The sequence below is a fragment of the Triticum urartu genome, chromosome 7A (genome assembly GCF_056163025.1).
Source record: "Triticum urartu cultivar PI428250 chromosome 7A, HENAU_Tu73, whole genome shotgun sequence".
NCBI lineage: Eukaryota > Viridiplantae > Streptophyta > Magnoliopsida > Poales > Poaceae > Triticum > Triticum urartu.
The window spans coordinates 192876511-192948599 of NC_141879.1; the positions used below are offsets into that span (position 1 = coordinate 192876511).

The 72089-nt window shown below is 48.2% G+C and overlaps 3 protein-coding genes across 3 annotated transcripts; 2 read left to right on the forward strand and 1 right to left on the reverse strand.

Annotated features, from left to right (window-relative positions):
* Window positions 1–13952: 13952 nt before the first annotated feature.
* LOC125527825 (UDP-glycosyltransferase 90A1) lies at window positions 13953–15720 on the forward strand. The gene has a single exon (XM_048692334.2). It carries the CDS (start codon window positions 14163–14165, stop codon window positions 15576–15578), a length of 1416 nt encoding a protein of 471 aa, XP_048548291.2. The 5' UTR covers window positions 13953–14162; the 3' UTR covers window positions 15579–15720.
* A 4165-nt stretch (window positions 15721–19885) lies between these two features.
* On the reverse strand, window positions 19886–20681 carry LOC125527826 (uncharacterized). Its single transcript, XM_048692335.2, has one exon. The coding sequence runs from the start codon at window positions 20651–20653 to the stop codon at window positions 20006–20008; it is 648 nt and encodes a 215-aa protein (XP_048548292.2). The 5' UTR covers window positions 20654–20681; the 3' UTR covers window positions 19886–20005.
* Window positions 20682–39220: 18539 nt separating this feature from the next.
* Window positions 39221–40021, forward strand: LOC147958953 (uncharacterized). Its single transcript, XM_087532380.1, has one exon. The coding sequence runs from the start codon at window positions 39221–39223 to the stop codon at window positions 40019–40021; it is 801 nt and encodes a 266-aa protein (XP_087388506.1).
* The last annotated feature ends 32068 nt before the right edge of the window (window positions 40022–72089 follow it).

Here is a 72089-nt window from a genome sequence, read left to right on the forward strand (position 1 = left end):
CAGCTGGATATAGGATTTGTAAGTTTGGGTGAGATATTATGCTTCCCCTGTATCCCCAACACCTGATTGCATAACCAGAAAGTTTCGGGAGTTTATAAGTGGGAATTCAAGTATCACGTAGGAATTCTTTCCAACAGACACATGGTACGATATGGGATCTATCATATGTTTGTTTTCGGCTTATTTTGCAAGCCAATCATCCATTTTGTTTTGAGTTGTGGTATTCGAGTTGCTTCAATGTCAAGTGTTGATTCCATACCTTTTTCCTAAGCGGTGTTCTCATGTTCCTATGTGAATACTAATCCTTCTCGATCATCGAGTTTGCCATTTCAATTTCTTTTCAACTGGTGTGCTTCTCTTCAAGTGGATCCGATCATTTTCAACTTCCGCAACATCAACTCTAAGCTTTTTCTCAACGGTGTTTGTTTCACCTATCCCAAATTGTCTTTGTTTTCCCACCCTCCCACCCTTTTCCTTCAAGGATTCGGATTTCTTAATCAACTATCATGTTATTGATGAGAAGTCTATCCATTCTTTTCCGTCAATGTTCTTCCCCGGTGGTTCTCATGAAGATGCTCTACAAGTTCATCATTCTTCGTTCTCTTTTCTTCTCCGATGGATTCAATTCAAGCTTTGCCGATCATATCTTTTCCTCGTTTCAAATGCTTTCTCATGCTGGTGCGCCTCTTAATCATTCCCCGCTTGCTATTCAATTGTTCCGGAGTGCTCTAGATATCTCGAAGATTCGTGTTTCCACTATGCATCCGTTCAACCTATTTCGAGGATGTTATCTCATTCAAGCCATTTAATTCAACCGGCGCAATCTCTCTTTTAAATCGTTCAACGGTGTTTCTTTTGAGTGGGCCCTAACCCACAGGTCTTTTCCCGGGATCTTACCTGACTCTTCTTATTTTTTCTGGAGTTACTCTCAAATTCTTCTCCAAGTTTGACGTAAGAATGAATTGTCATCAGTCATTTGTATTTCTCCAAGATCTTTCAAATTCTTTTCATCGTTGGCTCAACCTTTCTATTCATCATCCCGGAGTATCTCAACAATTCATGGTGGTGTTTCTTCTCGTCATTCTCCGCATTTGTAGACTGAAGAAGAGTTTTCCTCCAAATCTTATCCGTGTTCGCAAAGATTCGTGATTCTAGCTTGCTGCCATCCTCTCATAATTGTTTTTGATTGTGAGAATTCTTTTCACCTATCCAGAGCAATTCAAGATTCTTTTCAATTTGATTCTCAGAAGGCCACCATTTCGGTTTTATCCATACTCAGCTTTCAGCTTTTGTTCTCCAAATCTTACCGGTGCATCATTCAAGTATTTATCTTATCATCTCATGATCTTTTCGTTCTCATGTATCTAAATTCTCTCAAGCATCTTCGTTCATTTGCTAATTATTCCCAGGGTTTCTTTATCTTTTCTTCGTTCATTTTCAATTCTTACGGTGGTTCTTCCAAGATTCTTCTTCCTTCATTTATCATATCAATGCATTCGTGCTTTCCAAATTCTACCGGTGGATCGTTGAAGACCTTCCCAAGTTCGTGCTATATCTCTCTTCAATTCTTTTCAACGAGAATAAGTAGTATGCCTAATCCGTGGAATGTCATCAATTTAAATGGATGAAGGATACGCATAACGTAATTCTTATTATTGTTTCATCCAAATTATTAATTATTTATTCCGGAGGCTCATCAAATTCTCGGTTTCACTTGATTCATCTTTTCTTTTCCCGGAGTTCCAAGCTCTCTCAATTATATCGTGGCGAAGATCCATCTAAATCACTATAAGGCTTCACCTTGTGTTTTGAACTTCTCTTTCTTTTTATCATCATTTTGTTACCGGAGTTCTTCATGGAGGTTCTACATGCTGGTTCGTCAAGGATTCATTCCATTCTTCAATTGTTCTTCAAGGTTTCTCTCGGAGTTAAGATCCACCAAGCTATACTCTAGGATAAACATGGTGCCCAACACATGTTTTGTTTGAGGAGTTCAAGCATTCTTCATCTTACCTTCCGAAGTGCAATTCTTTTACATTATCTTTTGAGGTGGTGTTATGTCATTCTTGATAATTTTCCTTCGTGTTTCATGATTCACAAGTTATCAAGAATGAGGTATTTTAAATCCATCAATCTCATCATTGGAGTTATCTTGGGTTATATTTCACCTAAAGCTTTCCCTAAGGATTGTTGCTATCATGGTGCTTATAAATGACCCAAGTTCTTCATTTATCCTCCCGGTGAAATAGTTTCTCGTCTCCTTGTTCATATCTATCCAAATCCATTGTTTTTAGTTGTGGCAGAAGTTGCCTTTTTCTTCTCCATTCTTTTATTCCAACGATATATCTTTTATTCTTCCTTCCGGAGGCATTGTGATGTTGCTCTTTTCAATCATCATCTCGAATTGCGAGGATAGTGTTCTTCTCGTGCTTATCCATTTAACCAGAGTGTCGTGCCCTCTATTCAAGTCCTCTCATCTTATCAAGTTTTTCCATCCCTTCTCAACCGGAGTGCTTGCTTGCACTTCTTGTCCATTGCAACCCTTTTTCTTATGTCTTTCAACCTACAAGATTCTCGTAATGTTTCTTGTTCCTCCTTTCTAACAGAGTGTTTTCAACTTCGTTCATCTCCGTGGTATTCTTTTCTCGAAATGGCTTAACCTCTCAAGGTTCATGGTTTCACTCGTTTGTCAAAGAAGCAACTTAGTTTTACCTTTTCTCTTCCTCTTCCGTTTCTCTCCGGTGTCACTCTAGATCTCGGGACGAGATCCTCTTGTAGTGGTGGAGTGTTGTGACACCCCGAGACCGTTGCACCAGGTGTCTTCCAGTTATTCGCTGTTGTTGCCTTGTCATTTGTTTGCGTGTCAGGCATTTCATATCATGTCATCATGTGCATCGCATTTGCATACGTGTTCGTCCCATGCATCCGAGCATTTTCCCCGTTGTCCGTTTCTCGACCCGACACTCCTACGTCCTCCGGCGCCCCCTTTTGCCTCTTTCATGTGTGGGTGTTAAACGTTCTCGGATTGGACCAAGATTTGCCAAGAGGCCTTGGTTTACCACCGGTAGACCGCCTGTCAAGTTTCGTGCCATTTGGAGTCCGTTTGATACTCCAACGGTTAACCGGGGAACCGTAAAGGCCTCGTGTGTGTTGCAGCCCAACACCCCTCCAAAGTGGCCCAATGACCCATCCAAACCCCCTCCATCCTCCTGGTCGTTCGATCACGATCGCGTGGCTGAAAACCGCACTCCATTTGGACATTCCTACCTCCCTCTACATATTTAAACACCTCTCCCGTCCAAAACAGCAGTCTAAACCCTAGATCCACTCCTCCCCGCGCCGCCGCACATGTCCGCGCCGCACCGGACACGTCCACCGCCGCCCAGCCAATTAGAGGACGCCATGTCAGCTCATGCCGTAGCCCTCAACCAACCAGACGTCGCCACGTCAGCCGCGCCCGCGCTCACTTCGTCGCGGCCCGCGGAGCCCATCATGGGCCCGCGCAGGCCCGCCCCGCCGCCGGCTGGCCCGTTTCCAGCCCGAGCACTCCACCGCCACCGCTCGAGCTCGCCGGCCACACGCGCCTCGCCGGAGTCGCCTCCCTCGCCACCGTTTGCCTCGCGCACCGCGCGCCGCCTGTTGCTCCGCCGCGCTAGCCCCACTCCAGTGCCGAGCCCGCCGCTCCGCCTCGCGCCTCGCTGCATCGCCGCCGCCTCTTCATCAGAGAGCCCCGCGCCGCCCGCGCCTTCCCTACGAGAGCGCCGCCCGAGCCCTGTTCCGGCCGCCCGAGCCCCGATCTGCTCACCGGAGACCCATCCCCGACCTCACCGTGGCCGGATCCGGCGAGATCCGGCCAATCCGCATGCCCGCCGCCCGCTGTCATTTCTCGCTGGAGCCTCCGCGTCCGTCCTGCCGCCGGACCGGCCTCCTGTGTCCTGGACCGGGGAAAACCGCCAGACCGGCCGGTTCGACCGGACCGGACCGGCCTGACCGAAGCCTTTCCTGGACCGCCCGGTTTTTTTTCTTCAAAGCCTCTCCGAACCGGCTTGTTGGGCCAACGTGAGTAGTCCACCTCTATTTCTCGCCCTAAGCATTTCTTAACTAACCTACACTCATGTGAGATCGGCTAAGTCTTTTTCTGTTTCAGCATCACATGAGTTTCTTTGACCGGTCATAACTCCTCATCCGTAGATCCGTTTTGCATGCATGATATACCAAAATGTTCATCTAGATGTGCTCTTCATTTTGTTACATTGCACCATGCTTGTTTGAGTCCATCTTGATGCCCTAATTGTTGATGCAAGAGTGCTTCATAATGTTAGTTCCTGTTACTTAGCAGATCTTGAGCATTTGTCATTTTTGCCATGATTATTGTGTGCTGCATATGAACTTGAGCCCTACATGTGTTTTGGGCTATGTCATGCCATCTTTACAGGGGTGTATGCCATGTATTTTTGTGATCAATGTGGTGACTAGCACAAGCATGCAAAGTAGCTCTCATGATATTGCTGATTTCGGGGACTTAGAATTTCACTAAGTCTTTGCCCTGTTGTTATTGTTATGCCATGTGTTCATGTTGCTACAGAGAGATCCGTGCCTCTTTTGAGTATGTTTAGTAAGGATGATTTTGACATATGGTCATGCTCTATCCATCCATGTCTCTATTTGCATTTATGGAGTGCCCTAGCATGACTCAATGTTGCTCTACTTTTGCTATAAAATGTTCCTGGCAGATTGTTTACGTGTTAATCAATTTTGCCAAGGTTGTTGTAGTTGATCCATGCATGCTATGAACTTGTTCTTGCTTTGTTTAGCTTCTTGAACATGTCTTCTTGCTGGTAGTATCCTTATCTTGTCATGCAATGCCTTGTGTTGAGTGCATCGAGCTCGTAAACATGCCGACGTAACTCTGTTTTTGCCATGTCCAGTTTTCTGCTAAGTCCGAATCTGTTAACGAAACTTGCTATGTTTACATGGGTGCCATCATATCTTCTGATCCTTTTTGGCTTATGGTCAGTAAGGGACTTTTGTTATATGCTTTGAGTAGATTCATTCCATGCCTTGCTTTGCTATGTCCTGATCCTGTAGCATGTTGTTATCTTTCTCTAAACATTGCTTCCTGATGTTTATTCCTGGCATGTTGTTATTTTCACAAAGTCTGTAAAGCTGATATCTTTTGCACTTTTGTCATGCTTGTTTGAACCTACTATTGTGTGATTTAGCCATAGCTCAGTGTTCATATTTTGTCAAGCATCTTGAGTAGATCACTTCCATGTGCTTTGTTGCTATGTTAGAGTGCAATAGCTTATTTTCTTGTTGCATTTTAGATGGCATCGTGCTGTTAATCGCAGAATCGTGCCATTATTGTTTTGCTTGCCATTTGCAAACCGTGCATCCGATTCCGGTGATCTTTATATCGATTTCGATCGAAATCAACTCATCTTTCCAGCAGCGCACTTGGTTTGCCAAGTTGAGGCCTGGTTCAATCTTTTCCTTCCGGAGCACGCATATGCATTGCATATTACACCCTGCATATCATGCCATGTTTTGCATCATGTTGCTTGCGCATTGCACCGTGGTTGATTGTGGTTTCTTTTGCTTGTGTTCTTGCCTTGGGTAGAGCCCGAGACGAGTTTGTGATCGAGGAACCCGTTGAGTACGTTTACGAGGATCAAGCTTACGTCAACTCGGAGAACTTTGCAGGCAAGATGACCACACCCTCGAAATCATTTCTATCTTTGCTTGCTAGTTGCTCGCTCTATTGCCATGCCGCGATACCTACCACTTGCTATATCATGCCTCCCATATTTCCATGTCAAACCTCTAACCCACCTTGTCCTAGCAAACCATTGTTTGGCTATGTTACCGCTTTGCTCCGCCCCTCTTATAGCGTTGCTAGTTGCAGGTGAAGATGGAGTTTGTTCCTTGTTGAAATATGATTATTGTTGGGATATCATTATTATATCTTGTTTATGTTAATGCACCTATATACTAGGTAAAGGGTGGAAGGCTCGGCCTTATGCCTGGTGTTTTGTTCCACTCTTGCCGCCCTAGTTTCCGTTAAACCGGTGTTATGTTCCTTGATTTTGCGTTCCTTACGCAGTTGGGTGTTATGGGAACCCCTTGATAGTTCGCCTTGAATAAAACTCCTCCAGCAAGGCCCAACCTTGGTTTTACCATTTGCCACCTAAGCCTTTTTCCCTCGGGTTTCCGGAGCCCGAGGGTCATCTTTATTTTAAACCCCCGGGCCAGTGCTCCTCTGAGTGTTGGTCCAAAACAGAGCCACTTGCAGCGCCACTTCGGGAAAACTTGAGAGTTGGTTTTAGTTGTACGTAGTGTTCATCCAGTGTGCCCTGAGTACGAGATATGTGCAGCTCCTATCGGGATTTGTCGGCACATCCGGGCGGCTTTGCTGGTCTTGTTTTACCATTGTCGAAATGTCTTGTAACCGGGATTCCAAGTCTGACCGGGTCTTCCTAGGAGAAGGAATATCCTTCGTTGACCGTGAGAGCTTGTGATGGGCTAAGTCGGGACACCCCTGCAGGGTTTGAACTTTTGAAAGCCGTGCCCGCGGTTATGGGCAGATGGGAATTTGTTAATGTCCGGTTGTAGAAAACCTGACACTTAACTTAATTAAAATGCATCAACCGCGTGTGTAGCCGTGATGGTCTCTTTCCGGCGGAGTCCGGGAAGTGAACACGGCGTTGGAGTCATGTTTGAACGTAAGTAGTTTCAGGATCACTTCTTGATCTTTGTAGCTTCTCGGCCGTGCTTTGCTTTCTCTTCTCGCTCTCATTTGCGTAAGTTAGCCACCATATATGCTAGTGCTTGCTGCAGCTCCACCTCACTACCTTTTCCTACCCATAAGCTTAAATAAATAGTCTTGATCACGAGGGTGTGATATTGTTGAGTCCTCGTGGCTCACAGATACTTCCAAATAGTTGCAGGTGCCGATGATACCAGTGCAGGTGGCGCAACCGAGCTAAAGTGGGAGCTCGATGAAGATCGTGATCGTTGTGTTGTTTCGTTTCCAGTTGATCAGTAGTGGAGCCCAGTCAGGACGATCGGGGATCTAGCATTAGGGGTGGTCTTCTTTTATTTTGGTTCCGTAGTCGGACCTTGATTGTATTCTGGATGATGTAATGCTATATTTATGTATTGTGTGAAGTGGCGATTGTGAGCCAACTCTTTATCCCTCTCTTATTCAGTACATGGGATGTGTAAAGATTACCCCTCTTGCGACATGCCTACTATGCGGTTATGCCTCTAAGTCGTGCTCCGACACGTGGGAGATATAGCCGCATCGTGGGTGTTACACAAACTCGACAAGATTGATAGCAACTACTCCTACAAGTGCATAGAGGCCATATCATGCATTAAAACTACTTTTGCCATATAAATTTGACATGCAAACTCAAGAACGGGGTCACCTAAGCAGCAAAAATTTGCAATAAATAAAGCACTAGAACAAAAACTAATTGGACCGTTGGAGGAGTCACATACCGAAGAACAATCCACCAAAGCAGTTTTGTGAATGGAGCTTTGAGCAAGGAGATCGAAAATGGCGGCAAGATGAGCTAGAACTCGGGTTTGAGCTGGTGGATGATTTTTTCTGGAGGAAGATGAAATGTGTGGGTGCAAGAATAAGTGGAGGGGGCCCATGTGGGGTCCACGAGGCAGGGGGCGCTCCCTCCACCCTCATGGGCACATGGTGAGGCCCCCTGGTGTGTTCTCAGTGCCAATAATTCTTAAATATTTCAGAAAAAATCATATTAAATTTTCAGGACATTTGGAGAAATTTTATTTTCGGGGTATTTTTTATTGCAACGATAATTCAGAAAATAGACAGAAAATGCTAATTTTGTTTTATTTAAACTAAATAACAGAAAGTAAAAAGAGGGTACAGAGTGTTGTGATTTCTAACTTCATCCATCTCATGCTCATCAAAAGGAATCCACTAACAAGGTTGATCAAGTCTTGTTAACAAACTTATTCCGAATCGCATGAAACTGAAGAAATTTTGAATAACACTAGGTTACCTCAATGGGTATATCCACATCCCCAACAATAAGAATATCATATTTCTTCTTGACAGTAGGAAGAGGAAATTCAAAACCTCCAATAGTAATCGTTGAAATTTTTCCAATAGAGTTGATACTATGGACTTGAGGTTGTTTCCTCAGAAAGTGTATTGTATGCTCATTACCATTAACATGAAAAGTGACATTGCCTGTGTTGCAATCAATAATAGCGCCTGCAGTATTCAAAAAGGGTCTTCCAAGAATAATAGACATACTATCATCCTCGGGAATATCAAGAATAACAAAGTCCGTTAAAATAGTAATGTTTGCAACGACAACAGGCACATCCTCACAAATACCGACAGGTATAGCAGTTGATTTATCAGCCATTTGCAAAGATATTTCAGTAGGTGTCAACTTATTCAATTCAAGTCTATGATATAAAGAGAGAGGCATAACACTAACACCAGCTCCAAGATCACATAAGGCAGTTTTAAAATAATTTCTTTTAATGGAGCATGGTATAGTTGGTACTCCTGGATCTCCAAGTTTCTTTGGTATTCCACCCTTAAAAGTGTAATTAGCAAGCATGGTGGAAATTTCAACTTCCAGTATCTTTCTTTTATTAGTGATAATATCTTTCATATACTTAGCATAAGGATTCATTTTAAGCATATCAGTCAAACGCATACGCAAAAAGATAGGTCTAATCATTCCAGCAAAGCGCTCAAAATCCTCATCATCCTTTTTCTTGGATGGTTTAGGAGGAAAGGGCATGGGTTTCTGAACCCATGGTTCTCTTTCTTTACCGTGCTTCCTAGCAACGAAGTCTTTCTTATCATAATGTTGATTCTTTGATTGTGGGTTATCAAGATCAACAGCAGGTTCAATCTCTACATCATTGTTATTACTAGGTTGAGCATCAACATGAACATCATCATTAACATTATCACTAGGTTCATGTTCATTACCAGATTGTGTTTCAGCATCATAAATAGAAATATCATTGGGATTCTCAGGTGTGTCAATAGCAGGTTCTCTGAGAATCTTGCTCAATTCTCTTGGGGTGGCCCTCAGGATACAAAGGTTCCTGAGTCATTTTACCCCCTCTAGTCATAACTCTAATAGCATTATCATTTTTCTTATTATTCAATTCATTGAGCAAATCATTCTGAGCTTTAAGTACTTGTTCTACTTGAGTGGTAACCATAGAAGCATGTTTACTAATGAGTTTAAGTTCACCTTTAACTCTAGACATATAATCACTCAAGTGTTCAATCATATAAGCATTTCGTTTCAATTGTCTACCAACATAAGCATTGAAGTCTTCCTGTTTAACCATAAAGTCATCAAACTCATCCAAGCATTGGCTAGCAAACTTAGTAGATGGGATTTCACATTTATCAAATCTATAGAGAGAATTTACCTTTACTACCTGTGTCGGGTTATCAAGACCATGTATTTCTTCAATAGGTGGTAAATTCTTAACATCTTTAGCTTTAATACCTTTTTCTTTCATAGATTTTTTTGCCTCTTGCATATCTTCAAGACTGAGAAATAGAATACCCCTTTTCTTCGGAGTTGGCTTAGGAGTTGGTTCAGGAAGTGTCCAATCATTTTCATTACTCAACATATTATTCAATAGCAATTCAGCTTGATCAACAGTCCTTTCCCTGAAAACACAACCAGCACAATTATCTAGGTGGTCTCTGGAAGCATCGGTTAGTCCATTTTAAAAGATATCAAGTATTTCATTTTTCTTGAGAGGATGATCAGCCAAAGCATTAAGTACTTGGAGAAGCCTCCCCCAAGCTTGTGGGAGACTCTCTTCTTCAATTTGCACAAAATAATATATTTACCTTAAGGCAGCTTGTTTATTATGAGCGGGGAAATATTTAGCAGAGAAGTAATAAATCATATCCTGGGGACTACGCACACAACCAGGATCAAGAGAATTAAACCATGTTTTAGCATCACCCTTTAATGAGAACAGAAACAACTTAAGGATAAAGTAATAGCGAGTTTTCTCGTCATTAGTGAATAGGGTGGCTATATCATTTAATTTAGTAAGATGTGTCACAACAGTTTCGGATTCATAGCCATAAAAAGGATCAGATTCAACCAAAGTAATTAACTCAGGGTCGACAGAGAAATCATAATCCTTATCAAAAATAAAGATAGGTGAAGTAGGAAAAGCAGGGTCATATTTCATTCTAGCATTCAAAGGTTTTTCTTTAAGCTTAGCTAATAATTTCTTAAGATCATATCTATCATTGCAAGCTAAGAAGTCTCTAGCAGTTTCTTCATCCATAACATAACCCTCAGGAACAACAGGAAATTCATATCTAGGGGGAGAATCTTCATCATCACTTTCATCAATATTATCAGTTTCAATAATTTCATTCTCTCTAACCCTAGCAAGTTGTTCATCAAGAAATTCACCTAGTGGCACAGTATTATCAAGCATAGAAGTAGTTTCATCATAAGTATCATGGAAAGCAGAAGTGGCATCATCAATAACATGCGACACATCAGAATGAATAGCAGGAGTAGGTGTCGCAAGTTTACTCAAAACAGAAGGTGAATCAAGTGCAGAGCTAGGTGGCAGTTCCTTACCTCCCCTCGTAGTTGAGGGAAAAATCTTGGTTCTTTTATCTTTCAAGTTCTTCATAGTGATCAGTAGGTATAAATCCCAAGTGACTCAAGGAATAGAGCTATGCTCCCCGGCAATGGCACCAGAAAATAGTCTTGATAACCCACAAGTATAGGGGATCGCAACAGTTTTTGAGGGTAGAGTATTCAACCCAAATTTATTGATTCGACACAAGGGGAGCCAAAGAATATTCTTAAGTATTAGCAGCTGAGTTGTCAATTCAACCACGCCTGGAAAACTTGATATCTGCAGCAAAGTATTTAGTAGCAAAGTAGTATGATAGTAGCGGTAACGGTAGCGAAAGTAATATTTTTGGTTTTATAGTGATTGTAACAGTGGCAACGGAAAAGTAACTAAGCAAAGATCAATATGTGAAAAGCTCGTAGGCAATGGATCAGTGATGGATAATTATGTCGGATGTGATTCCTCATGCAATAGTTATAACATAGGGTGACACAGAACTAGCTCCAATTCATCAATGCAACGTATGCATGTATTCTGAATATAGTCATACGTGCTTATGGAAAAGAACTTGCATGGCATCTTTTGTCCTACCCTCCCGTGGCAGTGGGGTCCTATTCGAAACTAAGGGATATTAAGGCCTACTTTTAATAGAGTACCGGACCAAAGCATTAACACTTAGTGAATACATGAACTCCTCAAACTACGGTCATCACCGGTAAATATCCCAATTATTGTCACTTCGGGGTTAACGGATCATAACACATAATAGGTGACTATAGACTTGCAAGATAGGATCAAGAACTCACATATATTCATGAAAACATAATAGGTTCATATATGAAATCATGGCACTCGGGCCTTAGTGACAAGCATTAAGCATAGCAAAGTCATAGCAACATCAATCTCAGAACATAATGGATACTAGGGATTAAACCCTAACAGAACTAACTCGATTACATGATAAATCTCATCCAACCCATCACCGTCCAGCAAGCCTACGATGGAATTACTCACGCACGGCGGTGAGCATCATGAAATTGGTTATGGAGGAAGGTTGATGATGACGATGGCGACGGATTCCCCTCTCCGGAGCCCCGAACAGACTCCAGATCAGCCCTCCCGAGAGAGATTAGGGCTTGGCGGCGGCTCCGTATCGTAAAACACGATGAATCCTTCTCTCTGGGTTTTTTTCTCCCCGAACGTGAATATATAGAGTTGGAGTTGAGGTCGGTGGAGCACCAGGGGGCCCACGAGGCAGGGGGCGCGCCCAGTGGGTAGGCGCGCCCCCCACCCTTGTGGACAGGGTGTGGGCCCCTGGCCTTGATTCTTTCGCCAGTATTTTTTATATATTCCAAAAATATTATCCATTGATTTTCAGGTCATTCCGAGAACTTTTATTTTTGCATAGAAATAACACCATGGCCATTCTGCTGAAAACAGCGTCAGTCCGGGTTAGTTCCATTCAAATCATGCAAGTTAGAGTCGAAAACAAGGGCAAAAGTGTTTGAAAAAGTAGATACGATGGAGATGTATCAGAAGGGAACACAACTTACCTGCTCATGAGCTTGCGGTTTGGGTGAGTAATCTTGAAGGACCTCGGTGCCCAGGGAGACCAATCCAGGGCAAGCGTGAGCGAACTAGGCAAGTACCCGATGGTGGAAAGCCGATTCAGTTGGCCCTAGGATACCGAGCAGCTCCTCCAGTCCCCTTTGAGAGGGCCAAAGGGGCGTGAAGATGAAGTCGCGGTGTTGTCCATGACAACCAACTCTCTGCCGGTGATTGGATTTGAGGGGGCAAGCGAGACGCGTACGAAGCAAAGGGGGGCGATGGGTATATAAATCTTTTGCCCTTTCACCGTGGCTTTGTATGGGGATCTCTGGTCGTGGGTCGATGGGACGTTTAAGTACCACAACAGTAAATCTGCGTGTTTCCCAAGTGTCATGCCTTATATGCGTGCATAAATCAAAGAAAGACAATAATGATACCACCTAAACATGTCTCAGGGTCTGTAACAACACCGTTTGATTGGACATGTCAATGATGGACCCCTTATCCATATGAGGGCACCGTGACCAGATGACACGCCTGAGAAACCGTCAGAGTAGGTCAGTTGACCTGTCCTTGGTAGAGGTGTACTTTTTTTCATTGTTTTTGATATAGCTTACCACTCATGCCAAGTGGTTGGTAGAGGTGTACTTTTCTCCCAAGGAACGAGTTCGGCACAAACTCTTCGGATCGGAGGATCTTCTCCAGAATGGTGCTAATTCGGAGGAAAAGGGTGTAGGTATCGTTGAACCCGCCTGCAAGACCGAAGACGGAGGATGAAGACTAGCTCGGCGAGGCCGACGAGTGTCATCGGCTTGAAGACCGGTTCAAGGGATACTTATGGTGTCTGGATAAGGGGGTGCTAAGCACGTCGACTCTCAGACGTGGGCCAGGTCGAGGACCTCCAAGTGCCAAACCAGTGGGACGCATTCGTGAGGCTCCTGGAGGAACCAAGATGGAATCTTTTGAAGACTTGGAGCATACTCCAAGGCACGAATGCAATCTTTAGCCTGCTTATCTTCCAATGTAACCGACCTATGTGTAACCCTAAGTATCCCCGGTTACTATATAAGCCGAGGGGGTGTAGACCGTAGAGGCCAACCCATTCATACTCGATCTCGAGGTAGATCAACATGTACTATGTACCCCATTCATCAATACAATCAAAGAAGGATGTAGGGTTTTACCTCTTTGAGAAGGCCCAAACGTGGGTAAACATCGATGTCCCCCTTTGTCATATTACCATCTAGTCAAGACTATCAGATCGGGACCCATTACCAGAGATCTGCCGGATTCGACACTTTCATCATGGTGCATGGGGCATTATCACCACTTGGCTATTCATCTCCCATGGGGTGGTACCTATTTTTTGCACTCGAGGATTGGTGGAACTCTAATACTTTTGAACATGACGCGACTACTCGCTTGAGATTCGGTCAAGCCATCACCTATGTGCTTTGGAATGTTTGGAAGGAGCGGAATAGACGAACGTTTAACGATGCTTCACCCACTGTGCTTGATGTGGCCTATCTGGTCATGGAGGATTTGAACCAATTGCGGTTGACTTGGGCGACGGTTTGGTAGTCCCCCTCCCCCCCCCCCCCCCTTCCCCCCCCCCCCCCCCTTTGGGAATGCATTTGATTTGGCAAGTATTCTAGCATGGAAGTAACTCTTGCACATTGTTTCTCTTTTCCCTTCTATATGAAATGGGCAGAACACCTGCCTTTACCGTAAAAAAAAGTGATTTCTTAATAGTATCCCTTCTTCCACGGCAGCATTTCCCCTCCATCGATATCTGATTCTTGTTCCTCTTCCTCCTGCTCATAAAACTGTTCCGTTCACTCCAGAGGACGTTCTATACAACTGTTCCGTGAACAGGCAACAGCACGGACGGAAAACAGTCAACAGCTGCCCTATAATAGAGACAGACACGGACACACACCCGCCCACAGCTAGCCTCACCAATAGCTTCACTATCCATGGCTGCTTCACCGCCGCTCCGTCACGTGGCCATGCTCCCCTTCATGGCGAAAGGCCACGCCATGCCGCTCCTCCACCTCGCGCATCTCCTTCTTGGCCGCCGCCTCGCCTCGGCCGTCACCTTCTTCACCACCCCGCGCAACGCGCCCTTCATCCGCGCTGGCCTCGCTGGTGCCGGCGCCGGCGCCGCGGTCGTCGAGCTTCCGTTCCCATCCGAGCAGGACGCCCCGCAGAGCACGGACGAGCTCCCATCGTCGACCAGTCTCGTCGACTTCGTCACCGCGGTGGCGGCGCTCCAGCCGGCGTTCGCGGACGCACTCGCCAAGATCGAGCCCAGGCCGGACCTGCTCGTCCATGACGGCTTCCTCCGGTGGGCCAAGGACATCGCCGACGAGCTCGGCATGCCGCGGCTTGTCACCCTCGGCTTCGGCGGCTTCGCCACGTACGTCAGCCGGGCAGTCACGACACACAGGCCGCACGCACGCGTGAGCTCGCCGTCCGAGCGGTTCCCGGTCCACGGTGTGCCGGACCTCCGCCTCACGAAGGCCGACCTCAACCCGCCGTTCGACGACCCGGAGCCTTCCGGCCCGCACTGGGACTTAATTTGCAAGAACCGCATCAGCATGTACTCCAGCCGGGGCATCATCGTCAATTCCTTCCACGAGCTGGAGTCGATCTACATCGACCTGTGGAACCGGGAGTTCGACGTCAAGATGTGGCCCATCGGACCGCTCTGTCTTGCGGCCTCCGAACCGGCAGTCCAGACCAAGGACGACCATGAGATCTCAGAGTGGCTGGACTCGAGGCTTGCCATGGGTCGGCCGGTTCTCTACGTCGCGTTCGGCTCGCAGGCCGAGCTGAGCCGGGCACAGCTGGAAGAGATCGCCGTCGGGTTGGACAGCTCCGGTGTGGACTTCCTATGGGTGGTCCGGTCCAAATGGCTCAATCCAGATGACCGGTTTAATCAGAGGTTCGGAGACAGGGGCAAGGTGGTGGAAGGTTTCATTAACCAGCTCGGAGTTCTGGGTCACAAATCAGTGAAAGGATTTTTCACCCACTGCGGATGGAACTCGGTGCTGGAGAGCATCACCATGGGCGTGCCAATACTGGCGTTCCCAATGGCGGCCGAGCAGAAGCTCAATGCCAAATTCGTCGTGGACGTGATCCATGTGGGGCTCCGAGTTCGGCCGAAGGAAGACGCCAGCAAGGGAGGTAGTGGGTTGGTTATGGGTGGAGACGTGCAGGCGTTGGCAAGGGAACTGATCTTGGGAGAGGAAGGGAAACGCGCCGCTGCTAGAGCTGGTGAGCTCTCCATGTCTTCTAGAAAGACCATGGACATAGGTGGGTCCTCGTTTGAAAACTTGGCGCGGATGGTTCAGGAGGTCAGTGAGACCCATGCCAATAATGGTGAGTAAATATAATCGTTGCTATGTGGTTGATGCCGGCTAGTCGTGCAGGCTTAGTATGAAACTCATAATTGAGGTCGATGTTTGTTTGGAGCTTTGTACTCATAGACGCCGGCGTGCCGGCCCAAATTTGAACCGGTCGGCCATGCAACGTCCGGTCTCCTATTTCCACCCGTCTGATCCCGTCGTCCCATCATAGCAGGTCGTTTTCTTCCCCCATCTTAGATCACGCGACAGTGGGTCGTTTTCCTCCCCTCCACGTCTCAAATCCAGCCACCAGACACGCATGGGGTCGTGGCTGCACCCACCCCACGCTGATAATAGCTTGCCGCCCTGGTCGCCGGCCTCGCCGTTGTCGTCTCATGTCTTTCTCGCCGATCCACACATGCAATAATTTTCGCCCGCGGTTGCAGCTCCCTCACTAGTGATGGCAGCTCCGATAACGCCGGTCACCAGTCGCAGCACCCCGGCGATGAGCTCGCAAGGGGTACTATCCTTCGGGTTTACTCGTGTCAACAAAAATGTCCACCGGTAGTAGCAAAAAAATGTGCAGGTTCCAGCAAAAATAGCTCGCCGGTGCCGCCACCCGTCGCCACTGTAGCAAAAACAATCAACGGTTGTAGCTTGTGTCATTGCCAGTTGCAGCAACAAAAACTTTACACCACCCCCACGTCGGCCCAGCACCACTCCGGCGGCGGGCAGGGGTAGCAAAATTCCTCGTTGGTTGTAGCAAAATTATCCGCCGGTGGTAGCTTTTCCCGCTACCGTTCGTAGCAAAAAACGCAGCACCGTCGTCATCGCCATAAACTTCGTCGTCATCGTCGTTGCAGCATATATCGTCATTGGTGTGAGCTTTTATGTTGCCAGTTGTAGCAAAAATCGTGCACCGTTTTTTCGCCGCCACAACGTCACCCTTGTCGGTTGCAGTATATCTCGTCGTCGGTGGTAGCTTTTCTGTTGCCAGTTGTAGCAAAAATCAAGCATCGTTGTCGCCACCATAACCTCGTCGTTGGTTGTGACATATCCACTTGCCGGTTGTAGCACGGCCGGGCACCGGTTGTAACGCGTGCCAGTGGCGTAGTAGCACGGCCTGGTGCCCCGGGGAGAGGCCGTTGGAGCTGGAGATGGTGCGCTGGGAGAATAGTCAGAGTTGTGTATAAGGGGTGGCCGTGCGCGTGAGGAAATTGCTGGCCGTGGGGTAGATGATGACCTCACTAGCGATATTGGGCTGCCGGCGGCAACCTCGCCGGCGTGATGTGGGTTGCGGCAGCGAGAACGGGGGAGATGCATGCGACGCTGGGAAAAAAATGAGTGGACAATGAGAAGGATAAGGTCCGGCTGGCTCATCTTGCATGGGACCCACAAAGCAGGAGCACGTGGGAGCTTGCGAGTGGCCGAAGCTTTGACCGGCGCGTCAAAAGTTTACCTAATTCAAATGGTGCTCAGGCTTATTTACACTTTGTGAATAGTAAATTAAAAAGAATAGTAAAATTATTTTAAAAGGGCCCATCTATGTCACCTCTAGATCTAAGATAATATCTCAATTTAGTTTTGTCACCCCTTATTCTTTTCATTGTTTGTCCTATTCTTTGATTTTAATTTGTTAAAGCCCAAAACTAAAAACCAGCTCGCCACACGTCCGCCTGGGTGGCCGGCCTATACGTAAATCTGGTCGCTAGCTCCCCTCAAAAAAAGAGAAAAAACTAGTGGCTAGCTATCGTACAAAAAAATCTGAACGCTAGCTTTTTCTGAAAAAAAAAACTGACTGTTACTCCTAACTTCGATTTCTTAGCTTTTGCGTCTGACCCTTGTACATTTACAAGTACGTCTCTCTCATCGCTAGCTTCTAGGCTACCAACAGTTGTTTTTTGCCTTTTGGTTTTTGCAGTTTTCACTCTTATATTTTATAATTAATTTTCAGTAAGGAACATAGTTTGATCGAAACATATTTCAAAAAACATGTTCACGAATTTACATAATTTTCTTCAAATTATAAAAAATGTTAACGAATACCAAATATGTTTTAACATACAGTGAACAATCATTTAATGCATGATGATCATTTTGTGAATACACATTATTGTTTAGCAATATACATTGAACATTTTTTTAATATAAAGTGAGCTTTTTTATATATGATGAACTTTCTTAATTATGCACAATGAACATTTCTTTAAATACACTAAATTATTTTAGAACATGTACTAAAAAAATTATCGTGCATTCAAAAAATATTCATGGATTAGAAAAAATATTCATGACTCAAAATTTGTTCGTAGATTCAGAAAAATATGTTAATAAATTTCAAAAATATTCATGATTTGAAAAAAGTACGTAATTTGAAAAAGGTTCAAGAATTCTAAAAAAATACTCGTAGAAAGGAATGGAAAAGTAGAAAAAACAAAAAAGAATGGAAAGCGAACAGGAAAAAACAAAAAATGAGAAAACCAAATAGAGAAAATAGATAAATGATAAGAGAACAAAAAAATGAACACATTTTGAATTTTTTTAAAAAAAATTTGGTAAACACCAACAATGTTAGAAAAATGAATAAATTTACAAATTTTGGAACATTTGTTGAAACTTTGCCAGGCCTGTGGTCGACGCATCCACGGTGCCAGACAACGCCACCTCCCTACGCATGTCCATCATCATGCATCCGTCGCCGAGACCCTACAGCGCCACGCCGCTGAGACTCCATGTCGTTGATGCGTCACAAGGAAATCGCTCCACCGCAGAAGCCGTCCACTAGTCCCTCAAGCCTATGCACACCTCCAAGTACACCCCCAAGGTGGGTAAGGCACAAGAGTGCCGCCATCATCCGATCGAATGATCTAGGGTTTTCCTCGAAGGTAGCGGATAGGGGTCTAGAGCTTCTCCACGGCGATGCCTTCAAGAAAGGGACGATGCAGAAGAAAGCCGCCATCGTCGGCCGTGGCAACGAGCCGAGAATAGGGTTTTCACCCGGATCCGCTTGAGGAACCTCCATCTAGCCTCGTGTGCATGGGACCACCACTGTTCTCCACCGCCGCACAACGAGAAAGCTGGACCGGGTAGATCAGATATGACCGGAGACTAGATCATGCATGCAGCCGATCCGTCCACCGGGCCCTCCATGCCGCCGCGGGAGTTCAGATCCGTCGCCGTAGCGCCATCTGCCGCCGCTGCCTGAAGCAAGGCCAGCCGCCGCATCGCAAGGACCCGACCGGCCGCCACGATGGGGTGGCCAACTAGCTCAGATGCAATACCAGGTTGCCATCTTGAAGGCTGAGCCCCACCTCAAGCGCTTGTCGTCCAAGGCCGGCTTGGCCGAAATGGGTTTTCACCCGGATTTGCTTGAGGAACCTCCCATCCAGCCTCGTGTGCATGGGACCACCACTGTTTTCCACTGTCGCGTAGCGAGCAAGCCGCACCAGCTAGATCAGATCTGACCAGAGGCTAGATCACGCATGCAACCGATCCGTCCACCGGTTCCTCCATGCCGCCGCCGGAGGTCAGATCCATCGCCGTAGAGCCATCTGCCGCCGCTGCCCGAAGCAGGGCCAGCTGCCGCGACGCAAGGACCCGACCGGCTGCCACGATGGGACCTCAAGCGCTTGTCGTCCAAGGCCGGCTCGGCACGCAGGCCTGCGACCCCCCACATCGCGAGGGATCAATCCCGTCGTCGCCGCCCGTCGGGGGTACTTCGCCCGCTAGCCTCATCTGGGGGTTACGATGGAAGGGGGGCGAGGCAGTGGTGGGTAGGGTTCGCCCGAGTCACCCTCCGTGCAACGCGGGCTAGTATAAATGAACTTATGGAGACAAAGTTATATACGAAGGCCGAGCTTCCTAAGTGAAGATCTTATTGATAGGTAGGTGCAGCCAATTAGTGCCATTTGTAACAAATGGACTTCAAGTCAAGACATGCACGTTTGGCTCTCGGGTGTAATTACACCCGATATTTTTTAATTTTTTTTAGTAATTTGTAAGAAGGTCAGAAAAATCCGAAACTTTTTGCAAACAAAGTAGATTTATTATTGCACTCGTGTAAACCGCTTGCGAAGAAATGCTTAATGTAGACGTAAAGAAACAAATTTGTCATTGTATACGAGAGTACTATTCATGCTATATTTGTCAGAGAATATCTCGTTACAGGATATTTTTATACGACAGAAACGACAGCTCAAGTTTGTTGGGAAAAAGATTTGGAATGTTTTGATTATTTTTCTGATTTTGAAAAATAAAATCAGTTATCAGGTGTAATTACCACCATGTTCCAAAGGTATTTTCCCTTCAATTATGTGGTACTACAATTTTAAGGATGTCGAAGCAAGATATGTTTACAAAATCGTGCCTCATTGATCAAATACAAATGTTCCATTCGAAAGGATTGACTATACACACTGCAAAATGCGGAAGAGCTTAATTACTGCTCGCACAAACAACACGAATTAATCTTAGTGTAGCACGGTGACGGCATGAGGGCCCCAGCTATACCGTTGCAGCCTTTCGACGACGACCCCCAGCGCGGCGGGGTTTGTCCTCTCCGCCATCTCCACCGCCGGAGCCGGCGCCTCTCCCTCTCCAGCCACCTCCGCCTCGGCCGTGGGCCGGTCAACCACGTCGGCGCGGCACACGGGGCAGCACTGGCTCTTCTTCAGCCACGAGTCCACGCACGGCGCGTGGAAGCTGTGCTCGCACCTCGGGAGACGCCTGCAGCGGTCGCCGGACTCGAACGCTTCCAGGCACACGGCGCAGTCCCCGCCGCCTCCGACGGCGGCTTTGAAGTCGTGGCACGGCAGCGTTTCGATCTCCTCGGAAGACAGGCCCTTGCCTTTGCCTCCGCAGGCGTCGTCCACGGCACGCTCCAGGTCGGCGCCGGGGGCCTGGGCAGCGCCCCGCCGCAGAGCCCAGAGGATCACGAGGACGTGGACGACGAGCATCAGCGTCACGCCCGCCGCCAGGGCGGCGACGGAGAGCGCAGTGGAAGCGGTGACCATCCTAGCTAGTTGCGGGTGACTGCTGACTAGAGAGGCGCTAGCATAGCAGCTCGTGCGAGCTAGTAATACGCTTTCATGCGTCTTTGGGAGTTTTCGACCGTGCATGTATGGGTCTTGTTACATCCGTTCTTCGGCTTTGGATACGGAGATGTGGTATATTATGCTCAAGTTTTAGGAGAAAACAAGGAGGAACAGACAATTTTACCACCAGATCATCACCATGTAAGTATGTACGTAATGAGCAGCTAATTAAGCAAGGTGTTGGATAAGAGCTGCCAGTTGCTGAATGGCTGATAAGTTCAAGGAAGAGAACGACCGGAACAAGTTATTGCTTAAGTCTATTGCGCATTTCTTAATATTATAAGTTGATGAGCTTACCTAGGATTAGCCTAATTCTTGTTTTGTGACTCATGCGCAGATTTAATTTTATCCTCTCTCAGTATCAACATATAAGACGTTTTGACACTGATGAAAATACAAGACGTTCTTAGGACATGTACAATGATGCTATCTTAGAAATGCCACGTAGGATAAATGATGAGGTGGAGGAGAGAGAACTCATAAGAGAAGGCTTGTCTTCTCTTATTTAAGATAAGACAAAAGATGATTTCTTAGCACTATATGTCTCACCATATTTTTAGAAATTGCTAGTTATTGAAGATAAGGCTAAGAGATGACCCATTGTAGACATTTTTCTTTGTCATCTATAAATTACATGCAAAACTTAAGATAAGACTATCTTATCAACCATTGTACATGTCTTTATTGTCGGAGTAAATGACCACGGGTAGCCTAGCCGGCTCCCCCTGGCCCTTCTGAAAAAATTATGAACCAATCCGGCCCTCAAGAATCCAAGACGTAGGGCCGCCTTCCCCTTGCCGGCTGTCTCCCAGGCCGACTATCGGAGGGCGGCCCGACTTTAACCCTCATGGAGAAAGCCGTGGGAGGGCCGGCTCCAAGAAGCCGACCGCGAGAAGGCCGACTCCAAGAAACCGGCTCCCACAAAGCGGTCAAGATCGTACCCTCGAAGTCTGCATCCACGTAACGGCGATGTGACGGGGCGTGGCTACAGTAAAGCCTGCCACCCCCGAATCCCGGTGCACGCCTGGCACAGTGCGCCGTACGGGTGGCCATGACCCGTCCGGCGCGGCACTGTTGCCATGTTGACCCTGATGTCATTCACGACGGGCTGCCAGCACGGCCCACGGGCGGTGCGCCCGTTTGGGCAGAGAGACACCCGAAGGCGGCCAGGCCTCCCCCAGTCGGCCCAAGACAGAGCCGGCTCCCCACAGCCGGCTTGCCACCTCCCTCGAAGGAGACGCCCCATTAAGGAGACAAGACGCGGTGAGGCTACAGCAATCGCCCGCCGGGCGGCGGCGCTATAGCCACGCTCACCCTAGCGAAGCCCTCGTCACCAGGTCGAGGCTACAGTAACCAGCCACCGACAAGGCCCTGGACAGTGGGGCCTGCCTGTCGACCAAGGAGCCGGCAGCCGGCGGGCCCCAGCAACCGGCGCGGAAGCCGGCGAGTGTAGACACAGACGGCTGGGCCCTGCGCCCAGCCGGATTACCATTGTACCCCCGGGGGGTAAGCCTATATAAACCCCCCGGGACACCCATGCAAAGGGTTGATCCCTGCTAGTTTTAGACACCACATAGGGAGGAGAAGAGAGCGAGCCGTGCCCTTCTTCCTCCTCTCGCCAAACAGCTCAAGGAGCATCGTGTAGCTACTTGTTCATCTAGTGATCATGCGGAGACCCCGCAGAGCAGCAGTAGGGGTGTTATCTCCACGGAGAGCCCCGAAGCTGGGTAAGATTCGCCGGCGTGCATGTCTTCGCCTCATCTCGTTTCCAGGCACCGGCGACGTCTTACTGGCTCCCACAATGATAAGCCACCCGTTGGCATATGTCGCACCTACCACCCGACATTTGGCGCCCATCGTGGGGCCAGGTGCACCGTCGTCCGGAGACCTGTTCTGGACGGGAGCCCTCTTCCTCCCCAGCGATCGTAGCCAGCCCGGCACGCCCGATGGCGCTTGCCACGACGCGCTGCAAGGTGTCACCAACGTCTGCGCAGCGAGCGGCCTCGCCAATCTCCTTGACGAGACCCTCATCTCCGACGAGCTCGCCTCCGATGTGGGCACCGACCACCTCGTCAACCTCCTTGACCAGCTCCACGTCTCCGGCGAGCCTGCTGTGGACTTGGAGTCTGTTGGCTCCACTGATCCGATGCCTGTCGACTCCGACACGGCCTCGCTTGACACTTTCCCCACCGACGTCATGATTTACAACGACCCGCACATGGTGGTCCATGACTTGTCCATCCCCCTCCCGGCCGATGCCGACGCTGAAGCATTGGAGGCTCGCCGCCTCGCCCTCCTCGCGGAGGGCCAGAAGTTGGCTTCCATAAGACGCCTCACTGAGGCCCACCGACGCGGAGCCGACCGCACCGCCTTTGGCACGCCGCCCCCAGGCGGGCCCAGCCGGGCCGGCGTTGTCAGACAGCGCGGCGCCGTCGTCGCCGACACGTTAGGATTCGACCGCCCAGTCTACGTCACTCCACTCGAGAACCTGCGCGCCGCCCAGGCAGCCGTAGACGAGCTAGACGGACTGGGGGCCGAAGAACTCCCCCACATGACCCGACGCATCCAGCAGCTAATCGATGCAGCCGCGCAGCGGCACGAAGCCGACGCCCGCGCGGAAAGCCCTCCCCCGCGCCGAGATCACGGCGCGACGTCCCGGACGCTGACTACGGGTAAAACCCGCGCGCGGCGCGAGAAAGAGCCGGCTGCCAGCCGAAGCCGAACCCGAATGTCCATCGAGCGAGACGCAGAAGGCCACCCCCAGGCCGTGGAGTGGCGGGGCAACCCGCCTCCGCCTCGGCCCCGTGGGGAGAGGTATCCCACCCCACCGCCTGTTGCGCATCCGACTCTCAGCGGCCGACTAGGTCGCCGCGAAGGAGTCGGCGAGAACGACGCCCGCCACCGGATCGACCGCCTAGCGCGATCCCTGGCGCTGGAAGAAGAAGATGATGTCGGCCCGCCTTGCTTCGGCCCCCGCATCCGCGACGAGCCTTTCCCCAAAGGGTTCTCGCTCCCAAGAGACACGCCCAAGTACAACGGCTCTGTGAAGCCGGAAGATTGGTTGATCGACTACTCCACGGTGGTTAGCATAGCAAACGGCAACAGGCGCGTTGCCGTGAAGTACGTGCCCCTCATGCTGCAAGGCACGGCACGGACCTGGCTCAACAGCCTCAAGCCATACAGCATCAACAGCTGGCTAGACTTCACAGAAGCCTTCGTCCGCAACTTCACCAGCACCTACAAGCGGGCTCCCAAGCCCAGACAGCTCTTCTTGTGTGTACAAGGCCCCGCCAAGTCCACCCGCGACTACCTCACGCGTTGGGCTGAGCTCCGCAACTCTTGCGAAGGGGTGCACGAGGTGCAAGCCATAGAATACTTCACTGCCGGGTGCCGAGAAGGCACCCTCCTCAAGCACAAGCTCCTCTTTGACGAGCCGACTACCCTCGACGAGCTTCTGGTCATAGCGGACAAGTACGCCACCGCCGACTCCTCAATGAAGACCGAACTCCGGGTAGACGCGTCCGGGAAGGTACTCAACCCGGCGCCCAAGACGCTGGCTGGGGACTCCGGCCGACGCCCACACCAGAACGACCACAAGCGCAAGGGGCCCGTGCCGCCCTCCACCAGTCGGCAGGTGGCCACAGTCGAAGACGAGCAACCCGAAGGGCGGCCCGCACCCAAGAAGCAGAGGGGCGGCAAGCCAGCTTGGCAGCCGGCCTTCTCCTACGAGAAAACTCTCGACGCCCCATGCAAGTTCCACATCGGCGCGAAGCCGTCCAACCACACAACCCGGAAGTGCCACTGGCTCACCCGAATCTCCAAAGGCGAAGGGCTCGCGCCGCCCCCGCCTGCCGATCCGCCGCCTCCGGCTGCGCAGCCGCCGACCGCTCGGCCTGCAGTCGGAGCCGTGCACGATGAGTTCCCCGACGAGCATGCCGCCTATGTCGTCTTTACAAGCCGGCCCGAAGATCGGCGCGGCAGACGCCGAGAGCACCAGGAGGTTAGCATGGTCGCTGCCAACCCTGCCGAGCACATGCACTGGTCAGAAAAACCTATCAGCTGGAGCCGGGCCGACCACCCAGAGGTGATGCCATCTCCCGGCTCTTATGCGCTGGTTCTGGATGCCACCCTTGCAATGGACAGACGCGCCGCCCATTTCTCCTGCGTGCTGATAGACGGCGGAAGCAGCATCAACATCCTGTACCGCGACACCCTGGAGAAGCTCAACGTCAAGACGAAGCAACTCATGCCTACTCGGACTGTGTTCCATGGCATCGTACCCGGCCTGTCCTGCGCCCCCATTGGCAAGATCAAGATTGATGTACTCTTTGGGGGCAAGGAGCATTTCCGCCGGAAAGCGATCTGCTTTGAACTGGTGGACCTGGAGAGCCCCTACCATGCATTGCTTGGCCGACCTGCCTTGGCCAGGTTCATGGCTGTTCCCCACTATGCTTACCTCAAGATAAAGATGCCGAGCACCAAAGGCATCATCACCATAGCCGGCGATTACAAGAAATCTTCCGAGTGCGCAGCAGCCAGCAGCCGGCTGGCCGAGTCCCTTGTGATTGCCGAAGAAAAGAAGATGTTGGACCGAGTCATGGCCATGGCCGGCAAACAGTCGGCCTTGTCCCCCGATCCCAAGGAGTATGATGCCCAAGGATCTTTCCAGCCGGCCAAGGAGACGAAGAAGATACCTCTTGACCCCGAGCACCCAGAGAGGTTTGCCGTCATCGGGGCAAACCTAAACAGCAAATAGGAAGGCGAGCTCGCCGATTTCCTCCATGAGAATCGGGACATCTTTGCATGGTCCCCCAAGGACATGCCGGGTGTTTCGAAGGAATTCGCCGAGCACAAGCTACACGTCCGAGAAGATGCAAAACCAGTCAAACAACCCCTCCGCCGACTGTCGGAGGAGAAAAGAAGGATTGTAGGAGAAGAGATAGCCCGGCTTCTGGCAGCCGGCTTCATTATGGAAGTTTTCTTTCCAGAGTGGCTCGCCAACCCGGTCCTCGTGCTAAAGAAGAACAATAAGTGGCGCATGTGCATAGAGTACACGAGCCTCAACAAGGCCTGCCCCAAAGATCCCTTTGCCCTGCCGAGGATTGATTAAGTGATAGACTCCACGGCCGGATGCGAGCTGTTGAGTTTCTTGGATGCTTACTCAGGATACCACCAGATAAGAAATGCCGGTGCCACTTTTCAGCGTTGCATGCAGAAGTGCCTCCTCAAGCAGCTCGGCAGAAATGCCCACGTCTACGTAGACGACATTGTGGTGAAGACAGAGAAGCGCGGCACCTTGCTGGAAGACCTCAAGGAAACATTTGAGAACCTGCGTCGGTTCCAAATCAAGCTCAACCCCGAGAAATGCGTGTTCGGAGTGCCGGCCGACCAGCTCCTAGGCTTCCTGGTCTCCGAACGCGGCATCGAATGCAACCCAGCAAAGATCAAGGCCATTGAGAGAATGGCGATTCCCACCAAACTTCGAGACGTCCAGAAATTCACGGGATGCTTGGCCTCCCTGAAGCGCTTCATCAGCCGGCTCGGAGAGAAAGCTCTCCCCCTCTACCGCCTCATGAAGAAGACTACTCACTTCGAGTGGAATGACCAAGCCGACCAAGCTTTTCACGAGCTGAAGAAGATGCTGGCCACGCCGCCTGTCCTGGCGGCGCCGACTGAGAAAGAGCCCATGCTCCTCTACATTGCCGCAACTAGCCGGGTGGTCAGCACCGTCATCGTAGTCCAACGCCCAGAAGAGGGCCGAGCCCAGCCGGTCCAGAGGCCGGTGTACTATTTGAGCGAGGTGCTGTCTACCTCGAAGCAGAACTACCCACACTACCAAAAGATGTGCTACGGCGTGTACTTCGCCGCCAAGAAGCTGAAGCCCTATTTCCAAGAACATCCCATCACGGTCGTATGCACCGCCCCGCTGGCCGAGATCATAGGCAGCCGGGATGCATCCGGTCGGGTGGCGAAATGGGCCATCGAGCTGCCCCCCTACATGATCTTCTACCAGCCTCGCACCGCCATCAAGTCCCAAGCATTGGCCGACTTCCTCGTCGACTGGGCCGAGACCCATTACCTGCCGCCAGCTCCCGACTCCACTCATTGGCGCATGCACTTTGATGGGTCCAAGATGCGCACCGGCTTGGGAGCCGGCGTCATCCTCACCTCTCCCAAAGGCGACAAGCTCAGATACACGCTGCAAATTCACTTTGCCGCCTCCAACAACGTGGCCGAGTACGAGGCGCTCATACACGGGCTCCGGCTTGCCAAAGAACTCGGCATTCGCCGGATCCTATGTTATGGCGACTCGGACTTAGTGGTCCAGCAATCATCCGGCGACTGGGATGCCAAGGACGCAAATATGGCAAGCTACCGCTTCCTCGTTCAGAAGATCAGTGGGTATTTTGAAGGATGCGAGTTCCTTCATGTACCGTGAGCCGACAACGAGCCAGCTGATGCCCTGGCTCGAATAGGCTCCACTCGGCAAACAATACCAACCGGTGTCTCTCTACAACGCCTCCTCAAGCCGTCTATCAAGCCGTCTCCAGAGTCCGATTCCATCTTCGTGCCGCCTGACCCCGATGCAGTCGGGTCCGGCTCGAAGAACCAAGCGGGTGATCCGGGGACTTCGATAGTCAGCCCGGGGACATCAGTAGGCGGTTCGGGGACTTCCGTAGTTACGCCCGACCCGGGGACTGCCACACCCGGCTCGAGGACTGCGGTAGTCGGCCCGAAGACTGCACCAACACAACAGGCGGCGGCCAACTCCAGCATTTCACCACCCAGCCCGTCCGCCCTGGTCGCAGTAGCCGTGTTGGCAATAGAAGAAGTCGCAGCTCCATCATGGGCTCAATCCATCCTCAACTTCCTAATAAACCAAGATTTGCCGGCTGACGAAACAGAGACAAGACAAGTCCAACGCCGAGCCGGAGCATACACAATCGTCAACAGAGAGCTCGTCAAGTGCAGTGTCACTGGAGTCCTCCAGCGATGCGTCGAGCAAGAGAAGGGCATTGCAATCCTCAGAGACATCCACCAAGGAGAATGCGGCCACCATGCGGCCTCAAGATCACTCGTCGCCAAAGCTTTCCGCCATGGTTTCTTTTGGCCGACTGCTTTGGATGACGCCAAGAAGTTAGTTAAACATTGCAAAGGGTGCCAACTCTTCAGCTCTAAGCAACACATGCTGGCTTCGGCACTCAAGACCATTCCCCTCACTTGTCCCTTCGCCGTTTGGGGACTGGACATGGTAGGGCCATTCAAGACAGCGCGCGGCGGCATGACACATCTGCTTGTCGCTGTGGACAAATTCACCAAATGGATTGAGGCAAAGCCGATCAAGAAGCTGAATGGGCCGACTGCCGTGACATTTATCGCAGATATAACAACTCGGTACGGCGTGCCACACAGCATCATCACCGACAATGGCACGAATTTCACCAAGGGAGCCTTGGCACGTTTCTGCGCGACGCAGGGCATCCGGTTGGACTTAGCGTCCGTTGCCCACCCGCAGTCAAACAGCCAGGTCGAGCGAGCCAACGGCCTCATCCTTTCCGGTATCAAGCCCCGACTAGTCGTACCATTGGAACGTTCGGCCGGCTGTTGGCTCGACGAGCTGCCGGCCGTCCTCTGGAGTCTGCGCACTACCCCAAACAAGTCAACCGGCTTCACTCCTTTCTTCCTCGTGTATGGTGCCGAGGCGGTCATCCCAACTGACATCGAGTTCGACTCGCCTCGGGTAACCATGTACACGGATACGGAGGCCAAGGAAGCACGAGAAGACGGCGTCGACCTGCTGGAAGAAGGCCGGCTGTTAGCCCTCAGCCGGTCCGCCATCTATCAGCAGGGCCTGCGCCGCTACCACAGCCGGAAGGTCAAGCCGAGATCCTTCCAAGAGGGCGACCTTGTGCTCCGGCTGATCCAGCGAACAGCCGGCCAGCACAAGCTCTCGGCCCCTTGGGAGGGCCCCTTCGTCATCAGCAGAGCTTTAGGCAATGACTCCTACTACCTGGTCAACGCGCAGAAGCCGAAGGCACGCAAGAGAGATGATTCCGGCAAGGAGTCGGAACGACCATGGAACGCCAACCTCCTCCGAAGATTTTACAGTTGAAATGCAGTATGTATCATGCTAACTTTTGTACTAAGTACGAGACAATAGGCCCCCCGAGGAGAGCTCGGGGACTGCCATCTTTTATCTATAAATGAAGAATATCATGCTTATGACCTTGTCATTACATTCACTTTTTTCGTCCGGCACCGGGTTCGACTAGTCGGCCCGGGGACTGGCCGCCTGGAGTTATATTAGAAGTCCTACCCGCGGTCAGACAAGTAGTGTGCCGGCACCCAAGCCTTCTCTTGCCAAAAGTCGCAGTTCGAAGAACCGGCTGTTCGGCTGGCAAGAGTTAAATGCAGGAAAGGACGCCCACACGAAAAACGGCTAGGGACTAATGGACTAATATAACAAAAGTCGGTTTTTTCTCCCACCACCGACCGACTACCAGAGTAGCTGGCCGGCCGGCTTCCATTCACCTCGCTTCAGTCTAAGAAAGCTCGAGTACTTGCCTTCCCAAAAGGGGAAGGCGGCAAAGGAAACAGCCTAAGGATAAAAAGCATACGCGAATGGAAACCAAACACGCACACAATCATATTTACATAAAAGACCTTCAAAAGGCCAGCATTCAACATAGTTCGAATACACCCCCAGTGGGTGGAACTGCGCAAGTTTAATAAAAATTGTTCAAAGGGTAACAAGTAGGAAAAGCAAGGACGGCAGATTAAGCCAAGGGAGCGACTGGCGAGTCGGGCAAGTCGGTGGAGACGGCAGTGCCGGCTGGAGGAGTGGCCGGCTGGCGAACCTCGACATGATCACCGCCTCCCGCAGAGGACGCACTAGCACGCGCCTCGTTGCTGGAAGCACGATCAGGCTGAGGCTGGCTGGCCGCTTCACCGGCCGGCTCAACGTCTTCGCCTTCCTCTCCTTCGTCGTCTTCACCTTCATCGCTGGAGGCGATCTCCTCTGCCGAGTCCTCACCCGCTGTCGGGTCCAGCCCGAACCACTCCTTCGGCTGGGCAACGCCGTCGTCATTTATTTCAGGAGTGAAGACGCTGATGTCAGTGCACTCGACGATCGCCGAGGCGAGCTGAGCGATAGCCGGCCGCACCTCCTCCATCTCCTCGTCGGCCTCCAGCCGCCAGGTGCGTAGCTGGTCCAGGCTCAGCCCCGGATACCAGGCTCGGACGAACTCCAGCGCCCGCCCAGCTCCAAGCCGGGCTGCGATGCCTTCCAGGCCTCGAAGCGGCCAACCGCAACCTCCAGCCAGTCGGCAGTCCGACTCGGGGTGCGGGGAATCGTCTCGCCTGGCCAGAGGGTGGCCAACACCTGTGCCCCGGCGCGCTGGAGGCGGCGGAGCATACGGTGAGCCGGCTGCAGCCGGGCTTGGACCGCCAAGAGTTGCTCCTCAAGCGTCCGGCTCGCGTCCGGTGAGATTTCAGCTCCCGCCTGCCGGCGCGCCTCGCGGTGGGCCTCGATGGTTTGGGTGGCGAAGACGGAGTAGCCGGGAAAGTAGTCTGCACAGAGAACAAAAAGCAGCACAAGTCAGAACACAAATCAGGGATCAAGGGGCAAGCAAGGAGTGAAGAAGGCGGCTTACCATCGATCAGATCCTCGATACGACCGAAGCCCTCGCTCAGCGCTTGCTTTGTCTCAGCCCAGCCCGCCGCTTCGGTCTCGAACTCGGCCTTCAAGGCGTCCTCGCTGCCCTGCGCCTTCTTCAGGGCCGCCTTGTGGCTCTCCTCCTGGTCGGCCAACTTCTTGGCCAGGCGGTCACGCTTCAGGACCAAGGCGTTGTACTCGGCTTCCTTGGCGCGAAGGGCGGCCTGGGCCCCGCTGAGCTGCCCCTCAAGTCGGCATTGGCTCCTACAAGCATGAAGACAAAGGAAAAATCAATAAGAAAGAAGTCATCAAGGAAGATCCGACCCGACTGCTCAGCAGTCGGCTCGAATCTCGGGGACTACACCCAGTGGGTGCGCTGACGCGCCCCCAGAGGAGATGAACGAAACAAAGCACGCACTCCGGCTTCTGGTCAGGTCCTCGGTTCTCCGGCCCAGCTCCTGAGCCTGGGAGTTGAAGGCGGCAGCGCGGAGGTTATGATACTCCTGGAAGATTAGACAGGAGGCGAGGATAAGATAGTTGTCAGGACCTAGTAAGTTCCAAGCCTCCTGCACAGCAGCCGACTCGGAACTCGGGGACTACACCCAGTGGGTGCGCTGACGCGCCCCCACGGAAGAAATCAAAAGAGCAAAATAACCAAGGCCAGAAGGCTCACTCGGATGACGGCCCGCGTCGTGAGGAACTCTTGGGTGTATCGCTGCAGCGAGGCGGCCTGGGCTTGAAGCCGGTTCCGAACCTCCTGGGCCGCCGCATTCAGCTTGCCCGTCCCCCTGCTGGGAGTCCACTCGGATGTGCTGACGCTTGCCGCCTCCAGGGCCTCCTCCGTCTGGCTGGCGCCCGCAGCTCGGTGCGGCTCCGGCGCGGAGGTGCCTCCCCCTGCGCGCCGGCGCATTGTTGGCTGCACCTCAAGGCCGGCCCTGCCTCCGGCTCGCCCCCGGCCGGCTGCTTTGGCGCCACGGCTGATTGGCCGCTTTGGCCCGCTCCAGTCGGCGCCGTCTGCGGCACCCCCTCCATGAAGACCACGTGGTCCTCCCTCCTCTCCATCACCGGTGGGTCTTGGTCGACCTCCTCCAACGAGGGCACGGGGATGTCGGGGGCCACGACGCGGAGGGGAACGACGAGCAGCGGAGGCTGGTTGTGCGAGGCCTCCACCTCCGTCTCCGCGGCTGCCGCCTCCGCCCGGGCCTTGGCCGCCGCGTTGGCCTGCTCCTTCGCCTCCTGGGCGGTCCTTCGCTCCGCCGCCTCTCGCTCCTCCCGTGCCTTCCGTGCGTTCCGCTCCGTGGCCTCCCTAAGGTCGGCGCGGGGATCCATGCGACGGGAGCCTGAGGACCCTCCAGTCGGCCCGACTACGGAGCCGCCAGGACCTGCTCAAGGGAAAGCGGTGCCCTGCCCGGCGGGCAAAGAAAGGTTTAGAAGAGTTTCAATCAAAGAGGACAACACAAAAAATATATATATGTACAAGACGTTTGACGACTTACGCCGAGATCGCCTGCGGCTGCTTCACCGCCTTGCGGAAGCGGGCCGCCTTCGCAGCCGCCTCATCCCGCTTGGTCGCCGCCGTGGAAGCCTTGGATTTCTTCGGCCGGCTGCCGAAGAAGGTCGACGCGGCCCAGCGCTTCTGCGCGCCGCCACGGGCAGCCGGCGCGGCAGACGGGCCCGCACCTTGATGATCAAGCGCCAGCTGGCGGTGCGGGGCGGCTTCGACCTCGTCGTCGTCCGGCCAGTCCTCGAAGCCGGCTCCGGGCCCCGCGCCTCCTGCCTCGTCGCCTTCCCCCACGATGGCGTCTTCCATGGCGGCCGCTCCCAGGTCCGGATCATCGGTGTCGTCCACCGTGCGGTCGGGGAGGAGCTGGCGCTCTACCCCTGCGGCCCCGGCCGTCGGCGGAAGAAGAGGGTTCTGCTAAGGGCAAACCAACTGATCAGAGGTCGGCTATCATCAGGCCGGCTACAAAAAGGAAGAAAAGAAGAAAAACTTACGGCAGTCGGAGGGTTGGCGCGAGAATACGGCCCCTTGCTGTATCGCCAATCCTCGGCGAGCTTGCAGTTGGAGATGTAGTTCACCATGTAAGACACCTCTGCATGAGGCATCTCCCTGGTGCTCAGCCGGCACGGGTCGAAGCGGCCGCTCATCTGGCAAATCATGTGAGGCCGGCCTTGGAGCGGAAGTACTCGGCGCTCCACGAAGGTGGCCACCAAGTCGGCTCCGGTCAGGCCCTCCGACTGGATCATCACCGGAAGCCGGGAGACGGCTGCGTTCCCGGCCTGAGACAACGACCTGGCCCGGTAGCTCCACGAAGGTTGCCTCCCAGCCGGCGGGCTGGCTACGTAAGCCGGCAGGTTGACGTAGTCGCCTTGCTGGGCGACGTTCTTCACGTAAAAGTAGGACTTCTGCCAGAGCTTCACCGACTGGATCAGCAGGATGGGCGGGAACGGATTGTTCTCGCCCGTCCGCCTCATGGCAATGAAGGCTCCGCAGGGGGCGGGCACGCCCGCGACGACGGTGCCGAGCTTGCTCTGGAAAAATTTCCCCCAGAGCTCGAGAGTGGGGAGAACCCCAAGAAAGCCCTCGCACAGGGTGACGAAAGCTGACAGCAGCATCACCGCGTTGGGCGTGAGGTGATGCGGCTAGAGGTGGTAGAATTCAAGGAAAGCTCGAAGGAATCCGCTCGCCGGGAGGCCGAAGCCGCGCAGGCAGTGCGAGCGGAAGATCACCCGCTCGCCCTCCTCCAGTGCAGGCGAAATCTCCCTCGCCGGCGCCTGACGAACCCGCACGAAGTTCTCGCCCGGCAGGCGCCGCGTCCGGCGGAGGAACTCGACGTGGTCCTCGTGGACGTTGGAGCCATCCCACGAGCTTGACAACGCCATGGGAGCGATGCGGCGAGGAACAAGACGATGCGACGGCGGAGACGCGCACGACCCCGCTACGGCGGGACCAAAGGAACCGAGAGGTCCGACGGCGGAACGGCGCGGCAATGAGTTGCTGCGGCGTCGAAGGGAAGAAGAAGAAGGAAGGCGAGAAGGGGCGGAGCGAGGGAGAACGTGCGAGCCTCTACTGCTCCCCCTCCTCCCCCTACTTATAGACCCGCGCGGCGGAGCCGAGGAGGCGCAGCGTGGGGGAATGTGGGATCAACTGCGCCCACTCCCCCACATCCCGCGATTATTGCGCCCTGATGGCGTAATAAAACCACCGCGGGAAGGCGAGCGGTCCGTGTGGGCCGCAGAAGATCCGCGCTCGGGCCGAGGCCTAGGAGTGGCGGGCCCGGGCCTGCGGCGGCGTCCCGTCGTGCGCGTGCGTTGGCAGGATTTCCTTGCCACGTGGCCCGCGGGATGGCACGCGGTCAGCTCGCAGGACGACCCGCGTTCCCGCCTACAAGAAACGGAGCTTTCCAAAGACGGCGCGCACAAGCAAAGCCGGCCCCTCAGGATAGGAAGCTGACCAAGCTTCTCGTCCCTTTGTCAGCCTCGAAACTCGATCAGCTTCGAGGACTACTGTCGGAGTAAATGACCACGGGTAGCCTAGCCGGCTCCTCCTGGCCCTTCTGAAAAAATTATGAGCCGATCCGGCCCTCAAGAATCCAAGACGTGGGGCCGCCTTCCCCTTGCCGGCTGTCTCCCAGGCCGACTATCGGAGGGCGGCCCGACTTTAGCCCTCATGGAGAAAGCCGTGGAAGGGCCGGCTCCAAGATGCCGGCCGCGAGAAGGCCGACTCCAAGAAGCCGGCTCCCACAAAGCGGTCAAGATCGTACCCTCGAAGTCTGCATCCATGTAACGGCGATGTGACGGGGCGTGGCTACAATAAAGCCTGCCACCCCCGAATCCCGGTGCACGCCTGGCACAGTGCGCCGTACGGGTGGCCATGACCCGTCCGGCGCGGCACTGTTGCCATGTTGACCCTGATGTCATTCACGACGGGCTGCCAGCACGGCCCACGGGCGGTGGGCCCCTTCGGGCAGAGAGACACCCAAAGGCGGCCAGGCCTCCCCCAGTCGGCCCAAGACAGAGTCGGCTCCCCAGAGCCGGCTTGCCATCTCCCTCGAAGGAGACGCCCCATTAAGGAGACAAGACGCGGTGAGGCTACAGCGATCGCCCGCCGGGCGGCGGCGCTGTAGTCACGCTCACCCTAGCGAAGCCCTCGTCACCATGTCGAGGCGACAGTAACCAGCCACCGACAAGGCCCTGGACAGTGGGGCCTGCCTGTCGACCAAGGAGCCGGCAGCCGGCGGGACCCACCAGCCGGCGGGCCCCAGCAGCCGGCGCAGAAGCCGGCGAGTGTAGACACAGACGGCTGGGCCCCACGCCCAGCCGGATTACCATTGTACCCCCGGGGGGTAAGCCTATATAAACCCCCCGGGGCACCCATGCAAAGGGTTGATCCCTGCTAGTTTTAGACACCACATAGGGAGGAGAAGAGAGCGAGTCTTGCCCTTCTTCCTCCTCTTGCCAAACAGCTCAAGAAGCATCGTGTAGCTACTTGTTCATCTAGTGATCATGCGGAGACCCCGCAGAGCAGCAGTAGGGGTGTTATCTCCACGGAGAGCCCCGAAGCTGGGTAAGATTCGCCGGCGTGCATGTCTTCGCCTCATTCCATTTCCAGGCACCGGCGACGTCTTACTGGCTCCCACAATGATAAGCCACCCGTTGGCATATGTCGCACCTACCACCCGACATTTATATTTTTTGATATGGAGGAAGCATCTAGGTATAAACGTTTTTTTAGAAAGGATCTAGCTATAAACGTGTAGTCTTTGTAGAAGGAAACACCATTTCCTCCTGCACATGCTGCCGATGCGCCGGGCTGCTATTGGAACTTCGCATCACCGCCGAAGCTAGCATGACCATGAATCCGCGGCAGGGAAGACGGCAGTGACCACCATGTGAAGATTGGTTCGTTGCCTCGAAGAAGAGGACGAAGAGAAGGGACGGACATGACGAAGACAAGCGTCGTCCAAAGTTGCAAACTAGTCTTAGGTTTGAGAATGTGCAATTGGAATTATCACACATTAAGCCGATAGTTGCACAAATATTTCTTGTATATATTGAAATTATTTTGTTTATTTGTTTTCTATTTTGATTTTAGTATGAAGCCACTCCGGCCATATTTTTCGCAAAAAGGAAAAAAATACTTCAACCATTGTTGTTGCTAAGGCTTTAGAGAGGCTTAATCAACTGAGGTGTAAGAGCATCTACAGCTGGACCTCTCAAACTCGTCTCATACACCCGGGCGGGTTGCCCGGTCACTGATCGTCATGATTTTTTGATCCAGATGGGCCTCTCAAACGCCCAGGCTGACCGGCACCACCCATATCCAACTCAAATATGAGATGGATATGAGAGCGCCCGGGCACGCTCGCCACGTCGGACTGACGAAGGGGTCCCAGCCGAAAACGCCCTCAATCCCGGCGGTCTGAAGCTCGTCCCCTCCGTCGGACCGGTGGCGCCGCGTGGAGCAGCTCCGGCGGGCCGCATAGTGCATTGCCCAGCTATTTAAGTCGACTAGCGGCACTGAAGCCCTACCATCGATCCACATTTTCCTCATCCTGTCCGTCGCCGCCACCACTTTCCACTCCACCCATCCACCTAGTAGCCATGCCCCACGTCGCCGGGTGAGGAGCGATCCTTTTCTGATGCCGGAGCGCCGTCTCGAGCTCCTTGAGCAGATCCGGGCTAGGCGCGAAGCCCGGATCGCCGCGGGGCTACCTCCGGATGTAGTGGATCCGGAGGAGGAGGAGATTGAGACGGAGGAGGAGGATGAGGGGGACGCTGGCGACGGGGATCTGCAGGCGGAGCAGCAGGCTATCCTCGATTCCCTCCGGTCGTCGTCGGCTCCGGAGGCAAGATGTCGTCGTCGGCGGGAGATGGAGGCCCAAGAGGCCGCAGAGGAGGCGGAGATGTTCGCCTACATTGATCAGATAGTGTAGGAGGGGGATGAGTCGGCGCCCGGTACCGACGTTGTGGACATCACCGACGACGAAGAGTAGCTAGGGTAGTACGTAGATGTAGCACATAGGCCATGTTTGGATACATGGGTTAGAGTTAGTTTCGGTTAGTTTAGACTCAACTAACTCAAAAATATTCAAACGGAAGGGTTAATTTGGGTTAGACCCATCCAAAAAACTAACCCATCCGAGAGGTGCTTATTTGGGTTAGTTCTTCTCGAGACCACTAAAAACACATTTTTCTCTTGCTCTTCCCACAGCAGATCCCTCCCTTCTTTCACGAAGCTTCTCATCCTCTCCCTCCCTCCCTCTCGCACCGTCCGTGAAAGCGTCTCGCCGTATCCGCGCTCCATCTAACCCTCTCATCCAAACACCTCTTTGGTTAGAGTTAGTTCAGGGTTAGTTTAGGGTTAGAATCTAACTCTAACCTCTAACCGAGTTAGAGTATCCAAACAGGGCCATAGGATTCCTTTTGCATGTTTTGTATGGATCTAGGGATGAAAAATGAGAGAGGCAGATGCAAAGTGGCTAATTTGAGACGTGTCCAGGCGCATCGGCGTCATTTGGGGGTCCGGATTTGCAAAGTCAGGCACCCATAAGATAATTTAGTGGTTTAAATGAAAAATATGCACTGTGTTTATTAAAAATGATAATCTGGTTAGTTCAATTTTTTAAGATTTAGTTCATACCTCGCAATCACTTTTATTTTGGTTTTTTTATTTCTCTCGGTTGGTTGAAATATTCATCATTCCTAGGTTCAAACTTTTAGTCTATAGTGCAAATAGAGCAAGGTTGGGATGTGATGGTTAAATGTTGATCCAATTTAAGAAAAATCTCAAATTTCTTACTAATCAATAGACAATGATTGCAAAATTAAACTAAATAATACGCAAGCATTTTATTATGTGAGAGGATGATTATTAGTAACTGTGAGTCTAGCAGTATATAATATTTTAAAAGCGACATGATGTTACCTTAAAAATAACGGAATGCGACATTTGTGTATTGTTGTACACCAATTCATTACTTGTCTTGCCACCATTGGATATTCATGGAGCAGCTAGCTAGGAAATTGACTGATGATCGAGTGTCAAAATTATATGTACCTTCCGTCAGCCGGATTGAGTATGCACACTTTCAGCTAGGTCACGGAATCATGGTGGTCGATCTGTTATATAAACCGGTGGACTTATAGCTCATTAGAGTTGCAGCCAGACAAAATAGATGAGACGCGAGGCAGCGACAAGAAAAGGCTAACATTTTCTACTATATCTTCGTGTCGACGGTGCCAGGAGCGAAAACAAGGTCCCTGTCGGAGCTCGCGTCGCTAATAACGCCAGGCAAGAAAAACAGCTTAGCCATGCCACCCACTCCTCGTGCCAACCAATCCTCAAATCTACCGTAGAACTGAATCTCGCATCCCAGCAGACGGCTTATCAAGCATGAAATATCCTACGTACTCCCTTCGTTTCAAAATAGATGATTCAACTTTGTATTAACTTCAGTATAAAGTTGAATCATCTATTTTAAAATGGAGGCAATACTGACAGTGACGAGATGGCTGGGATCTGCTGCTTGCTCCCAACTATCTCCGGCACTAACAATGTGGTTCAAAGCCACCATCACACGTGCAAGCTAGCGCTAATCCAGCGCTGCCTTCTGTTAAACTTAAACATACTTATGTGTTACTTGTAAAAGTTCAATAAAGTTTTGTCTACCATTTTGATTGTTATTGACTAGTTCACGAATTTGCTGCCACAATCGAGCATATTCATGTTTTTTTTAAACATTGATCAAAATGTATACTCGCACACTCACTGCCCATTGAAGACCAAATTGAAGCTTGTTAACGATGAAAATGTCCCTCTTAGTAAAAGAATAACTGCATTAATAATTAATAAGACACTAAATCGTCAAACATGAGGTTTGATCCGTGAAGGGCCGAGTACCAGCATCCTCCTAATCATCTAACCATTCATGTTGCAGCAAACTTCTCGTACAGTAAACCCCTACCATACATCAATTGGCACCGCTCTTTGCCCCCAATGAGAGTCCCTAGTACAACCCTAGCCCTGGTGATACCGGTCGATGTAGAGCTCATAGAGGAGCACGGGTTCCTTCCGACATATTAGGTCTAGGTTTCGAGTTAACTTAAAGGTGTGTGCCGCCGACGCACGCAAGCTGCGTCTAGTGGATATAGTGCTTGTCTTGCTAGTTGCAGTTGCAAGAAGCCGTGTGTAGTCTGGGAAGGAATCGTCGGTGACTTCATCAATTATGAAAGAGGTCTAAAATATATGAAAATGGGCATGGAGTTATGTTATTATCTTTTTTTTTTGCGGAGGGCGTGTTATTATCTCTTCACAAGACACGGAGGCTATGTCGCATTTTAACTAAGTAAGACACGCAGCGACATCAAGGTGATCGCAAAGCTCATTGGTCTGGACAGCAAGGCTCTGGGGATCATGGCCGGAATGGCCGGCGCGGATGGTGAAGACGTAGTTTGATCATGTTAGGTTTATTAGTTAGTCTTCGTCGACGGCTGGTCTTAAACCAGTTTGAGTTAGGTTTAGTCTTCATGTGTAGTCTTCGGAAAGCAGGATTAGCATCTAGACGCCGCCGGAATTTTGGGTCTATTGGAGGCCGGTGACGCCCCCCATTTAGCTGCAATGTGTGTTGTAATATTTTTAGTATTAATGATAGTCGACGAAGCGAACATTGTAGTCTCCATGGTTGACACAAACTATAGGATTATATCATGGAACGTTAGGGGTCTGAACTTGACGACTAGGCGATCAACAGTTAGAGAGGTGGCACATGCAAATAAGATAGCAATCCTAAACCTGCAGAAAACGAAAATAGAGACATGGACATCAGCCATGGCATGCGATGTAGGGGGCAACATATTGCAGGGCTGCATTGTGCTTCTGGCTATGGGCACAGGGGGGGGGGGCAATCTTCTAGGATAAACAGATAGTAGAGATTATGGATCAGATCATCGCTAGCTTCTCAATCACGGCAAAGGTGAAGATCATCAGTAGTGGGCGATCCTTCTGGATGACCACAGTCTATGGCCCCACGGACGACCTGCAGAAAGCCAACTTCCTCTCGGAATTAGCAGCGATTGCGCCACCCACAACGGAGCCATGGATGCTCAATGGAGACTTCAACATGATTTACCAAGCCAGAGACAAAACCAATTGCGACATCAATAGGAGAATGATGGGCCATTTCCGCAAGGAAATTGATCTGGCAGGGGTCAAAGAGATTAAATGCAAAAACAGGAGATTTACATGGAGCAGCGAGAGGGAGGACCCAACTCTTCGCAGTATAGATAAGGTTTTCTGCAAGTTAGCTTGGGAGAATATGCACCCAAGTTTTGTCCTCATGGCGGCATCTACATCATTCTCTGACCACTGCCCCCTAATGTTAGCTAGCGGAGATAGACCTGTCACCAAGACTAGATTCAGATTCGAGAATTTCTGGACAATCTTCCCACACTTCCAGGAGACAGTGCAGCATGCTTGGGAGAGGCCAATTCATCACGACTGTCTGTTCGTCAAGGTGAAAAAGAAGATGGATATAGTAGCTGTGGATCTAAAAATTTGGAGCAAAACTTTGTTTCGGGGTACAAAGCTGCAATTCCACATTGCCAACGAGGTTATACTCCGTCTCGGTGTGGCTCAGGAGGCCAGATCATTGACAGCAGAAGAGCACCATCTGCGGAAACAACTGAAGCTGAAAGTGCTTGGACTGGCAACAGTTGAGAGGGCTTGCCAAAAGTAGGCTTCCAGAATATCTTGGCTCCAAGCGGGCGATGCCAACTCAAAGTTCTTCCACGCTCGCCTCCTATCTTGCAGGAGGAAAAATTACACCCACTCCATCAAAGAGGGCAACGCTGTCGTAACGGAACCACAGGAGAAAGCAAGGCTAGCCTTTGACCACTTCGCTCGTAGTCTCGGTTAGACCGCATCGGGGTTGCACGCTCAATTGGGAACAACTCCAACTACCAGCCATTGACCTGCAGGGCATCGATCTTCCTTTCAGCGAGCAAGAAATCTGGGCAGCCATCAAGGCATCTCCGGCTGAGAAAGCGCCCGTGCCGGACGGCTTCACCGAGAAATTCTTCAGATCATGTTGGCACATCATCAAGCATGATATCGTGGCGGTCATTCAAAAATTCTACAACCTAGTGGGAGGGAACCTTGATAACCCACAAGTATAGGGGATCGCAACAGTTTTCGAGGGTAGAGTATTCAACCCAAATTTATTGATTCGACACAAGGGGAGCCAAAGAATATTCTCAAGTTATAAGTGCATCTAGTGCCACCCCTAGTTGGTTTTGGAGTATTGACGACAAACCTAGTTGAGGGACTAACGTGTTTGTGAGAATTGCAGGAAAACACAGGTAGAAGTCCTTCATTGATTCGGTTTTATTACCAGAGATGACCCCTAAAAATGTACGAAGACATTGAAGACAATGGTGGTTTATGAAGATATTCATATTGAAGACAGTGACATGAGAAGACTCCCTATGAAGCTTATGGAACTCGAAGACTTAGATCCTTCGTAGTTTCATTTCATTTATGTTGTGTCGTAGGAACCACCGTACTGTTAAGTGGGGTCCAAGAGAACCAGACAGAATGACCGAAGTGATGCCTAATTCAAATCCTATGTCTTCGAGCGAAGACTTTGAGAGAAAATCTTGTCCAGAGTCAGACAAGTCAGCTTTACTTGTAGCCCAAGTAAAGTTGCCGTGTGAGTTCAAAATTCGACCGTTGGTACACGTGTCAGTTCCTTAGTGACCCAGGGTCATTTCGGACAAATCAGGTCGGGTTGCCAAGTGGCTATAAATAGTCCACCCCCACAACCATAAACGGTTGGCTGCTCAGATTTCAGTGCACGGCTTTTGTCGTTTGAGAGCAACCCACCTCGAAGCCTTTGAAAGAAAAATTCCTAGTGAGGATAAAAGCCCTAACCACCCAGAGCCAGAGTAAATTGGACATCACTTAGGTCTTCTTGTCTGTGTGACCTGAAGACTTATTACACTTGAGGACTGTGCATCCTCCAGACGGTTAGGCGTCGCGTTCTGAGCATCCAAGAGACATTGTGGATTGCCAGTGAACGAAGTCTGTGAAGGTTTGGGAGTCTACCTTGAAGACTTACCAGAGTGATTGGGCGAGGTCTGTGTGACCTTAGCTCAAGGAGAAAACGGTGAGGACTGGGTGTCTTGGACTAAGTGTCCTTGACTGGGTGTCCGGGACTTTGTGTCCTTTGGTTAAATACCTAGCCGCTCCAACCAGACGTACAGTTGTCACAGCAACTGGAACTGGTCCAACATATCATTGTCTTCAACGAGTCACTGGTTTCATCTTCACTTCCTTTGACTTACTGTTATTCATTGTGAAGTCATTGCATGCTTGCTTTATCATTTGTCTTCACAACGTGAATGCATGATCTGTTTGGCTTCATAACTTCTTCCTACTTGATCCTTATTACACTGAAGCTGTTTGTCACTGTGCTTTCACTCTATTGAATACATGACCATGGCTGGCCTAGTGTAATCTAACTTCCGCTGCATAGTAATAGGCATAATCTTCACTGTTTGTCTTCATAACTCCCAAGTTTTGAAGACTTTCATAAAAATCGCCTATTCACCCCCCCTCTAGTCGATATAACGCACTTTCAATTGGTATCAGAGCGAGGTGCTCCCTCGTTCTGTGTGATTTGGTTTAACCACCTGGAGTTTTAGCTATGTCGACTGCAGGGATAATCAAAGTCTCTGCTGCGTGCCCCGTCTTCGATGGAACTGAATATCCCTACTGGAAGAATAAGATGCGCATGCATCTTGAAGCCATTGACGTCGACCTATGGTATGTCGTCGAAAACGGCGTTCCCAAGGCTGGAGAAGGTGTCACTACTGCTGATGTCAAGAAGTTCACTCAACTGGACTCTACTGCCAAGAATATCATCTGTGGTCATCTGACCAAAGGACAGTATGGCCGTGTGAGTGCCTTGAAGACATCCAAGCTGGTCTGGGACTGGCTCTCCAAGGTTAATGAAGGCATCTCAACCCAGAGAGATCAGAGAATCAGTGTTCTTCGCAATCTCATCAACCGCTTCAAGCGAAATGACAATGAGAATGTTCAGCACACCTTCGATCGGCTCACTGACATCACAAATGAGCTTCAAGCCCTCGGCGCCACTGAGATCACCAAACATGAAATCGTCAAGACGCTGCTGAGATCACTTGATAGTTCATTTGACATTCTGGCCCTGATGATTCAGGAACGTCCTGATTTCAAGACACTCGATCCGTCTGACATACTTGAGAGGCTCAACACACATGAGTTTCAGCTTTCTGAGAAAAGAGATATATACGGTCCAAACTATGGGCGAACTCGCGCCTTGAAGGCAAAAGCTGTCTCCTCATCTGAAGAAGAATCTGACTGCAGTTTTGATGATCCTGAAGACATTGGAAGAGAGCTTGCAATTCTAGTGAAGAAGTTTCAAAGATTCACCAAGAAGAAAGGCTTCAGAAAATCTTCACGATCAAGCTCAAGGAATGATGAAGCTTCTGCTCATGACTACAAGAAGAAAATATGTCACAAGTGCAAGAAAACTGGACACTTCATCTCTGAGTGTCCACAGTGGGACAATGAGAACAAAAGGAAGAAGAAGAGCAAGGAATATGATTCTGACGACAAGAAGAAGAAGAAATACTCAAAGTCTTCTTCCAAGTCTTCATCAAAGTCTTCATCACACAAGAAGAGCTCATCTGGCAAGGCACGTGCGTTTGTTGGAAAGGAGATGGATTCAGAGGAGGAGTCCGCATTTGAAGAGGCAGAGGTGGAGTCTGAGGAGGAGTCTGATTCTGGCATTGCGAGTCTGGCTACAGCATATGTCGCCAAGTCCATCTTCAACACTGAAGACAATGACTGCATCACCGACACCGACGCAAATGACAAGAACGACTCCACTCCTACCTACTGCTTCATGGCACGCGGTGCTAAGGTAAACACACGCACTACTCGCTATGAAACATCTAGTGACGATGACTCTGAATGTGATTCAAAACCTAGCTACAAAACTCTTGCTAAAATTGCAACTGAACAACAGAAAGCTATGGAACATATTCAAAAACTGTTAGACAGAAGCGATGATCTGTTGGGTGCTGAAATGACACGTTCTGAATCCTTAATTGAAGACATAAAAAATCTTCACGTTAAGTATCAGGAACTTGAAGATCGTCTTGAGACTCTCTCAACTACTCATGAAAAGCTTTCCTATGATTATCTTCAAAATAAGCAAGATCTTGAGAAGTTGAGAGCGGATCATGAAGATCTTCAAAAGGAAAATGAGTCACTTCGAGCCGAACAGATCAGTTCCGCTCAGGAAGGATTTGAACCACCATGCCTTAAATGCATTGAGCGTGATAATGCTACTTCTGTTGCTGAATGTTCCACTGCTACTGCTAGTCCAATATCTTCAAATGTTGATGTGGTAACTAACCCCTCTGCTAAGGATACCACTGCTATTGATGATGAGAATGCTAGGTTGAAGACATTGCTTGAAACAGGGATGTACAAAAGTCTTCAAGGGCATCAGACATTATGTGATGTCCTCAAAAAGCAGATCCTGAATCGTAACCCTAGGAAAGAGGGTGTTGGATTTGTGAGGAAAATCAATGCAGATGGCTCTTACTGGAAACCTGAGCAGTACCCCAAAACTACATGGGTTACTGCAAAGGAACTTTCAGCAGATCCATCCAATTTATCTGGATTCACTTGTGCTAACCCTATTATCATTGATGAATCCTTTGATGCAAACTATAAACTGTTTAAGAATCAGAATGGTGAAGTGTTTGCCAGGTACATTGGTACTAACTGCAGGAATGGACCGCCTATGAAAAAGATCTGGGTTCCGAAAAAGTGTCTGGAAAATCTTCCTGTGAATGTCTTCATGACACCTCACTTGAAGAAGACAAACCTCAGACCAAAGGCTTCATACGGTCTAAAGGCTTCATATGAACAGAGGACTCACCTGAGTCGCACTAACGCTAATGTTTTGCAGGGAAACCATACTCAGGCATACGAATATGAGAGCGGTTTTTCGAACCGTCATGTTCATATGACCAAGAATTATTCTGCTTATTCTTATGAGTATTATTGTCTACCTGCTAGACTGTTTGCTAAGGCCTCAAAGCCAAAATTCTCAGATGCTGCACTTAGACTTATTGCTTCTAAGCCACCCTTGAAGATGTGGGTGGTTAAGAAAGCTTAACTCTCTTTTGCAGGGAAAGGTCTCCAGCAGAAAAACAAAATCTTCTGATGCTATTGCTGGGGACCTTAAAAATCTTGTAGGGCGCAAGATAAAATGCCCAAATGGCATCATTATGTACTTCGTTCCTGAATCGCATGCTACTCTCCCTATTAGTCCTAATCTGGATTTAAGTTTTCATAATCCACTGGTTCGTCAAATGTTTATGCTTCACAATACCCCTTATGAAGCCTATCCCCCTAACTACACTGTAGGGCATGACACCAGTGACTTCAAAGTCTTCAGAATGGATTATTGACAGTGGGTGTACAAATCACATGACTGGCAAAAGAAGCCTTCTCATGGACTCAACTTTACGTCCATCCGACAAGAGCCACATTACATTTGCTGACACTGGTAAAAGTAAGGTATTGGGTCTAGGTAGAGTTGCAATCTCAAGGGATCAACACATGGATAAAGTCATGCTTGTTGAATCCCTTGGCTTCAACTTAATGTCTATCTCAATGCTTTGCGATTTGAATATGATTGTAATGTTTGGCAAATATCGCTGCCTGGTGCTTATGGAATCTGACAAATCTCTAGTGTTTGAAGGGTATCGGAAAGATGATTTGTACGTGGTAGATTTCTCAGCAGGACCACAACTTGCAGTATGTCTTCTTGCAAAAGCTTCAGAATGCTGGCTTTGGCATCGAAGGCTTGGGCATGCTGGCATGAGGAACCTCTACACCCTTGCAAAGAAGAAGCATGTCATAGGCATCGAAGGCGTCAAGTTCAAGAAAGATCATTTATGCGGTGCCTGTGAAGCAGGGAAGATGACAAGGGCAAAACATCCTTCCAAGACAATCATGACTACTACACAACCCTTCGAACTGCTTCACATGGATCTTTTCGGTCCCACTCACTACTCAACTTTTACTACTTCTGCATGCCTCTATGGCTTCGTAATTGTTGATGATTATTCTAGATATACTTGGGTGCACATAATCCTTTACAAGACTGAAGTGCAGGATGTCTTCAGACGCTTCGCCAATCGAGCCAAGAACAATTTTGGCGCCAAGATAAAGCACATCAGAAGTGACAATGGCACTGAATTCAAGAACACTGGCCTTGATACATATCTGGATACCTTGGGCATAACACATGAATTCTCAGCTCCATACACGCCACAGCAGAATGGCGTCGTCAAACGCAAGAACAGAACACTCATTGAGATGGCCAGAACAATGCTAGATGAATACAAGACTCCGAGAAAATTCTGGACTGAAGCCATTAATACTGCATGTCATACAATCAATCATGTTTATCTTCACAAGCTTCTGAACAAGACATCTTATGAACTCCTAATTGGCAAGAAGCCAAATGTAAGTTACTTCAGAGTATTTGGCGCAAAGTGCTGGATCAAGGACCCACACCACACCTCAAAGTTTGCACCAAAAGCACATGAGGGCTTTATGCTTGGATATGGAAAGGATTCACACTCCTACAGAGTCTTCAATCTCTTCCATTACAAAGTGGTCGAAACAGTGGATGTGCGGTTTGATGAAACAAATGGTTCACAAAGAGAGCAACTGCCAAATGTGCTAGATGAAGTCCCAGCTAGTGAATCAATCAAGCTTATGGGAACTGGAGAGATCATGCCTTCTGAAGCTCATCCTGAAGAAGAACTCATCATCTCAGCACCTGATCAACATGAAGACAATGCTCAGCATGAAGACATTCCTCCAAACGACAACGCAGATCAGCAAGAGCAAAGTCTTCGCCCTATACATCCTCGTGATGCAAATGAAGTACAGATTGACAGAATACTTGACAGCATCAATGCACCTGGTCCACTCACTCGTTCAAGGGCAACTCAGCTAACAAACTTCTGTGGGAATTTCGCATTCGTCTCAATATCAGAACCCAAGAAAGTTGAAGAAGCCTTCATGGAACCTGAATGGACTCAAGCTATGCAAGAAGAGCTTCAACAGTTTGAGCTGAATAATGTATGGGAACTGGTTAAGCGTCCTGATCCACGGAAGCACAACATAATAGGCACCAAATGGATATACCGCAACAAGCAAGATGAGTATGGTCAAGTTGTTAGAAACAAAGCTCGTCTCGTTGCTCAAGGATATACTCAAGTGGAGGGCATTGACTTCGATGAAACATTTGCTCCTGTGGCTAGGCTTGAAGCCATACGCATAGTGCTGGCCTATGCAAATCATCATAACATACTTCTATATCAAATGGATGTGAAAAGTGCTTTTCTCAATGGCAAGATTGAAGAAGAAGTGTATGTTGCACAACCACCTGGTTTTGAAAATCCAAAACATCCTGATATGGTATACAAGCTCAACAAGGCACTGTATGGCCTCAAACAAGCCCCTAGGGCCTGGTATGACACACTCAAGTACTTTCTGAAGAGCAAAGGCTTCATACCTGGTTCACTGGATCCCACTCTTTTCACGAAGACATACGATGGTGAACTGTTTGTGTGCCAAATATATGTGGATGACATTATCTTCGGCTGCACCAATCAGAAATACAGTGAAGAGTTTGGATATATGATGCAAGAGCAATATCAGATGTCCATGATGGGGGAGCTGAAGTTCTTTCTCGGTCTTCAAATACGTCAACAGCGCAATGGCATCTTCATATCTCAAGAGAAGTATCTCAAAGATTGCCTGAAGAAGTTCGGTATGCAAGACTGCAAAGGCTTCACAACACCAATGCGAGCCAAACATCATCTAGGCCCTGACGACAATGGTAAAGAGTTCGATCAAAAGGTATACCGCTCCATGATTGGGTCTTTGCTTTATTTATGTGCATCTAGGCCAGATATTATGCTTAGTGTTTGCATGTGTCCTCGATTTCAAGCGGCACCAAAGGAGTCGCATCACTTAGCTGTGAAGCGAATTCTTCGATATTTGGCTCACACCCCAACTCTAGGATTATGGTATCCAAAGGGCTCAGAGTTCGATTTGGTTGGATTTTCGGATGCTGATTATGCTGGTGACAAAGTTGATCGCAAGTCTACATCAGGCACATGTCACTTTCTGGGATGATCACCTGTATGTTGGTCTTCAAAGAAGCAGAACTATGTTTCTCTCTCCACTGCTGAATCTGAATACATTGCTGCTGGATCTTGCTGCGCTCAGCTTCTATGGATGAAGCAAACACTCAAGGATTATGGCATACATCTGAAGCAAGTGCCACTTTACTGCGACAACGAAAGCGCCATCAAGATTGCCAACAACCCAGTTCAGCACTCGAAGACAAAGCACATTGAAATTCGCCATCACTTTCTCAGAGATCATGTTGTGAAGGAAGACATTGATATCATACACGTCAATACTGAAGAGCAATTAGTAGATATCTTCACCAAGCCTTTGGATGAGAAGAGGTTTTGCAAGTTACGGTGTGAGCTAAATATCTTGGAATCCTCAAATGTCCTGTGATCAGGCACACATCCTAACACTTATGCATATTGAAGATTTAGATGTGCAACACACGAAGTAACGTATATCTTCAATCAATGAAGACATACATTCTAAGTGTGAATACATTAATGTGGAATTTGACTTCGGAGCGCCACGATAATTGTGCGCCGTGTCTGGGTCTAATACTTCCTATACGGTGGGTAACGCCACCACCAAACGTTCTATTTTGAAGTGTTTCACTCATGGCGTTACCTCGCAATGTCTTCACATTTGGTTTGGCTTCGAACTCAACATGTCTTCATGATTAGCTTCAATATGTTGATTATATTTCTGTCCTCTACAGCATTCACTTATAGCTATGTCTTCTTGGTTGAATCTTTTGAACTAAGTGAATGTGATCGGACCCTAACCTCTCTATGCTTTCTATCTCAAACTCTATCTCTCCAAGTCATATGCATTCTGTTGAAACTGTCAAATGTCTTCATTGTGTCCTTGTCAGCTGAAGACATAGAGACAACCATAAAAGTCCGTTTTTAATGCTCATTCCTCCACATAAGATCCGGAGAAGCAGGAACGACCGCCCGACAATTTAGGCGTGCGTGGAACGTGGAACAAACCCCAATATCCTCTAACTGGCCACACGTGCCTCAAATGTGAACCGCCAGGGGCACCTGAGTAATAGCGCAGTGCCGCCAATATCCCTATAAATACACGATTCACTGCGGTCATTATCTCTTCTTCCACCCTCGCACAAACCCTAGAGCCACCGCTAGCTCTCGACGACGCCGGCGACGAAGCGCTTCACTGCCGCAACCTCTCCGACGCCGTTTTCACGCCGACAGCGGACATCGCTCTCTCCGCCGTCGCCGTAGGTGTCTTCCGTCGCCAAGTTAGGGCATGGAGGATCGAACTGCTTGGCCTCAACTCCCACTTCGTCTAGCAGTTCCAGTAGGGTAAATAAAACTTCTTTTTACAGCTTCTCTTGATCTCTTGGTTCTGTCACTTTCAACCATAAGAAGTTTCTCTTCACACCAGTTAGATCTCTCGCTGCAACTCATAACATGCCTAGTATATTCACTTGTGCTTCATAAAGTAGTTAGATTCCTCACTTGTACTGATCTATGGGTTCGTACAAATCTGGAACCAACTTCTTATCTATAAGTGAATGTCTTCGCATGATGAGGTCAATGTCTTCTAAACCGATTTATCTTCAAAATCTTCTGAGAATGCATATGACCTCTTCCCCTTCCCTCGCACCTTAATGCTGTCACAGGTACATGTCCGTGGGAGAATCCTTTGGTTCTCATAGTCTGCATTCATTTGCAGAGTACTTGCAGCAACACATCAACTCTCCTGAAGCCAGTTCTTGCAAAAGGAAGCCTTTGAAGCCTTTGAACATCTTGAAGCCTTCCAAGTTATTCATGGCTTCAGAAACAGCAGTAAGGAAGGGAGGCAGACAGCGACATGGAGAAACGTCCAAAGATCTGCCTGATGAATTGGCAGAGATGTACAAAACTGATCCTGAAGAAAGCTATGGTCAGCGCAAGACACGAATCCAATGGATTCGAAGATATTGGGCAGAGCAATGGTTCCACTACCGCTTCGTCACTCAGGAATATGCGGAGAAGTGCGCCATCAAGAGACCGTGGGGAGACGTACTATACAAAAATCTCGTACCCAGGTCCAGAGTCGAAGCCATTGCTCAAGGCTTCTATCCATGCATGGTGAGAGGACCAAAGCCAGCTGAAGCACATTCGTCATCACTTCTCTGGTGCCGCGATGATAATCTCTTCAAGCGCAACTTTCAGTTTGCACAACAGTCAGCGAAGATAAACAAGAAGAAATTTGGGCTTGACTTCAACCCTGGTCCCTCCTCACCAAGGGCAGATGGCACACGCGACGCCGATCCCAATATCATCGGGCCGTATGCAAATCTTGCAGGCCTCATCACTCGCATCCTAGTCCAAGGGACTGCCGTGAATGACCCTCCAGCAGATACTGAGTCAGATGACGCCCCTGCTGCTCCGAAGCCAAAGCAGAAGAAGCCAAAAGCTCCAAAAGCTTCAAAGCCAGCCGCTTCTCCCAAAATCTCACAAGCGAAGCCATTGGCAACTGCACCTCCTGAAGCCAGTGTGCAGTCTGAAGACATATCACGAGTCTCCAAGCCCCAAGAAGCCAAGAAACCTCAGCCACACACAGGCAAAGAGCTCACAGCTGCTGCCGTTTTGCGCTGTGAAAACATTGATCTATCAAGCGATGAAGATCTTGGAGATGACGCACTTGAGCAGCTCATCAAGAGCAAGGAGGAGGCTGAAATCTTCAACAATCTGCCTCTGTTTGATGTCACCGTCATCCACAGCTTCATTGATGAATGGTTTGACACACCAGACATAAGCTTCGATGATCTGCAGCTACCCATAGGCCTCAGCATTGCCTTTCAAGGTGCAATTTCTTCAGAACTTGCAATAGCCCAGCGAATTGTAGAACTGAAGCAGAAAATTGATTATGAAAAGGCTCAGTTCAAGAAGCACGTGGCCAAGCTCAGCGTGCAAGAAGTGAAAAACTTCAAGATCATGTTGCACGAGCTGAAAGAGAACTTTCTGAAGACGCGTGCTGAAGCTCTAGGCTTGCGAGAGCGCATGAAGACTTTGGCTGATCGCTGCGTGCAGGCCTACAACGAGGGAGAGAAGCGCAAGGCACTTGGGCGTCCCGGCATTGACCCCAGGATGGCCGCGAAGAAGAAAAAGAAGGCTGCTGTGCCTGAACCTGAAGCGCCAAGGTCAGAAACTGCTCCGATTGTCTTCCCCGCAGCAACGACTGGCTCGAAGCCAAAGAGTCGATCAACCGCCTCACAGCTCAAGAAGACACGGACTGCAGAGGCTGAAGCTAAGAAGAGAAAACACTCTGAAGCCTCTCCTTCTGAACCCATCATCAAGAAGCGCAAGACCAAGAAATCTCGGGCTGCTCCCACAGAGCCCTTGACAGTTGAACCCCTCTCCGTCCGCTATCCTGACGCAGATCGTCAGTTGACTGTGCATGAACCCAACGCTGAAGACATTCCAGCAGACGAACATAACGCTGCTGAAGACATTGGTCTCCAAGACCATGTGCAAGGTGATGCAGCCCTTCCTCAGCTTGAGACAAGCGAACTGATCAGTATTGGTCGTCCATTGACGCCAATCACACAAGATGCATCGTGGGTAGATCGCCCACAGGAGGAAGATGAGCCCCAACCCACTACAACTCCACCGGCGCCTACATTCCGTAGGCTTCGCAAAGGGCCAAGGGCTCAGGCTGCTGACGACATTCCGGCTGCATCAGCCGAAGAGCATGCAGAGATACCCCAAGCTCCAACTCCCCCACACCAATAAGAAGCAGTTCTCCAGGAGAACGTGCCTGAGTCTGCAAATGTTGAGGCTGCCACAAACAACGCTGAAGTAAATGTGGAGCCCAACCCAACAATAGCTTCAGAAGACAATGAAGCTACTGCTCCTGAACATTCTGTGCCTGAGACTGCTGCTGGACCACAATTCAACTATCATATTGCGTACAGACCCCAGGTCCAGAAGCCGATCCCACGACTGCCAAGGTTCCCAGGACCTGCATCAGCTCCTGGTTCCTTCAACATCAACGGCTTCAGGGCAGATAACACATTTTTCGACCGCTCCAAGAACCCTTATTCAAGGGAACGGATTGTATCAGATAGGTTCTGGAGCCATCAACAGCGCAGCTATTATTCTTGCATCCTATACAACCAAGGCCGCATCTTTCCTCACAAGCGCCTTGAGATTGAAGCTGTTGCTGGTCTGCCTGGTCTGGAAGAAGCACTGGATTGCTTCAAGCAAGTGGGTTTGCTGCCATTTATCACTGATGAAGAGCACTGGAACGAAGAGCTTCTGCTCCAGTTCTATGCCACTTTGCATATCAAAGGCTATAACAGAGATCCGAAGACATGGATTCTGGAGTGGATGACAGGCAATATCCATCATGAAGCCAATGCTTTCGACCTAATTGAGCTTACCGGTCTTCCCACTCCTGGCGAATTCTTTGAAGAAGGGTGCCAACTCCATGCTGAAGCAATTGAGAGCATATTTCAGCGTCCTGAGCCAGATATGAGTCAGATGCTCTCAATAATGAAGCCACTGCCTCCTAATGCACCCTATCCAACTAGGTTCTTCGTTGAAGACTTAGAGTACCTGCCCAGAACAATATATCACATCATAAGGCGGACTCTATGGCCTGTAAAGGGACACTCTCGATATGCAACAATTGATGGTGCAATGAAGACTCTCATCTTCTGCATTCTTCATGGCAAATGCTTCAATGCACAGGATCTCTTCATCCGTCACTTTGCAGCGTCTGCCTCAGAACTGTTTGGATTAAAGTTCTATGCTCCTTGAGTTATGAGGCTGATCAAGCTTCACTCTGCAATCTCCTATCAACCCTCAGCCCGCAACCATAGGATATTTTTGCCAGATGTGGACACATCTGCTGAAGCAATATATCCAGAGCCTGGCAAGCAACCATTAAGTCTTCAAAATGCAGAACACCAGAGCTTCACTCAAAATATTGAAGGTGTTGAAGCTCTCTCCCGAGTGTATCCAATGGCTGGCACCACACGTGCCCCTGCATCAACCGAAGCCACTGACAGCACAGCTGCCAAGAGACCCAAGAAGCGCGCTCGAGCACTCAATGACCGAGAGCTTCTTGTGGCTCTTCACCAAAAGCAAGATAGGCATCACGACTGGCTCAAACGGCAGATGAGAAGCATCATGCAAGACGTCAATCGCATCAGAAATCTGGCAACCAAGAATGCGTTTGTCGCACACGAGACCTGTCGCCGCACTTGGAAAGGCCTCACCATGATGAGCAATGAAGCTGAACTGCAAGAGGATGGCTTCAGAGAGAGATTCCAATTTGACTCCACGCCTCCAAGAAGAGCTGTGATGCGAAGCACACCATCACTTGAAGAGTCAGAATTCTCTTCTTCTGCTGCCACCGTGTCTGCCCGGATTATTGAAGAAGACGACGACGCGACATCATCTCCACCTGCTTCAACACACGTCGAATCTGCACCAAGCTCGTCTGCACCGCCACCAAACAACTCCACCGACCCTGCTGCGCCTGGGAACGCGTAGAAAACTCTATGTCTTCAAACCTTTTTGGCCATCACTGACAAAAGGGGGAGAAGCATGATGTTTATAGTCTTCAAGCGGGTCACTTTGGGCGGGTGCCTTTATATTTTGCTACATTTTGCTTCGTGCTTACAACTCCCGTTTTTGCTACATTTGCTTCTTTGAGTTGTAACACTTAGCCTTGATGGCCGTCTGCTACCTGTTTGTCACTCCTTTATGCGAAGATAAATTCCGCACTCATCTCTTACTGCAGACGTCCATTTTCCATTATGCATGTCATTATCTTCATATACTTTCACATGCATAGTGGATTGTCATCATAAGTTGAAGTGGATCTCCACAAGTACAACCTGCCATGTGCATTTGCATTCAAAAGGCAAATTACTTATATGCACATCTTCAGGGGGAGCCCTTGCAACTTATGAAGACAAATTCCTTTACTATTTCACAAATTATGTTCCCCGTTGAAAACTTCAACTAGTTTGTCATCAATCACCAAAAAGGGGGAGATTGTAAGTGCATCTAGTGCCACCCCTAGTTGGTTTTGGAGTATTGACGACAAACCTAGTTGAGGGACTAACGTGTTTGTGAGAATTGCAGGAAAACACAGGTAGAAGTCCCTCATTGGTTCGGTTTTATTACCAGAGATGACCCCTAAAAATGTACGAAGACATTGAAGACAATGGTGGTTTATGAAGATATTCATATTGAAGACAGTGACATGAGAAGACTCCCTATGAAGCTTATGGAACTCGAAGACTTAGATCCTTCGTAGTTTCATTTCATTTATGTTGTGTCGTAGGAACCACCGTACTGTTAAGTGGGGTCCAAGAGAACCAGACAGAATGACCGAAGTGATGCCTAATTCAAATCCTATGTCTTCGAGCGAAGACTTTGAGAGAAAATCTTGTCCAGAGTCAGACAAGTCAGCTTTACTTGTAGCCCAAGTAAAGTTGCCGTGTGAGTTCAAAATTCGACCGTTGGTACACGTGTCAGTTCCTTAGTGACCCAGGGTCATTTCGGACAAATCAGGTCGGGTTGCCAAGTGGCTATAAATAGTCCACCCCCACAACCATAAACCGTTGGCTGCTCAGATTTCAGTGCACGGCTTTTGTCGTTTGAGAGCAACCCACCTCGAAGCCTTTGAAAGAAAAATTCCTAGTGAGGAGAAAAGCCCTAACCACCCAGAGCCAGAGTAAATTGGGCATCACTTAGGTCTTCCTCTCTGTGTGACCTGAAGACTTATTACACTTGAGGACTGTGCATCCTCCAGACGGTTAGGCGTCGCGTTCTGAGCATCCAAGAGACATTGTGGATTGCCAGTGAACGAAGTCTGTGAAGGTTTGGGAGTCTACCTTGAAGACTTACCAGAGTGATTGGGCGAGGTCTGTGTGACCTTAGCTCAAGGAGAAAACGGTGAGGACTGGGTGTCTTGGACTAAGTGTCCTTGACTGGGTGTCCGGGACTGTGTGTCCTTTGGTTTAAATACCTAGCCGCTCCAACCAGACGTATAGTTGTCACAGCAACTGGAACTGGTCCAACATATCATTGTCTTCAACGAGTCACTGGTTTCATCTTCACTTCCTTTGATTTACTGTTATTCATTGTGAAGTCATTGCATGCTTGCTTTATCATTTGTCTTCACAACGTGAATGCATGATCTGTTTGGCTTCATAACTTCTTCCTACTTGATCCTTATTACACTGAAGCTATTTGTCACTGTGCTTTCACTCTATTGAATACATGACCATGGCTGGCCTAGTGTAATCTAACTTCTGCTGCATAGTAATAGGCATAATCTTCACTGTTTGTCTTCATAACTCCCAAGTTTTGAAGACTTTCATAAAAATCGCCTATTCACCCCCCCTCTAGTCGATATAACGCACTTTCACAAGTATTAGCAGCCGAGTCGTCAATTCAACCACACCTGGAAACTTAATATCTGCAGCAAGGTATTTAGTAGCAAAGTAATATGATAATAGTGGTAACGGTAAAGTAAATAAACGAAGAACAATATGTGAAAAGCTCGTAGGCATTGGATCGGTGATGGAGAATTATGCCGAATGCGATCGATCATGTAACAATCATAACCTAGGGTGACCGAGAACTAGCTCCAGTTCATCAATGTAATGTAGACATGTATTCCGAATATAGTCATACGTGCTTATGGAAAAGAACTTGCATGACATCTTTTGTCCTACCCTCCCGTGGCAGCGGGGTCCTATCGGAAAGTAAGGGATATTAAGGCCTCCTTCTAATAGAGTACCGGACCAAAGCATTAACACATAGTGAATACATGAACTCCTCAAACTACGGTCATCACCGGGAGTGGTCCCAACTATTGTCACTTTGGGGTTGCCGGATCATAACACATAGTAGGTGACTATAGACTTGCAAGATAGGATCATCATATATTGATGAAAACATAATAGGTTCAGATCTGAAATCATGGCACTTGGGCCCTAGTGACAAGCATTAAGCATAGCAAAGTCATAGCAACATCAATCTCAGAACATAGTGGATACTAGGGATCAACCCCTAACAAAACTAACTCGATTACATGATAAATCTCATCCAACCCATCACCGTCCAGCAAGCCTACAATGGAATTACTCACGCATGGCGGTGAGCATCATGAAATTGGTGATGGAGGAAGGTTGATGATGACGATGGCGACGGATTCCCCTCTCTGGTGCCCCGAACGGACTCCAGATCAGCCCTCCCGAGAGAGTTTAGGGCTTGGCGGCGGCTCCGTATCGTAAAATGTGATGAATCCTTCTCCCTGGATTTTTTTCTCCCCGAAAGTGAATATATGGAGTCAGGGTTGAGGTCGGTGGAGCGTCCGGGGGCCCACGAGGCAGGGGGCGCGCCCAGGGGGGGGCAGGCGCGCCCCCACCCTCGTGGACAGGTGGAGGCCCCCCTGACGTGGATCTTCCTTCCAGTATTTTTTGAAGGAAATATGCGCTAGAGGCAATAATAAAGTTATTATTTATTTCCTTATTTCATTATAAATGTTTATTATTCATGCTAGAATTGTATTAACCGGAAACATAATACATGTGTGGATACATAGACAAACAGAGTGTCACTAGTATGTCACTACTAGACTAGCTCATTGAATCAAAGATGGTTAAGTTTCCTAGCCATAGACATGAGTTGTCATTTGATTAACGTGATCACATCATTAGAGAATGATGTGATTGACTTGACCCATTCCGTTTGCTTAGCACTTGATCGTTTAGTATGTTGCTATTGCTTTCTTCATGACTTATACATGTTCCTATGACAATCATATTATGCAACTACTGTTTACCGGAGGAACACTTTGTGCACTACCAAAAGTCACAACGTAACTGGGTGATTATAAAGGTGCTCTACAGGTGTCTCCGAAGGTACTTGGTGAGTTGGCATATTTCGATATTAGGATTTGTCACTCCGATTGTCGGAGAGGTATCTCTGGGCCCACTCGGTAATGCACATCACTATAAGCCTTGCAAGCATTGTAACTAATGAGTTAGTTGCGGGATGATGTATTATGGAACGAGTAAAGAGACTTCCCGGTAACGAGATTGAACTAGGTATTGAGATACCGACGATCGAATCTCGGGCAAGTAACATACCGATGACAAAGGGAACATCATATGTTGTTATGCGGTTCGACCGATAAAGATCTTCGTAGAATATGTAGGAGTTGATATGGGCATCCAGGTTCCGCTATTGATTATTGACCAGAGAAGTGTCTCGGTCATGTCTACATAGTTCTCAAACCCGTAGGGTTCGCACGCTTAAACGTTCGTTGACGATATAGTATTTATGAGTCATGTATGTTTGTAACCGAATGTTTTTCGGAGTTCCGGATAAGATCACGGACATGACGAGGAACTCCGGAATGGTTTGGAGATAAAGTTTGATATATGGGATAATAGTGTTTTGGTCTCCGGAAGGGTTCCGGAATTCACCGGAAGTGGTTCCGGATGTTTCCCGAAATGTTTGGGGTACGAGAACACTTTATTTGGGCCAAAGGGGAAAGCCCACAAGGTTTTTGGAAAGCGCAAAAGGAAGTTTTGCGGAGTCCAGGGGCCAGACGCCAGGGTCCCTGGCGTCTGGGTCCAGACGCCAGGAACCCTGGCGTCTAGCCCTGGAGTCCGAGAAGGACTCTTTCCTTTCGGGTGAAACCGAATTTGTGGAGGCTTTTACTCCAAGTTTCGACCCCAAGGCTGAACATATAAATAGAGGGGTAGGGCTAGCACCCAAGACACATCAAGAAACACCAAGCCGTGTGCCGGCAACCCCGTCCCCTCTAGTTTATCCTTCGTCATAGTTTTCGTAGTGCTTAGGCGAAGCCCTGCAGAGATTGTTCTTCACCAACACCATCACCACACCGTCGTGCTGCCGGAACTCATCTACTACTTCGCCCCTCTTGCTGGATCAAGAAGGCGAGGACGTCATCAAGCCGAACATGTGCTGAACTCGAAGGTGTTGTGCGTTCGGTACTTGGATCGGTTGGAACGTGAAGACATACGACTACATCAACCGCATTGTGCTAACGCTTCCGCATTCGGTCTACAAGGGTACGTAGACATACTCTCCCCTCTCGTTGCTATGCATCACCATGATCCTGTGTGTGCATAGGAAATTTTCGAAATTACTACGTTCCCCAACAGTGGCATCCGAGCCAAGTTTATGCGTAGATGTTGTTGGAAATATGCCCTAGAGGCAATAATAAAAGCATTATTATTATATTTCCTTATTCATGATAATTGTCTTTATTCATGCTATAATTGTGTTATTCGGAAATCGTAATACATGTGTGAATAACAGACACCAACATGTCCCTAGTAAGCCTCTAGTTGACTAGCTCGTTGATCAACAGATAGTCATGGTTTCCTGACTATGGACATTGGATGTCATTGATAACGAGATCACATCATTAGGAGAATGATGTGATGGACAAGACCCAATCCTGAACATAGCACAAGATCGTATAGTTCGTTTGCTAGAGTTTTCCAATGTCAAGTATCCTTTCCTTAGACCATGAGATCGTGTAACTCCCGGATACCGTAGGAGTGCTTTGGGTATACCAAACGTCACAACGTAACTGGGTGACTATAAAGGTAGACTACGGGTATCTCCGAAAGTGTCTGTTGGGTTGACATGGATCAAGACTGGGATTTGTCACTCCGTATGACGGAGAGGTATCACTGGGCCCACTCGGTAATGCATCATCATAATGAGCTCAAAGTGACCAAGTGTCTGGTCACGGGATCATGCATTACGGTACGAGTAAAGTGACTTGCCGGTAACGAGATTGAACGAGGTATTGGGATACCGATGATCGAATCTCGGGCAAGTAACATATCGATTGACAAAGGGAATTGCATACGGGGTTGATTGAATCCTCGACATCGTGGTTCATACGATGAGATCATCGTGGAGCATGTGGGAGCCAACATGGGTATCCAGATCCCGCTGTTGGTTATTGACCGGAGAGTCGTCTCGGTCATGTCCGCTTGTCTCCCGAACCCGTAGGGTCTACACACTTAAGGTTCGGTGACGCTAGGGTTGTGAAGATATGAATATGCAGTAACCCGAATATTGTTCGGAGTCCCGGATGAGATCCCGGACGTCACGAGGAGTTCCAGAATGGTCCGGAGGTAAAGAATTATATATAGGAAGTGCTGCTTCGGCCATCGGGACAAGTTTCGGGGTCACCGGTATTGTACCGGGACCACCGGAAGGGTCCCGGGGGTCCACTGGGTGGGGCCACCTATCCCGGGGGGCCCCATGGGCTGAAGTGGGAAGGAACCCAGCCCAAAGTGGGCTGGGGCGCCACTCCCCAAGGGCCCATGCGCCTAGGGTTGGGGGGGAACCCTAAGGGGGGCACCCCCTTGCTTGGGGGGCAAGCCCCCCACCCCTTGGCCGCCGCCCCCCTAGGAGATCCCATCTCCTAGGGCCGGCCAACCCCCTTGGCACCCCTATATATAGTTGAGGAGAGGGGAGGACTTCATACCTCAGCCTTGGCGCCTCCCTCTCTCCCCGTTACGTCTCTCCCTCGTAGTATAGGCGAAGCCCTGCTACTGTGACGCCCTGCATCCACCACCACGCCGTCGTGCTGCTGGATCTTCATCAACCTCTCCTCCTCCCCTTGCTGGATCAAGAAGGAGGAGACGTCTCCCGTCCCGTACGTGTGTTGAACGCGGAGGTGCCGTCCGTTCGGCGCTTGGTAATCGGTGATTTGGATCACGTCGTGTTCGACTACATCATCACCGTTCTTTGAACGCTTCCGCACGCGATCTACAAAGGTATGTAGATGCATCTGATGACTCGTTGCTAGATGAACTCCTAGATGGATATTGGTGAAACGAGTAGGAAAATTTTTGTTTTCTGCAATGTTACCCATCAGATGTTATATGCACGAGTAGAACACAAGTGAGTTGTGGGCGATACAAGTCATACTGTTTACCAGCATGTCATACTCTGGTTTGGCGGTATTGTTGGATGAAGCGGCCCGGACCGACATTACGCGTACGCTTACGCGAGACTGGTTCTACCGACGTGCTTTGCACATAGGTGGCTGGCGGGTGTCAGTTTCTCCAACTTTAGCTGAACCGAGTGTGGCTACGCCCGGTCCTCGAGAAGGTTAAAATAACACTAACTTGACGAACTATCGTTGTGGTTTTGATGCGTAGGTAAGAATGGTTCTTGCGCAGCCCGTAGCAGCCACATAAAACTTGCAACAACAAAGTAGAGGACGTCTAACTTGTTTTTGCAGGGCATGTTGCGATGTGATATGGTCAAGACATGATGCTATATTTTATTGTATGAGATGATCATGTTTTGTAACTGAGTTATCGACAACTGGCGGGAGCCATATGGTTGTCGCTTTATTGTATGCAATGCAATCGTCCTGTAATGCTTTACTTTATCACTAAGCGGTAGCGATAGTCGTAGAAGCAAAAGTTGGCGAGACGACAACGATGCTACGATGGAGATCAAGGTGTCGCGCCAGTGACGATGGTGATCATGATGGTGCTTCGGAGATGGAGATCACAAGCACAAGATGATGATGGCCATATCATATCACTTATATTGATTGCATGTGATGTTTATCCTTTATGCATCTTATTTTGCTTAGATCGGCGGTAGCATTATAAGATGATCTCTTACTAAATTTCAAGATAAAAGTGTTCTCCCTTAGTATGCACCGTTGCCAAAGTTCATCGTGCCGAGACACCACGTGATGATCGGGTGTGATAAGCTCTACGTTCATCTACAACGGGTGCAAGCCAGTTTTGCACACGCATAATACTCAGGTTAAACTTGACGAGCCTAGCATATGCAGATATGGCCTCGGAACACTGGAGACCGAAAGGTTGAGCGTGAATCATATAGTAGATATGATCAACATAGTGATGTTCACCATTGAAAACTACTCCATCTCACGTGATGATCAGACATGGTTTAGTTGATTTGGATCACGTGATCACTTAGATGATTAGAGGGATGTCTATATAAGTGGGAGTTCTTAAGTAATTTGATTAATTAAACTTTAATTTATCATGAACTTAGTCCTGATAGTATTAGCATATCTATGTTGTAGATCAATAGCTCGCGTTTAGCTCCTCTGTTTTATTTTTGATATGTTCCTAGAGAAAACTAAGTTGAAAGATGTTAGTAGCAAAGATGCGGGCTAGCTCCGTGATCTGAGGATTATCTTCATTGCTGCACAGAAGTATTGTGTCCTTGATGCACGACTAGGTGACAGAACTATTGCAGGAGTAGATGTAGACGCTTTGAACATTTTGACAAAATCTTGATATGATAACTACTTGATAGTTTAGTGCACCATGCTTTACGGCTTAGAAACGGGAATTCAAAAATGTTTTGAACGCCACGGAGCATATAAGATGTTCCAAGAGTTGAAATTGGTATTTCATACTCATGCCCGTGTCGAGAGGTATGAGACCCCTGACATTACTTTTCCTACAAGATGGATGAGAATAGCTCAACCAGTAAACATGTGCTCGGATTGTCTGAGTACTACAATCACTCGAATCAAGTGGGAGTTAGTCTTCCAGATAAGATAGTGATTGACAGAGTTCTCTAGTCACTATCACCAAGTTGCTAGAACTTCGTGATGAACTATAATATGCAAGGGATAACGGAAACGATTCCCAAGCTCCTTGTGATGCTGAAATCGACGAAGGTAGAAATCAAGAAAGAGCATCAAGTTTTGATGATTAACAAGACCACTAGTTTCAAGAAAAGGGAAAGAAAGGGAACTTCAAGAAGAACGACAAGCAAGTTGTTGCTCAAGTGAAGAAGCCCAAGTCTGGACCTAAGCATGCGACTAAGTGCTTCTACTGCAAAGGGACTGATCACTGGAAGCGGAACTGCCCCATGTATTTGGCGGATAAGAAGGATGGCAAAGTGAACAATGCTATATTTGATATACATGTTATTGATGTGTATTTACTAGTGTTTATAGCAACCCCTTGGTATTTGATACTGGTTCAGTTGCTAAGAGTAGTAACTCGAAACGGGAGTTGCAGAATGAACAGAGACTAGTTAAGGGTGAAGTGACGATGTGTGTTGGAAGTGGTTCCAAGATTGATATGATCATCATCGCACACTCCATATACTTTCGGGATTAGTGTTAAACCTAAACAAGTCTTATTTGGTGTTTGCGTTGAGCATGAATATGATTTGATTATGTTTATTGCAATATGGTTATTCATTTAAGTTACAGAATAATTGTTATTCTATTTACATGAATAAAACTTTCTATGGTTATACACCCAATGAAAATGGTTTGTTGAATCTCGATCGTAGTGATACACATATTCATAATATTGAAGCCAAAAGATGCAAAGTTAATAATGATAGTGCAACTTATTTGTGGCACTGTCGTTTAGGTCATATTGGTGTAAAGCGCATGAAGAAAATCCATGTTGATGGGCTTTTGGAATCACTTGATTATGAATCAGTTGATGCTTGCAAACCATGCCTCATGGGCAAAGATGACTAAGACTCCGTTCTCCAGAACAATGGAGCGAGCAACTGACTTATTGGATATAATACATACTGATGTATGAGGTTCGATGAGTATTGAGCCTCGCAGCGGATATCGTTATTTTCTAACCTTCACAGATGATTTGAGCAGATATGGGTATATCTACTTGAAGAAACATAAGTCTGAAACATTTGAAAAGTTCAAAGAATTTTAGAGTGAAGTGGAAAATCATCGTAACAAGAAAATAAAGTCTCTACGATCTGATCACAGAGGCGAATATTTGAGTTACGAGTTTGCTCTTCAATTAAAACAATGTGGAATAGTTTCACAAACTCATGCCACCTGGAACACCACAGCGTAATGGTGTGTCCGAACGTCATAACCGTACTTTATTTGATATAGTGCAATCTATGATGTCTCTTGCCGATTTACCACTATCGTTTTGGGGTTATGCATTAGAGACAACTGCATTCACGTTAAATAGGGCACCATCAAAATCCGTTGAGGTGACACCTTATGAACTGTGGTTTGGCAAGAAACCCAAGTTGTCATTTCTCAAAGTTTGGGGTTGCGATGCTTATGTGAAAAAGTTTCATCCTTATAAGCTCAAACCCAAATTGGAGAAATGTGTCTTCATAGGATACCCAAAGGAGACTGTTGGGTACACCTTCTATTACAGATCCGAAGGCAAGACATTCGTTGCTAAGAATGGATCCTTTCTAGAGAAGGAGTTTCTCTTGAAAGAAGTGAGCGGGAGGAAAGTAGAACTTGATGAGGTAACTATACCTGATCCCTTATTGGAAAGTATAGTTCATCACAGAAATCTGTTTCTGTGACTCCTACACCAATTAATGAGGAAGCTAATGATGATGATCATGTAACTTCAGATCAAGTTACTACCAAACCTCGTAGGCTAACCAGAGTGAGATCCACACCAGAGTGGTACGGTAATATTATTCTGGAGGTCATGTTAATTGACCATGACGGACCTACAAACTATGAGGAAGCAATGATGAGCCCAGATTCCACGAAATGGCTTGAGGCCATGAAATCTGAGATGAGATCCATGTATGAGAACAAAGTATGGACTTTGGTTGACTTGTCCGATGATCGGCAAGCCATAGAAAATAAATGGATCTTCAAGAAGAAGACAGACGCTGACGGTAATGTTACTGTCTACAAAGATCGACTTGTTGCAAAAGTTTTTCGAAAAGTTCAAGGAGTTGACTACGATGAGACCTTCTCACCTGTAGCGATGCTTAAGTCCGTCCGAATCATGTTAGCAATTGCCGCATTTTATGATTATGAAATTTGGCAAATGGATGTAAAGACTGCATTCCTGAATGGATTTCTAGAAGAAGAGTTGTATATGATGCAACCTGAAGGTTTTGCCGATCCAAAGGGAGCTAACAAAGTGTGCAAGCTCCAGCGATCCATTTATGGACTGGTGCAAGCCTCTTGGAGTTGGAATAAACATTTTGATAGTGTGATCAAAGCATATGGTTTTATACAGACTTTTGGAGAAGCATGTATTTACAAGAAACCGAGTGGGAGCTCTATAGCATTTCTAATAAATATATGTGAATGACATATTGTTGATCGGAAATAATGTAGAATTTTCTGGAAAGCATAAAGGAGTATTTGAAAGGAGTTTTTCAAAATAAAGACCTCGGCAAAGCTGCTTACATATTGAGCATCAAGATCTATAGAGATAGATCAAGACGCTTGATAAGTTTTTTCAATGAGTACATACCTTGACAAGATTTTGAAGTAGTTCAAAATGGAACAGTCAAAGAAAGAGTTCTTGCCTGTGTTACAAGGTGTGAAATTGAGTAAAACTCAAAGCCCGACCACAACAGAAGATAGAAATAGAATGAAAATCATTCCCTGTGCCTCAGCCGTAGGTTCTATAAAGTATGCCATGCTGTGTACCAGATCTATTGTATACCCTACACTAAGTTTAGCAAGGGAGTACAATAGTGATCTAGGAGTAGATCACTGGACAACGGTCAAAATTATCCTTAGTGGAATAAGGATATGTTTCTCGATTATGGAGGTGACAAAAGGTTCATCGTAAAGGGTTACGTCAATGCAAGTTTTGACACTGATCCAGATGACTCTAAGTCTCAATCTGGATACATATTGAAAGTGGGAGAAATTAGCTAGAGTAGCTCCGTGCAGAGCATTGTTGACATAGAAATTTGCAAAATACATATGGGTCTCGATGTGGCAGACCCGTTGACTAAACTTCTCTCACAAGCAAAACATGATCACACCTTAGTACTCTTTGGGTGTTAATCACATAGCAATGTGAACTAGATTATTGACTCTAGTAAAACCCTTTGGGTGTTGGTCACATGACGATGTGAACTATGGGTGTTAATCACATGGTGATGTGAACTATTGGTGTTAAATCACATGGCGATGTGAACTAGATTATTGACTCTAGTGCAAGTGCGAGACTGAAGGAAATATGCCCTAGAGGCAATAATAAAGTTATTATTTATTTCCTTATTTTTATGATAAATGTTTATTATTCAAGCTAGAATTGTACTAATCGAAAACATAATACATGTGTGAATACATAGACAAACAGAGTGTCACTAGTATGCCTCTACTTGACTAGATCATTGAATCAAAGATGGTTAAGTTTCCTAGCCATAGACATGAGTTGTCATTTGATTAACGGGATCACATCATTAGAGAATGATGTGATTGACTTGACCCATTCCGTTAGCTTAGCACTTGATCGTTTAGTATGTTGCTATTGCTTTCTTCATGACTTATACATGTTCCTATGACTATGAGATTATGCAACTCCCATTTACCGGAGGAACACTTTGTGTGCTACCAAACGTCACGACGTAACTGGGTGATTATAAAGGTGCTCTACAGGTGTCTCCGAAGGTACTTGTTGAGTTGGCGTATTTCGAGATTAGGATTTGTCACTCCGATTGTCGGAGAGGTATCTCTGGGCCCACTCGGTAATGCACATCACTATAAGCCTTGCAAGCATTGTAACTAATGAGTTAGTTATGGGATGATGTATTACGGAAAGAGTAAAGAGACTTGCCGGTAACGAGATTGAACTAGGTATTGAGATACCAACGACCGAATCTCGGGCAAGTAACATACCAATGTCAAAGGGAACAACGTATGTTGTTATGCGGTTCGACCGATGAAGATCTTCGTAGAATATGTAGGAGCCAATATGGGCATCCAGGTTCCGCTATTGGTTATTGACCAAAGAAGTGTCTCGGTCATGTCTACATAGTTCTCGAACCCGTAGGGTCCGCACGCTTAAACGTTCGTTGACGATATAGTATTTATGAGTTATGTATGTTGGTAACCGAATGTTGTTCGGAGTTCCGGATAAGATCACAGACATGACGAGGAACTCTAGAATGGTCCGGAGATAAAGTTTGATATGTGGGATAATAGTGTTTTTTTCTCCGGAAGGGTTTCGGAATTCACCGGAAGGGGTTCCGAATGTTTCCCGAAATGTTTGGGTACGAGAACACTTTATTTGGGGCAAAGGGGAAAGCCCACAACGTTTTTGGAAAGCGCAAAAGAAAGTTTTGTGGAGTCCAGGGGCCAGACGCCACCTGGGTACAGACGCCGGGAACCCTGGCGTCTGGCCCTGGAGTCCGAGAAGGACTCTTGCCTTTCGGGTGAAACCGACTTTGTGGAGGCTTTTACTCCAAGTTTCGACCCCTAGGCTCAACATATAAATAGAGGGGTAGGGCTAGCACCCAAGACACATCAAGAAACACCAACCCGTGTGTCGGCAACCCCGTACCTTCTAGTTTATCCTCCGTCATAGTTTTCGTAGTGCTTAGACGAAGCCCTGCAGAGATTGTTCTTCATCAACACCGTCACCACTCCGTCGTGCTACCGGAACTCATCTACTACTTCGCCCCTCTTGCTGGATCAAGAAGGCGAGGACGTCATCGAGCTGAACGTGTGCTGAACTCGGAGGTGCCGTGCGTTCGGTACTTGGATCGGTCGGATCATGAAGATGTAAGACTACATCAACCGCGTTGTGCTAACGCTTCCGCATTCGGTCTACAAGGGTACGTAGACATACTCTCCCCTCTCGATGCTATGCATCACCATGATCCTGTGTGTGCGTAGAATTTTTTTGAAATTACTACGTTCCCCAACATTTTATATATATTCCAAAATAATTCTCCATTGATTTTCATGCCATTCCGAGAACTTTTATTTCTGCACAAAAATAACACCATGGCAATTCTGCTGAAAACACTGTCAGTCCGGGTTAGTTCCATTCAAATCATGCAAGTTAGAGTCCAAAACAAGGGCAAAAGTGTCTGAAAAGTAGATGTGAGGGAGACGTATCAACTCCCCCAAGCTTAAACATTTGCTTGTCCTCAAGCAATTCAGTTGATAAACGGAAAGTGATAAAGAAAAACTTTTACAAACTCTGTTTGCTCTTGTTGTTGTAAATATGTAAGGCCAGCATTCAAGTCTTCAGCAAATATTGTGAACTAACCATATTCACAATAACCTTTAGGTCTCATGTTTACTCATATCAATGGCATAATCAACTAGCGAGCAATAATAATAAATCTCGGATGACAACACTTTCTCAAAACAATCATAATATGATATGACAAGATGGTATCTCATTAGCCCTTTCTGAGACCGCAAAACATAAATGCAGAGCACCTTTAAAGATCAAGGACTAACTAGACATTGTAATTCATGGTAAAAGAGATCCAGTCAATCATACTCAATGTAAACTAACAGTAATAGATGCAAATGACAGTGGTGCTCTCCAACTGGTGCTTTTTAATAAGAGGGTGAAGACTCAACATAAAAGTAAATAGATAAGCCCTTCACAGAGGGAAGCAGGGATTTGTAGAGGTGCCAGAGCTCGGTTTTGAAATAGATATGAATAATATTTTGAGCGGTATACTTTCATTGTCGACATAACAACCGAGAGATCTCGATATCTTCCATGCCACACACATTATAGGCGGTTCCCAAACCGAATGGTAAAGTTTATACTCCCCCTCCACCAACAAGCATCAATCCATGGCTTGCTCGAAACAATGAGTGCCTCCAACTAACAAGAGTCCCAGGGGAGTTTTTTTGCAATTATTTTGATTTGATTTTCATAAAGCATGGGACTGGTCATCCCGGTGACCAGCCATTTTCTCATGAGTGAGGAGCGGAGTCCACTCCTCTTGAGAATAACCCGCCTAGCATGTAAGATACAGACAGCCCTAGTTGATACATGAGCTATTCGAGCATACAAAACAGAATGATTATTTGAAGGTTTAGAGTTTGGCACATACAAATTTACTTGGAATGGCAGGTAGATAACATATATAGGTAGGTATGGTGGACTCATATGGAACAACTTTGGGGTTTATGGAATTGGATGCACAAGCAGTATTCTCGCTTAGTACAAGTGAAGGCTAGAAAAAGACTGGGAAGCGACCAGCTAGAGAGAGACAACAGTCATGAACATGCATTAAAATTAATCAACACCGAATGCAAGCATGAGTAGGATATAATGCACCATGAACATAAATATCGTAGAGGCTATGTTCATTTTGTTTCAACTACATGCGTGAACATGTGCGAAGTCAAGCCGCTCGAATCATTCAAAAGAGGGTACCACCCTATCATACAACATCACAACCATTTTAATAGCATGTTGGCACGCAAGGTAAACCATTATAAGCTCCTAGCTAGTTAAGCATGGCATAAGCAACTACAATCTCTAATTGTCATTGCAAACATGTTTATTCATAATAGGCTGAATCAGGAACGATGAACTAATCATTTTTACAAAAACAAGAGAGGTTGAATTCATACTAGCTTTTCTCATCTCAATAAGTTCATCATATAATCATCATTATTGCCTTTCACTTACACGATCGAATAGTGTGGAAAATAATAATAGTGCACGTGCATTGGACTAAGCTGCAATCTACAAGCATTCAATTCAAGAGAGAAGACAAGGTAATATGGGCTCTTTGTTAGATCAACAATAATGCATATGAGAGCCACTCAATCATTTTAATCATGGCCTTCTCCTCTTGACCCCCAAATAACAAGAAAAGAAATAGAACTATTTACACGGGAAAGCTCACAACAAGCAAAAGAAGAACGAGGAATATTTTTGGGTTTTCCTTTTTTAATTACTACTACAAGCATGGAAAGTAAACTAATTAAAAAGCTACAACTAATTTTTTGTTTTTCTTCAGGTTTATTAAACACACAAGAAGAAAGCATAAAAAGGGAAAATAAACTAGCATGGATATTACAATGAAAAACTATGAGCACCGACAACTAGCATGAGTGTGTGAACATAAATGTAATGTCGGTGAGAAATACGTACTCCCCCAAGCTTAGGCTTTTGGCCTAAGTTAGTCTATGGCCATGGATGGCCTGGCGGATATCCAAAGTTGTAGTTGGGGTCGTACTGAGAAGAATCCCCCGGGTGCCACTGGTTGGCGATCTCTTCCGGATTCCACTGATACACAGACTACCGGTGAGGATCAAATTGTGGTTCCGGCTCTGGCTTTGTAGCTGGTGTGGGGTTTCGGTAGGCGTGAATGGCCTCCGGCGGAACAAGGTACTTGACTGCAGATAAGTCAAACAAGGAAGGAGCAGGCAAAGTAATAGTCTCAGGGTGATATTTATCAAATATCAGCTTGTACTTAAGCATCTTTTTCTTATTCTTAACGATAAAATCATGTGTTACCAAACTCTTATAGTCTAGAAAAATAGGAGGCAACAACTTTTCTTCTTTCTCATAATGCCTAATAGGTATGTTAAAATGTGCAGCGAGGCGCGAGGCGAAGATGCCTCCAAGGACGGGGCCCTTAGCATGGTTAAGATTTAACCGCTTTGCAACAATAATGCCCATACTAAATGTGTCTTCACGGAACAAGGCATGGCACAAAATAACAATATCAGGGGCACTAAGGTTGCCACAGTTTCTGCGACCAATTAAGCATCTACTAGCAAATATTGCAAAGTAACGTAAAACAGGAAAATGTATGCTAGTGATTCTTGCATCGGAAACTTTCCTCGTTTCCCCTACAACAATTGTATCAATAAACCTTTCCACATCGCCATGATGCAGTTCCTATACACTGCCCTCAAAAGGGATCAAACAAACCCGACAAAAATCACGAAGTGACATCTCCTTATGCTCATCATATAAATAAAATTCCACCGTAGGTGGTGAGCTCCTAGCATGGAAATGAAAGTTTTGCACAAAGATATTGGTGAGTAAGAGATACTATTCACGTTGGTCATGGAGGAATGCGGTGAGGCCTGCATTCTCAGCCAATTCATAGAAATCATCATAAATCTCACCTGCTCTCAAGAAATCATCACAAGGCCATTCACACGACCGAACCTCCGCAGTGCGAGGGAGATTATACTTGGGCTTCTTGTTCTCTTCATTCTATTTATCCTTCGAGCTTCGGCTCGAAGAGCCCCTCAAAAATCTCTTCATCTTTTTCTGAAAATTTCTGAATTTTTTTGTAACTTCAAAATAAAATTGGTAGCAACTACTCCTACAAGTGCCTAGAGACAATATCATGCATCAAAACTACTTTTGACCACATAAATTTGACATGCAAGCTCAAGAACAGGGTCACCTAAGCAGCAAAAATATGCAATGAATAAAGCACTAGAACAAAAACTAATTGGACCATTGGAGGAGTCTCATACCAAAGAACAATCCCCCAAAGTAGTTTTGTGAATGGAGCTTCGAGCAAGGAGATCGAAAATGGCAGCAAGATGAGCTTGGACTCGGGTTTGAGCTGGCTAGTGATGTTTTTGGGAGGAAGAAGGAGTGTGTGGTAGCTGGAATAAGTGGAGGGTAGCCACCATGGGCCCATGAGGCAGGGGGGTGCGCCCAGGGGGTGGGAGCGCCCTGGACCCTCGTGACCAGGTGCTTGCTCCCCTGCCATGTTCTCAGTTCCAGATATTCGCAAATATTCCAGAAAAATCATATTTAAATTTCAGGGCATTTGGAGAATTTTTATTTTCGGGGTATTTTTTATTGCATTGATAATTCAGAAAATAGACAGAAGAATGCTATTTTTGCTTTATTTAATATAAATAACATAAGGTAAAAAAAGGGTACAGAGAGTTATGTTTTCTAAATTCATCCATCTCATGCTCATCAAAAGGAATCCACTAACAAGGTTGATCAGGTCTTGTTAACAAACTCATTTCGAATAATATGAAACCGGAGAATTTTCGAATAACACTAGGTTACCTCAACGGGGATATGCATGTCCCCAACAATAAGAATATCATATTTCTTCTTGACGGTAGGAAGAGGAAATTCAAAACCTCCAATAGTAATTGTTGAAATTTTTCCAATAGAATTGATACTGTGGACTTGAGGTTGTTTCCTAGAAAAGTGTATCGTATGCTCATTACCATTAACATGAAATGTGACATTGCCTTTGGTGCAATCAATAACAGCCCCTACAGTATTCAAAAAGGGTCTTCCAAGAATAATAGACATACTATCATCCTCGGGAATATCAAGAATAAAAAAGTCCATTAAAATAGTAACGTTTGCAACCACAACAGGCACGTCCTCACAAATACAGACAGGTATAGCAGTTGATTTATCAGTGTAACGCCCCGAGACCGTTGTGCCGGGTGTCCTCCAGTTATTCGCCGGTGTTGCCATGTCATTTGCTTGCATGTTGCATTTCATCATGTCATCATGTGCATTGCATCATCATGTTTTCAAAACTTGCATCCGTCCCGGTCTCCCAATTCCTTCCGTTGTTTGTTCTGAGCCCAGTCACACTTGCACGCGCCCGCGGCATGTCCGAAATATTATTTTATAAGTGGCCGGAAAATGTTCTCGGAATGGGATGAGAGTTGGCGTGCGGTCTTGTTATAGTGTAGGTAGACCGCCTGCCAAGTTTCATCGCAATCGGAGTTCGTTCGACGCCCCAATGATTAACTATAGCGGCAGTATAGCTGGTCTAACGTCGGACGTTTTCGGTCTCCGGAAACAATCGCCGGGCCTCCCTCTCTTCTCTCCTCTCAGCTCGAGACCGTCTACACAGCCCACGACCTACCGCCAGGTCCAACCTAACATCTCTCGTCATAGTGCATCGACCCCTCGCGCGCACGTCCGAAATCTGTCCTGGACCCGACCCGGACCGTCGCCACCGTTGTGTCCGGAACATCCCCAAACATCTACGAAACGTCTCCGTTTTGGTAATTGGACTTCTCAGTCTATTTTTTTCGACCACCCGATTACGATCGGACGGACCGAATACCCCCTAACCTAATCCAATAACGTATATAAGTGGGCAACCCTAAATTTTAGGCGACTTGTCTCATCCATCCTCCTGGCCGCCGCCACTGTAACACCCCGGATATGACTTTCCCAATTTGTACTCCAACTCTTGCCGTTTCCGGCTTTAAGTTATTTTATTTTCTCGGGTTCGGGTTTTTGTCTCCGTGTGTAGTTGTCGTTGTCATGCATCTCATATCACGTCATCATGTGCATTGCATTTGTATATGTGTTCATCTCATGCATTCGAGCATTTTCCCCGTTGTCCGTTTTGCATTCCGGCGCTTCATTCTCCTCCGGTGGTCTTTTCTACCTTTCTTTCGTGTGTGGGGATTAAACATTTCCGAATTGGACCGAGACTTGCCAAGCGGCCTTGGTTTACCACCGGTAGACCGCCTGTCAAGTTTCGAACCATTTGGACTTCGTTTGATACTACAGCGGTTAACCGAGGGACCAAAAAGGCCTCGTGTGTGTTGCAGCCCAACACCCCTCCAATTTGGCCCAAAACCCACCTAAACCCTCTCCATCATCTAGAGCGTTCGATCATGATCACGTGGCCGAAAACCGCACCTCATTTGGACTCTCCTAGCTCCCTCCACCTCTATTTAAAGGCCCCTCCTCGAAAATCTAGGATTCCCTCCTCGAAACCCTAAAAAAATATCTCCTCCGCTGCCGCGGGACACTT

What these genes read in the sequence shown, in the direction of transcription:
- LOC125527825 (XM_048692334.2), top strand. Translation starts at nt 14,163, where the DNA reads ATGGCTGCTTCACCGCCGCTCCGTCACGTGGCCATGCTCCCCTTCATG.
- LOC125527826 (XM_048692335.2), bottom strand. Translation starts at nt 20,653, where the DNA reads ATGCACGGTCGAAAACTCCCAAAGACGCATGAAAGCGTATTACTAGCT.
- LOC147958953 (XM_087532380.1), top strand. Translation starts at nt 39,221, where the DNA reads ATGGATCAGATCATCGCTAGCTTCTCAATCACGGCAAAGGTGAAGATC.